Source organism: Aethalodelphis obliquidens, unplaced genomic scaffold (assembly GCF_003676395.1).
Source record: "Aethalodelphis obliquidens isolate GAN/ISIS:26980383/991018 unplaced genomic scaffold, ASM367639v1 scaffold102, whole genome shotgun sequence".
In the NCBI taxonomy this organism is placed as follows: Eukaryota; Metazoa; Chordata; class Mammalia; order Artiodactyla; family Delphinidae; genus Aethalodelphis; species Aethalodelphis obliquidens.
Window position 1 is genome coordinate 2,785,504 of NW_020838046.1, and position 72,089 is coordinate 2,857,592.

At 40.9% G+C, this 72,089-nt stretch overlaps 2 protein-coding genes across 7 annotated transcripts; one reads left to right on the forward strand and one right to left on the reverse strand.

Annotated features, from left to right (window-relative positions):
• The first annotated feature begins 5,408 nt into the window (after positions 1 to 5,408).
• Positions 5,409 to 6,307, forward strand: LOC113614713 (olfactory receptor 56-like). The gene is given in 3 exon segments (XM_027096438.1): positions 5,409 to 5,974; positions 5,976 to 6,251; positions 6,253 to 6,307. Coding segments are annotated over 3 exon segments (897 nt in total).
• Positions 6,308 to 26,700: 20,393 nt separating this feature from the next.
• PGBD2 (piggyBac transposable element derived 2) lies at positions 26,701 to 56,559 on the reverse strand. 6 transcript variants are annotated; one of them, XM_027096390.1, is made up of 3 exons: positions 56,180 to 56,559; positions 30,949 to 31,012; positions 26,701 to 28,717 (listed from the first exon to the last, which is right to left on the reverse strand). In XM_027096390.1, exons 2-3 carry the CDS (start codon positions 30,963 to 30,965, stop codon positions 26,959 to 26,961), a joined length of 1,776 nt encoding a protein of 591 aa, XP_026952191.1. In that variant the 5' UTR covers positions 30,966 to 31,012; positions 56,180 to 56,559; the 3' UTR covers positions 26,701 to 26,958. The 6 variants fall into 6 exon arrangements, with proteins under 6 accessions (XP_026952191.1, XP_026952188.1, XP_026952190.1 ...); XM_027096387.1 differs by having other exon boundaries at positions 26,701 to 28,720; XM_027096389.1 differs by having other exon boundaries at positions 56,055 to 56,559.
• Between the last annotated feature and the right edge of the window lie 15,530 nt (positions 56,560 to 72,089).

Sequence of the window (72,089 nt, forward strand, 5' to 3'; positions counted from 1 at the left end):
TAGAGAGCTGAACATGCCTCACAACATGGTATGACTTAAAGTGAATTAGAGCATTGGGATCCAGACAAGTTGTGTATGATTATTGGTTTATTTTTGACTTTTAAAGTTTGACAATTAACTATAACTGTAAGAAACAATTCCCACTGGGCTCAAGTCCTTCTGAACTAATTATAGGCAGGAAACACCTAGGGAGATAAAGCCCCATGGGTCACACAAGGCAAATGGTCACAAGAGGGTATGAATTGATATTGGCAGACCTGAACTTGAGAAGCTGGCTTGCATCTCTCCTCTCCACTAAAGAGTCTTTCACTCCTGGAATTTTCATATGGGATGATTTCTTCACCACCAAGCAAAAGCATTCTCCAGTTGGTAACAGGAAAGCCTGAACACTTGTCTGCTTGAATATCAGGTTTAATGAGACTTCCTCTTTGCTTTCTAGGTGGTGACAGCAATGAATATAGGCTCTCTCACTTCCCTCTTAATGCTGAGAAGCTAGAATACTTGGGATGATGGGACAAAGGGCTGAAAGCACCTATAATTCAGGCCACTGTCTGTGTTTAAAAAAAAATAAAACTAATAGTAAACATAGTTAAGTATGTAGCGATAGCGATGTAGGGAGAAAACAGATATGAGTATAGAATTAAGAATTACAGAAATTTGAAATGGCTTCCCCCAAGAGACCAGAAAGGATAGTTTGAAGAAAGATTATGGTTATTTACTCCAAATTTAAAAGAAAAGAGAGTGTAGTTTCTCTAAGAAATTTAAGAATCTATAAATGATCCACTAATTGTATTTATTACAATTCAGTAGCAGCATGTCTTTTACCTTGTTGTAGCCTGGAATGAGTCACCATTGTTGTATCTACTTTTCCTCATATTTAAAATTGGAATGGCATTCCTCACAGGGCTGCCATGAGAATGGCATGAACTTATAGAAAAAACCCTTGGTAAATGGAAAGGTACACAGGTAAACTTTTAAATGTAATTTCAAAGGAGATCAGCCTTTGGTTCTCATTTAGAGGTCAACTAAATCACTCATAAAATATAACATTTGTTCTAGAGACTGGAGATTAAACAGGACGGAAAAAATTATGTCCTTGAGTTTCAAAAGTTAATCTACAGTATGAGCATTTTGGTGTTTATTTAAAGTACTTCTACTAGGACCCCACTCCCAGAAATTCTCACTCAGTAGGTGCAGGGTAAGACCCAGAAATATGTATGTCAAATAAGAACCCTGCCTTCCAGTACTTCGGTTAATGCATTTAAGAAACCTTGAATTGGAGCAAATATTTTATCACTGAGTGGCTACTTAATGATTCTTGTCCCTCAATTCCTTAAGGGTAAACAGAATTAAATGATATATTTTGCTCCCTGAGACAAGTAAACACCATACTTTGAAGAAGAAACAGGTGCCTGAGAAAAACACCACCAATCCTACAGTTTCTTTATTTTGTAGAGCAACAGTCATCATGAAGTTTTTATTCCTGTTTACCTGAATGTTCAATATTTGGAAAATGAACATGATCCAGAAGAGATAACAGACAGTTGAAAGGACCCGACTAAAGGACAGAGGTGAGTGAGAAGTGAGGAAATATTTTCTTCAAAGCAGTCTTCAATATAAAGATAATTACAATGCACCAGGAGAATTTTTTTGTCAATCGGTCATAAACCTAGTTTTGTAAAGGAGAACAGAAAGGATCAGAAGGAGACCACAGTGGATTGCTTTGATGACTATCATGAAACCACGAGGGGTAATAAATTCCTTATTCCTCATGATCATAGCAATTAATTGGGTAGAGATTGACCTGTTTTTACATTTTTTCCCAGAGCAGTGATGTTTTGTTGATCACTCAACAAAATCAAAGAGGCAGAATTCTCCAAGAAAGAAAGGGAAATTATAGATTCCTCTGTTAAGATTTCACATCTATAAGGAGAGGCAGTTGCATCTAAGTAAAAGAAATTGAACTAATTCTTTTTTTTTTTCGTTTTTTCTTTCTTTCTTTCCTTTTTTTTTTTTTTTTTGCGGTACGCGGGCCTCTCACTGTTGTGGCCTCTCCCGTTGCAGAGCACAGGCTCCGGACGCGCAGGCTCAGTGGCCATGGCTCACGTGCCCAGCTGCTCCGCAGCACGTGGGATCCTCCCAGACCGGGGCACAAACCTGTGTCCCCTGCATCGGCAGGCGGACTCTCAACCACTGCGCCACCAGGGAAGCCCTGAACTAATTCTTTGACTTTTCCTACATTCTACTCTCCTACTTTGAGCCACCAGGAGATAAATGAAAATGAGATTTTTCTTTTTTCATTCTGAGGCAGGGCAACCCAGGAAGAAAGAGTATGAGGAACAGTAATGAGAGCAAATATCAAAGATAAAGCACTCTTCTGTAATCTTACAGACAGGGAATGTGGTTGGTGATAATCTGAGAAGGCAGCATTACAGTACGTGAGTGTGGAGTAGTGAAGAAGAGAAAGGTAAATACCAGTGTGTGTGGGAGACTTTACTGGTGGGGAAAGTAGTAAGTAGGTGAGCAAGTAGGTGATGGACCAAAGATTAAAGGAGCAACTAGGCATTAAAGAATGAAAGGTGGGGAGGGCTAAGACGGTGATTGCACTGTGATTGGAGAAATGTCATGTTCTGCCCCAAATGCCTTGCCCAAGAGTCAGCTTTGACCACAGCAGAAGTAGCACCACATTTATGTCTTTGAGTATTTCAGATCAAAAAGCAGATCCATCTCAGCAGAGGCTGGGGAGAGGTGTTTAGAAAGCCCCACCACAAACAAAGTGTCATAGGGAGAATGGTGCCAGAATGTCAGAGGGCACCAGGCACCAAGTTAAGAGACACTGTTTTGGGGGAAGTGTGGCATGATAAACTTGACCTATTTTACAATGTTGTGAAGGTCAAGCATATATGTATCAGCCAGTGAGGCAATCATTAGAGTATATACTCCCTGCTGCCTTAAAATCAAACAACATATTCAAGGCTTTGACTGTTCTTCATGTCAATGTTTTCTGAGGTAGAAAGTAAGGGTCTGTACTCACATTACAGCAACATAAGTGTCCTACGTCAAAGAAAGGCATTGGTGACAGTGGGAATCAGTATCATTATGACTAGCTATAGCTTCGACCAAAGAGCACTCTCTCTCCAGATGGTGTGCTCACAGGCATTGACCCTGCAGAAGCTCTTCACCCATCCCACTGCTCTGTAGACTAACGTTTAATGAAAGGTAAAAAATGAATGATTATAAAAATGCTTAACACACCAATTCTAGGCATATCCTGAAATAATAAAATGATATGTAAAATTACAGGATCTTTTTTCTCATTCAACCCTGTATAGCTGAATTTGCCCTTTTAAAAAACACACAAGAATAATTTCAGAAATTTGCCATGCATAAAACTTTGTAAATAAATTACTTGAAAGTATATCAGTTCAGACATTGCAAATACCATGAATCTGTAATACAAAGAGTATAGTTACACAATCTGTATTCTGGGTGATCCACGTTTTTGTCATATGCAGTCTTGTGTACCCTTCCATTTATAGTCTCTCTACATGAGACTGCCACTGTATGTCCGTTTAGAGCATTTATCATCATGGATGCAGATGTGAATAACTAAAATGACTATGTTGAAAGAGGTCTAGAAAACGATTAAAAGCTGTGTGCTGGACACTGTGCCTTCTAGACCACCATTTTGGGTAACTTGAAACAAGTCTCTGAGCCTCTATGAGCCTCACTCTCTTCATGCATAAAAGAATAAAGGCAGACTGGGTGATCCCAAGAGCACTTCAATCACTGAAAAGTCCATACTTCCGTAACATAAATAAATAAATAAAATGAGATTCTAAGAACAAATACTATTTTTGGCACAGAGTCAGGCCAGGGTGTCAGTGGCTTGATATAGTGTGACAATGACATAAATGACACATTATGGTCATATTTTTCAATGTACACCAGCAGGACACATGAATGTGCTGGATAGAGAGAGGGAAATGAGGAAAAAAGAGTCAAAGATAACCCCTAGGAACTGGTCCTGTGCAATGGATGAATGGTCCTGAATTTGACTAAAATGAAAAGACTAGGGCTTCCCTGGCGGCGCAGTGGTTGAGAGTCCACCTGCCGGTGCAGGGGACGTGGGTTCGTGTCCCGGTCCGGGAAGATCCCACATGCCGCGAAGGGGCTGGGCCCATGAGCCATGGCCGCTAAGCCTGCGTGTCCGGAGCCTGTGCTCCGCAACGGGAGAGGCCACAGCGGTGAGAGGCCCGCATACCGCAAAAAATAAATAAATAAATAAAATAAAATGAAAAGACTAGAAAAAGGAAAGGTTGGGATGAAGAAATCTAGAGTTATTTTTAAGATATGTTCATTTGAAATACCTCTTACTCAGCCCAAGGAGAAGTTTATGCACAGTTTTGCATAGTCTGTAGTTAGTGGAATTCGTAAGCTAAATCATGGATGTACATATATACACTACTATATATAAAACAGATAACTAATGAGAACCTACTGTACAGCACAGGGAGCTCTACTCAGTGCTCTGTGGTGACCTAGATGGGAAGTGAATCTAAAAAAGAGTGGATACTGTATACATATAATTGATTCACTTTGCTGTACAGCAGAAACTAGCACAACACTGTAAAGCAACTATATTCCAATATCAATTAATAAAAAAATTAAATAACATGAAAACAACATGGATGATGTTTAAACCCAAAGAACTTGAATTTAAAGAAATAATACTTATTTCTCTATTATGAAATATTTTAAAGCCTTGTTGAATAGAATGTTACAATTTAAATTAGTAGAAAACAGCAAGACATAAAATATAATAAGCTATTAACACAAAAATAATCAGTGAGGAAGGCAAGGTACAAGTTGAACAAGTTCTTTCTCTGACGTGAAATAACAATATAATGCGAGACAACTGATTTTCTCTCTTAGTCTCTTGATGGAGATAATTAAACTTCTTTCCAAAACACAGTCCTTGTGATTGGGAACATCATAATCATCTGAGGTGTTAGGTTAAAATAAGTTCTATTTGAACCTGGAAATCAAAATTTGAGGGAGAAAAGGTTGCAGGAGAACTTATCTTTGAAGGGCTTCCCCTGATGTACCATCATCTTTGTGACCCCTCCCCCTTCTCCAGGACTTGGGCCACTTGGCTATAGCAGTGTGCAGTAATTTCTGTGACCAGTGACTCTTTCCTGAGAATAAGAGTGTAGGGAGACAGAAATCAGGTTAAAGCCTATGAAAATTGCAAATGCCTCTTTAACATGTTTGAACTATCTAATGGATCCTGGTTAAAGATGAGAGAGGAAAGGGGTTTGAAGGATTAAATCCATTGTTTGTAGCACTTCATAATATCTTGTTATGTTTTCCTTCTGTTATTTAATTGTTTACAACAAAGCATAGGCATGGATAAAAGAAATGAAATCTCAGGAGCTGATTTCATCCTCCTAGGCCTTTTCCTGGATATGAAACATATCAGATTTTTTATTGGTGCTATGCTTGTGATTTACACTGTGGCTCTGACTTTGAACTTTGTCCTAATTCTCCTGATCTGCGTGGATTCTCACCTCCACACGCCCATGTACTTCCTGCTCAGCCAACTGGCTCTCATGGACATGATGTTAATCTCTAGCACAGTACCCAAGATGGCAACCAATTTCTTCTCTGGGAGGAGAAACATATCACGAGTGGCCTGTGGGACTCAGATCTTCTTCTTCCTGACTCTAGGAATTGCTGAGTGCATCCTCATCACCCTCATGTCCTATGACCGGTATGTGGCCATCTGTAACCCTCTGAGATACGCCCTCATCATGAGCCAGAAGGTCTGTCTGCAGATGGCTGCCATCTCCTGGGCTGGGGGCGCCCTTACATCACTCGCACACACGGCCTATACCATGCATTTCCCCATCTGTGGTTCCAGAGAGATTTCCCATTTCCTCTGTGAGGTCATGGCCATTCTAAAATTGGCCTGCCTATGAGAAGGCTGTGATAGTGACAAGCATTGTGGTGCTCCTCATCCCCTTGTCCCTTATCATGTTCTCTTATGCTCTCATCTTCCTTGCCATCCTCCGCATGAAATCCCCAGAGGGAAGGGACAAAGCCTTAGCCACTTGCTCTTCCCACTTGACTGTAGTGTGCCTCTATTATGGCCCTGCCATGGTGGTCTACATGAGGCCTAGTTCCTATCATAATCCCAAGCTGGACCAGGTCCTCCTTGTACTTGGCCCTATTCTCACACCTTTGCTAAATTTATGGTCTTAGGAACAAAGAAGTGGTGGGGGCCCTAAGGAAGGTGCTGAGTTGATGACACTGATGTCAAATTAAAAGAAGAAGATATACCCACCTCTAATCACTAACTTTAATTCAGCCTAAATAAGTTAGACTCCTATGTCAAGAGTTCTTACTTTTCGAGTTATTCATTCACTAAACAAATATGTAATGAGGGTCTCCTACGTGTCACATACCATTTTATGTACTTTTGATATCCTCTTTAGAATTGCTTTAGAATCCTGGTGGAATTTCTCAGGGTTGTTTTTTTTCTATTTTTAATTGGCATCACTTGTACTTGCCTTCTTTGAAACATCCTTACAATATTAAGTTTCTACCCTGAATCTGTGAACTTCCACAAGTGTGGTGGTGTGGTAGGAAACTGATGATAAAATTCCACTGAAAATTGCTGGAAAATTGGATCAAAGATAGAACTTTATATCCCTGAGAATCATATAGGTCTCATTCAACCCCTGAAAGAAGCACATCTTGACATAAACCCAGAAATGTTATATGCTTGACTTCTTCATCTTCCAAAACATGCACGCATCCATCCACACACAAAAATGGCCATATATAAACTACTCCTGATGCAGACCACTTTGCATTTCCAAAAGCTTTAATTAAGTTTATTCAAAAGTTGAGCTGTAACACTGCAACAGAGCAAAGAATAGAATAAAGAATAGCCAAGATTACAGATTTTGATCATAATTACAAGGCAACTGAGCATAAACCAGTGGATGGAATGTTTTCACTATTTAGCTCAATCAAATAGTTAATTTGAATGCAATTAACTCATTTAAATAAGTAAAATGATAACATTCCAATGCATCTCAATACTATAATTATTTAGAGAGCCATGAAGTCAATTAAGAAGAAAAGGAAATGCAATTTAAACAAGAATGTGCAGTGGCCTAATGAATTAAAAGGTGTGTGTATAACTCAAGTTTAATGTAGGAAACGAGAACTAACTGCAAGTCAGAAATATCTTGAGGATACGTGGATGAAACTCCTTGATCTACCGAGTGGATAAGCAGAGTAATCAATATCTGAATGCTTAAGACTTGCGAAAGTTAACAACTGAATAAAAGAGAAGTATGATGTGCCAAATGAGATCAAAGACTCAGAGGATTTTATGGTATAAAAATATGAGTCTCTTTAATGATGATTGTATGGACTATGCAAAGACCTGTTGATAGAGAAAGGATCAAATCATCTTAGTCCCTGAGCTATGGCTTACAAATCAGTTCTTGCTATTTTTCCCTTGCTGCTTTTAATATGTTTTCTTTGTATTTAATTTTTGATAGTTTGATTAATATGTGTCTTGGCATGTTTCTCCTTGGATTTATCCTGTATGGGACTCTCTGTGCTTCCTGGACTTGATTAACTATTTCCTTTCCCATATTAGAGAAGTTTTCAACTATAATCTCTTCAAATATTTTCTCAGTCCCTTTCTTTTTCTCTTCTTCTTCTGGGACGCCTATAATTCGAATGTTGGTGCGTTTAATGTTGTCCCAGAGGTCTCTGAGACTGTCCTCAGTTCTTTTCATTCCTTTTTCTTTATTCTGCTCTGCAGTCGTTATTTCCACTATTTTATCTTCCAGGTCAATTATCCGTTCTTCTGCCTCAGTTATTCTGCTATTGATCCCTTCTAGAGTATTTTTTATTTCATTTATTGTGTTGTTCATCGTTGCTTGTTTCTTCTTTAGTTCTTCTAGGTCCTTGTTAAATGTTTCTCGCATTTTCTCTATTCTATTTCCAAGATTTTGGATCATCTTTACTATCATTATTCTGAATTCTTTGTCAGGTAGACTGCCTATTTCCTCTTCATTTGTCAGGTCTGGTGGGTTTTTATCTTGCTCCTTCATCTGCTGTGTGTTTTTCTGTCTTCTCATTTTGCTTATCTTACTGTGTTTGGGGTCTCCTTTTTGCAGGCTGCAGGTTCATAGTTCCCGTTGTTTTTGGTGTCTGTCCCCAGTGGCTAAGGTTGGTTCAGTGGGTTGTGTAGGTTTCCTGGTGGAGGGGACTAGTGCCTGTGTTCTGGTGGATGAGGCTGGATCTTGTCTTTCTGGTAAGCAGGTCCACGTCTGGTGGTGTGTTTTGGGGTGTCTGTTGCCTTATTATGATTTTAGGCAGCCTCTCTGCTAATGGGTGGGGTTGTGTTCCTGTCTTGCTAGTTGTTTGGCATAGGTTGTCCAGCACTGTAGCTTGCTGGTCGTTGAGTGAAGCTGGGGGCTGGTGTTGAGATGGAGATCTCTGGGAGATTTTCACCGTTTGATATTATGTGGAGCTGGGAGGTCTCTTGTGGACCAGTGTCCTGAAGTTGGCTCTCCCACCTCAGTGGCACAGCCCTGACTCCTTGCTGGAGCACCAAGAGCCTGTCCTCCACACGGCTCAGAATAAAAGGGAGAAAAAATAGAAAGAAAGAAAGAAAGAGGATAAAGTAAAGATAAAATAAAGTCATTAAAATAAAAAATAATTATTAAGAAAAAAATTTGTTTAAAGTAAAAAAAAAGAAAAAAAAAAAAAACCCAGATGGTCAGAACCCTAGGACAAATGGTAAAAGCAAAGCTAAACAGATAAAATCTCACACAGAAGCATACACATACACACTCACAAAAAGAGGAAAAGGGGAAAAAATAATATATCTTGTTCCCAAAGTCCACCTCCTCAATTTGGGATGATTCGTTGTCTATTCAGGTATTCCACAGATGCAGGGTACATCAAGTTGATTGTGGAGATTTAATCCGCTGCTCCTGAGGCTGCTGGGAGAGATTTCCCTTTCTCTTCTTTGTTCATACAGCTCCCAGGGTTCAGCTTTGGATTTGGCCCCACCTCTGCACGTAGGTCGCCTGAGGGCGTCTGTTCTTCGCTCAGACAGGACAGGGTTAAAGGAGCAGCTGATTCGGGGGCTCTGGCTCTCTCAGGCTGGGGGAAGGGAGGGGTAAGGAGTGCGGGGCGAGCCTGCGGCGGCAGAGGCCGGCGTGACGTTGCACCAGCCTGAGGTGTGCCGTGCGTTCTCCCGGGGAAGTTGTCCCTGGATCCCCGGACCCTGGCAGTGGCGGGCTGCACAGGCTCCCGGGAGGGGCGGTGTGGAGAGTGACCTGTGCTCGCACACAGGCTTCTTGGTGGCGGCAGCAGCAGCCTTAGCGTCTCATGCCCGTGTCTGGGGTCCCAGCTTTTAGCCGTGGCTCGCACCCGTCTCGGGAGCTCCTTTAAGCAGCGCTCTTAATCCCCTCTTCTCGCGCACCAGGAAACAAAGAGGCAAGGAAAAGTCTCTTGCCCCTTCGGCAGGTCCAGACTTTTTCCTGGACTCCCTCCCGGCTAGCTGTGGTGCACTAACCCCTTCAGGCTGTGTTCACGCCGCCAACCTCAGTCCTCTCCCGCCATCGACCGAAGCCGGAGCCTCAGCTCCCAGCCCCGCCCGCCCTGGCCGCTGAGCAGACGAGCCTCTCGGGCTGGTGAGTGCTGGTCGGCACCGATCCTCTGTGTGGGAATCTCTCCGCTTTGCCTTCCTCACCCCTGTTGCTGCGCTCTCCTCCGTAGCTCTGAAGCTTCCCCCTCTGCCACCCGCAGTCGCCGCCCGTGTGTGGAAACCTTTCCTCCTTCACAGCTCCCTCCCACTGGTGCAGTTCCTGTCCCTATTCTTTTGTCTTTGTTTATTCTATTTTCTTTTGCCCTACCCAGGTACGTGGGGAGTTTCTTGCCTTTTGGGAGGTCTGAGGTCTTCTGCCGGCGATCAGTGGGTGCTCTATAGGAGCAGTTCCACGTGTAGATGTATTTCTGATGTATCTGTGGGGAGGAAGGTGATCTCCGCGTCTTACTCTTCCGCCATCTTCTCCAGCCTCCTCACAAATCAGTTCTTGTATGCCAGAGGAATTTAACACTCACCACCTCAGTAAAGACATTACACAATATCAAGAAGAACAGAGTCCATGGCATGTGCAGAGGTAGTCTCTCTGCCACAACTTTGAAGATGCCACCAAATCAGTACACATCAAAATGAAACCGTCTAAAAGGTCCATGTCAGCATTTTGGTGGCAAAAACTTTCTCAAGCCATGCCTCAGATTTACTGAATAAAACTCTGTAGTTACCAAGTTCCAATGTGATCCATATTCCTCACAAAGTTTGAAAAGCACTGATCTAATCCCATTCTTCTCCATCCCCAATTCCACTGTCTTAGTTCAGAATTTCATCCCCGCTCCCTTTATTATTTTAATAGCTTCATTACTGGTATTCATGCCTCAGTGTCTTCCCATTCCATACACTATCCACAAAGTTGCCAGAAGTGAGTTTTCAGCCAGGACAGTGTGTTCCTTCCATTTCCATATTAAAAAAAATGATAATGCCTATCTTATATTCAAACTCTTTAGCATGGTAAATTATCTAACTGAAATCCAGACTTAACCCTGACTACTTTCTTCCATTCCTTTCATATATTCATACTTCAACTTCATAGAATCATCTCCTTTTCCTTCTCACAGTACTACTTCCACTTGAGTGGAAGTCAACTTTCTTGCCCAAAATGACCTTCTCACCTGCCCTAACCTTTTATTTATGATGTGAACACAGAGCTCGGAGAAAAATTAATTTGGGTTTAATCTTGGCTTGCCAGAGGTGTAGTGTTGGACAATGTACTTATGCCTCTGTGTCCTCATATACAGAACTGGAATTAGTAATACCTGTCAGGGACCTAAGGAAATTACATGTCAATAAATACCTGGCCAGTAGCAGTCATTAAATATCTCTCATTTTCTTCAATTCCTGATTCAAATATCATCTACTTGGACCCTCAATAAAGTTAATCCCTTCCTCTCTCCCTTTCCTCTACACTTGTTTCCAGAGGTTTAAATCTCTAACTCTGCATTTAAGATTGTGGTATGGCTGTGGCTTCTTTGTCCTGCTAGTGACTGATGGCTTCTCCACTTACGCTGCGCCTACTTGGAATCACCCTTACTTCCAGGTAGAGTGTCATGCACAGCACAGGGATGACTCAGTATTCCCTGCATCATACTGTGATCAGGACCCAAGCATCATGCAAAAGCATAAATTGCATAATTCAGTGTCATTAAGGACATTCATGAGGTTGGTGATCTATTTTTTTAGAAACAACTAACCAATCAAGAAGAGTATTCACAGAAATCAAAGAATTTGCAGGAAAAAGAAAGACAGCATTTTTGAAACGAAGAAAGTAACCCACCTAGGATTCTGAAGTTCTGGGTTTCCTTCCTTTTCTTCCTTTTAATGCATAAAGTAAGTTTGTATGGTTTTTCTTTGCTCCCATGGGTACACAAAAGTTATAGCTATTTACAAAGGAGCTACAGTGTGAATGACCTGAAGACCAACAGAAAAGATTTTCTTTCTTTTATAAAGATATAAAGAAGGAACCACAATGAAATGGGTAGGAGGGGCAGAGACACAGTAGAGTCAGGACCAATACTCATGGATAGGTGACCCAAACACAGGAGGACAATTAAAATTGCAGAGGAATGAGGAGCTTGAGCCCCACATTGGGCTCCCTAGCCTGGAGGTCCTGTACTGGGGAGATGAGCACTCAGAATGTTTGGCTTTGAAAGCCAGTTGGCTTATTTCTGGAGCAAGAAATGGCTGTGGGAAACAGAGACTCCAGTCATAAAGAGTGCACACAATATCTCACATGCTCTGAGACCCAGGACAGAAGCAGTAATTTGAAAGGCGCCTGCATCAGACTCACTTGCTGATCATGGAGAATCTCCCAGAGAGGGAGGAGGCAATTGGGACTCACCCTGGGGACATAGATGCTGCAGTAGATATTTTAGGGAGCTCATCCTACCACAAGGACACTAATGCTGCAAAGCACCATTTTAGATTCTCCCTTTTGCTTATTATTCCTGGGACATGGCCCCAACAACCAGTCTTGGGATGCTTCAGGCCATGCAGCTAGCTAGGCAGGGACACATTAGCAGGCCAGATGCCTTAGGACCAACTGAGCCTCCAGCTGCCCCAGGACCTGGCTCTAACTACTAGGGGGCCCAGGATCCAGCCCCACCTACCAGTGGCCAATACAAGCACCAGGACCTCCAAGGCCCTGCAGCCAACCCTGTCAAGAAATGGCCCAATCACCAGCAGACCAGCAAATCCCCAAGATAGGATTGCCTTTTCTCAGGATTGCTTTGACTATTTAGGGTCTTTTGTTTTTCCATACAAATTTTAAAATTATTCTACCTTTGTGGGAAATGCCATTGGTATTTTGGGAAGGATTGAATTAAATCTGTAGATTGCCTTGGATAGTATGGTCATTTTAACACTATTAAATCTTCCAATAATATGTGGAAGAAAATAAGAACAAGCTAGTTACCATTACTGAAATTGAATCAGTAATTTAAAAACTCCCCACAAACAAAAGTCCAGGACCAGATGGCTTCACAGGTGAATTCTACCAAATACTTAGAGAAGAGTTAACACCTATCCTTCTCAAGTTCCAAATTACAAAGGAAGGATTACTTCCAAACTCACTGTATGAGGCCAGGATCACCCTGATACCAAAACCATACAAAGATATCACATACACACACAAATAAATAAATAAAGAGAAAATTACAGGCCCATATCACTGATGAACATAAATGCAAAAAAATCAACAAAATACCAGCAGGCTGAATCCAATAATACATTGAAAGGATCATACACCAAGATCAAGTGGGATTTACCACAGGGATGCAAGGATTCTTCAATATCTGGAAATCAATCAATGACAAACTGAAGCATAAAAAGTATATAATCATCTCAATAGATGCAGAAAAAGCTTTTGACAAAATTCAACACCCATTTACGATAAAAACTTTCCAGAAAGTGAGCACAGAGGGAACCTATCTCAACATAATAAAGGCCATATATGACAAAAACACAGCTAACATTATACTCTATGGTAAAAAGCTGAAAGCATTTCTTCTAAGATCAGAATCAAGACAAGGATGCCCACAGGATGGGAATAAAGACTCCACTCTTGCCACTTTTATTCAACATAGCTTTGGAAATCCTAGCCATGATGATCAGAGAAGAAAAAGAAATAAAAGGAATCCAAGTTGGAAAAGAAGTTAAACTGTCACTGTTTGCAGATGACATGCTACTATACATAGAAAATCCTAAAGACACCACTAGAACTCATCAATGAGTTCAGTACAGTTGCAGGATACAAAATTAGTATATGGAGATCTGTTGCATTTCTATACATGAACAATAAAATGTCAGAAACAGACATTAAGGAAACAATCCCATTTATCTTCACATCAAAAAAAATATATAAAATACCTAGCAACAAACCTGCCTAGGGAGGCAAAAACCTGTACTCTGAAAACTGTAAGATGCTAATGAAAGAAATTGAAGATGACACAAACAGATGGAAAGATATACCATGTTCTTGGATTGGAAGAATCAATACTGTTAAAATAACCATACTACCCAAGGCAATCTACAGGTTCAATGCAATCCCTATCAAAATACAAATGTCATTTTTTACAAAACTAGAACAAAATATTTTTAAATTTATATGGAAACACAAAAACTCTGAATATCCAAAGCAATCTTGAGAAAGGAGAACGGAGCTGGAGGAACAATGTTCCCTGACTTCAGACTGTACTACAAAGCTACAGTAATCAAAACAGTATGGTCCTGGCACACACACACACACACACACACACACACACACACACACACACACAACACACACATGGATCAGTGGAACAGGATAGAGATCCCCGAAATAAACCCACACACTTATGGTCAATTAATCTATGACAAAGGAAGCAAGAATATACAATGGAGAAAACACAGAATCTTCAATAAATGGTGCTAAGAAAACTGGACAGATACATGCAAAATAATGAAATTAGAACATTCTCTAACACCATATACAAAAATAAACTCAAAATTAATTAAAGACCTAATTGTAAGACCTGATACTATAAAACTCCTAGAGGAAAACAGAGACAGAACACTTTTTGAGATAAATCTCAACAATATTTTTTTGGATGCATCTCCCAAAGAAAAGGAAATAAAAGCAAAAATAAACAAATGGTACTAATTAAACTTGAAAGATTTGCACAGCAAAGGAAACCATTGACAAAATGAAAAGACAACTTTTGAATGGGAGAAAATATCTGTAAATGATATGACTAATAAGGGATTAATACCCAACATATATAAACAGCTCATACAACCCAATATCAAACAAAACAAAACAAAACAAAAACCTGCCTTAAGAACAGGGCAGAAGATGTGAATGGACATTTTTCCAAAGAGGAAATGCAGATGGCCAACAGGCATCTGAAAAGATGCTCAACATTCCTAGTCATCAGGGAAATGCAAATCAAAACCACAATGAGATATCACCTCACACCTGTCAGAATGGCTATCATCAAAAAGAACACAAATAACAAATGTTGATGAGGATGTGGAGAAAAGGGAACCCTCATACACTGTTGGTGGGAATGTAAATTGGAGCAGCCACCATGGAAAATAGTATGACGTTTCCTCAAAAAAACTAAAAATAAAACTACCATATGACCCAGGAATTCCACATCTGGGTATATATTCAAAGAAAACAAAACCACTAATTCTAAAAGATACATGCACCCCAATGTTCATAGTAGCATTATTTACAATTTCTGGGATATGGAAACAACCTAAATGTCCATCAACAGATGAATGGATAAAGCATAAGTGGTATATATATACAATGGAATACTACTCAGCCATAAAATGAATGAGATACATGGGAGGAGCTTCAAGATGGTGGGAGAGTAAGACGTGGAGATCACCTTCCTCTCCACAAATGCATCAGAAGTACATCTACATGTGGAACAGCTCCTACAGAACACCTACTGAATGCTGGCAGAAGACCTCAGACCTCCCAAAGGCAAGAAACTCCCCACGCACCTGGGTAGGGCAAAAGAAAAAAGAAAAAACAGAGACAAAAGAATAGGGATGGGACCTGCACCAGTGGGAGGGAGCTGTGAAGGAGGAAAGGTTTCCACACACTAGGAAGCCCCTTCACGGGTGCAGACTGCAGGTGGCGGAGGTGGGGAGCTCTGGAGCCATGGAGGAGAGCGCAGCAACAGTGGTGCAGAGGGCAAAGCAGAGAGATTCCCACATAGAGGATTGGTGCAGACCTGCACTCACCAGCCCGAGAGGCTTGTCTGCTCACCTGCCTGGACGGGCAGGGGCTGGGAGCTGAGGCTCGGGCTTCAGAGGTCAGACCCCAGGGAGAGGACTGGGGTTGGCTGCGTGAACACAGCCTGAAGGGGGCTAATGGGCCACGGCTAGCCGGGAGGGAGTCCAGGCAAAAGTCTGGAGCTGCTGAAGAGGCAAGAGACTTTTCCTTGCCTCTTTGTTTCCTGGTGCATGAGGACAGGGGATTAACAGTGTCGCTTAAAGGAGCTCCAGAGACGGGCATGAGCCGCGGCTATCGGCGCGGACCACAGAGACGGGCATGAGATGATAAGGCTGCTGCTGCTGACACCAAGAAGCCTGTGTGCAAGTACAGGTCACTACCCAAACCAACCCTCCAGGGAGCCTGTGCTGCCTGCCACTGCCAGGGTCCCGGGATCCAGGGACATCTTTCCTGGGAGAACACAGGGCACACCTCAGGCTGGTGCAATGCCACGCCGGCCACTGCCACCGCAGGCTGGCCCCGCATCCGCCTCCCTCCCCGTGGCCTGAGTGAGCCAGAGCCCCAGAATCAGCTGTTCCTTTAACCCCGTCCTGTCTGAGCAAAGAACAGATACCCTCAGGCGACCTACACGCAGAGGCAGGTCCATATCCAAAGCTGAAACCCGGCAGCTGTGTGAACAAAGAAGAGAAAGGGAAATTTCACCCAGCAGCCTCAGGAGCAGCGGATTAAATCTCCACAATCAACTTGATGTACCCTGCATCTGTGGAATACCTGAATAGACAACGAATCATCCCAAATTGAGGAGGTGGACTTTGGGAGCAAAGATATATATATTTTTTTCCCCTTTTTCTCTTTTTGTGGGTGTGTAGGTGTATGATTCTGTGTGTGATTTTGTCTGTATAGCTTTGCTTTTACCATTTGTCCTAGGGTTCTCTCTGTCTGTTTTTTTTCTTTTTTTCCTTAGTACAGTTTTTAGTGCTCATTATCATTGGTGGATTTATGCTTTGGTTTGGTTGCTCTCTTCTTTCCTTCTTTCTTTATTTTCTTTTTTTATTACTTTTATTTTTTTTACTTCTAATAATTATTTTTTATTTTGATAACTTTATTTTATTTTTCTTTCTTTTTTCTCCCTTTTGTTCTGAGTCGTGTGGCTGACAGGGTCTTGGTGCTCTGGCCAGCTGTCAGGCCTGTGCCTCTGAGGTGGGAGAGCCAAGCTCAGGACATTGGTACACCAGAGACCTCCCAACTCCACATAATATCAAATGGTGAAACCTCTCCCAGAGATCTCCATCTCAATGCTAAGACCCAGCTTCACTCAACGACCAGCAAGCTACAGTGCTGGACACCCTATACCAAACAACCAGCAAGACAGGAACACCAACCCACCCATTGGCATAGAGTCTGCCTAAAATCATAATAAAGTCACAGACACCCCAAAACACACCACTGGATGCGGTCCTGCCCACCAGAAAGACAAGATCCAGGCTCATCCTCCAAAACACAGGCACCAGTCGCCTCTACCAGGAAGCCTAAACAACCCACTGAAACAACCTTAACCACTGGGGGTAGACACCAAAAACAATGGGAACTACGAACCTGCAGCCTGCGAAAAGGACACCCCAAACCAAGTAAGTTAAGCAAAATGAGAAGACAGAGAAATGCACAGCAGATGAAGGAGCAAGGTAAAAACCCACCAGACCAAACAAGTGAAGAGGAAATAGGCACTCTATCTGAAAAAGAATTCAGAATAATGATAGTAAAGATGATCCAAAATCTTGGAAATAGAATGGAGAAAACACAAGAAACGTTTAACAGTGACCTAGAAGACCTAAAGAGCAAACAAACAATGATGAAACACCACAAATGAAAATTTTAAATCTCTAGAAGGAATCAATTGCAGAAAAACTGAGGCAGAAGAACGGATAAGTGACCTGGAAGATAAAATAGTGGAAATAACTACTGCAGAGCAGGATAAACAAAAAAGAATGAAAAGAATTGAGGACAGTCTCAGAGACTTCTGGGACAACATTAAATGTGCCAACATTTGAATTATAGGGTTCCCAGAAGAAGAAAAAAAGAAAGGGACTGAGAAAATATTTGCAGAGATTATAGTTGAAAACTTCCATAATATGGGAAAGGTAATAGTTAATCAAGTCCAGGAAGTGCAGAGAGCCCCATACAGGATAAATCCAAAGAGAAACACGCCAAGACACATATTAATTAAACAATTAAAAATTAAATACAATGAAAAAATATTAAAAGCAGCAAGGGAAAAGCAACAAATAACATATAAGAGAATCCCCATAAGGTTAACAGCTGCTCTTTCAGCAGAAACTCTGCAAGCCAGAAGGGAGTGGCAGGACATGTTTAAAGTGATGAAAGGGAAAAACCTACAACCAAGATTACTCTACCAGCAAGGAACTCATTCAGTCGTCAGAGAAATTAAAACATTTACAGACAAGAAAAAGCTAAGAGATTTTAACACCACCAAACCAGCTTTACAACAAATGCTAAAGGAACTACTCTAGGCAGGAAACACAAGAGAAGGAAAAGACCTACAATAACAAACCCAAGATTAAGAAAATGTGAATAGAAACATACATATCAATAATTACCTTAAATGTAAATGAATTAAATGTTCCAACAAAAAGACATATACTGGCTGACTGGATACAAAAATGAGACCCGTATATATGCTGTCTACAAGAGATTCACTTCAGACCTAGGGACACATACAGACTGAAAGTGAGGGGATAGAAAAAGATATTGCATGCAAATGGAAACCAAAAGAAAGCTGGAGTAGCTATTCTCATATCAGACAAAATAGACTTTAAAATAAAGACTATTACAAGAGACAAAGAAGGACACTACATAATGATCAAGGGATCAATCCAAGAAGAAGATATAACTTTGTAAATATTTATGCGCCCAACATAGGAGGACCTCAGTACTTAAGGCACATGCTAACAGCCATAAAAGGGGAAATCGAGAGTAATACAATCATACTACAGGACTTTAACATCCCACTTTCACCAATGGACAGATCATCCAAAATGAAAATAAATAAGGAAAAACAAGCTTTAAATGATACATTAAACAAGATGGACTTAATTGATATTTATAGGACATTACATCCCAAAACAATTTCTTCTCAAGTGCTCATGGAACATTCTCCAGGATAGACCATATCTTGGGTCACAAATCAAGCCTTGGTAAATTTAAGAAAATTGAAATTGTATCAAATATCTTTTCCAACCACAGTGCTGTGAGACTACATATCAATTACAGGAAAATATCTGTAAAAATACAAACACATGGAGGCTAAACAATACACTGCTTAATAACCAAGAGATCACTGAAGAAATCAAAGAGTAAATTTAATACTACCTAGAAAGATATGACAATGAAATTGCAATGTCCCAAATCATATGGGATGCAGCAAAAGCAGTTCTAAGAGGGAAGTGTATAGCAATACAATCCCACCTCAAGAAACAAGAAACATCTCAAATAAACACCCTAACCTTACACATAAAGCAATTAAAGAAAGAAGAGCAAAAGAAACCCCAAAGTTAGCAGAAGGAAAGAAATCATAATAAAGATCAGATCAGAAAAAAATGAAATAGAAATGAAGGAAACAATACCAAAGATCAATAAAACTAAAAGCTGTTGTTTTGAGAAGATAAACAAAATTGATAAACCATTAGCCAGACTCATCAAGAAAAAAGGGAGAAGACTCAAACCAATAGAATTAGAAATGAAAAGTAGCAACAGACACTGCAGAAATACAAAGGATCATGAGAGATTACTACAAGCAACTCTATGCCAATAAAATGGACAACCTGGAAGAAATGGACAAATTCTTAGAAAAGCACAACCTTCCAAATCTGAACCAGGAAGAAATAGAAAATATAAACAGAGCAATCACAAGCACTGAAATTAAGACTGTGATTAAAAATCTTCCAAAAAACAAAAGCCCAGGACCTGATGGCTTCACAGGCGAATTCTATCAAACATTTAGAGAAAAGCTAACATCTATCTTTCTCAAACTCTTCCAAAATATAGCAGAGGGAGGAACATTCCCAAACTCAATCTACAAGGCCACGATCACCCTGATACCAAAGCCAGACAAAGATGTCACAAAGAAAGAAAACTACAGGCCAATATCACTGATGAACATAGATGTAAAAATCCTCCACAAAATACTAGCAGAGTCCAACAGCACATTTAAAAGGATCATACATCATGATCAAGTGGGGTTTATCTCACGAATGCAAGTATTCTTCAATATATGCAAATCAATCAATGTGGTACACCATATTAACAAACTGAAGGAGAAAAACCATATGATCATCTCAATAGATGCAGCAAAAGCTTTTGACAAAATTCAACACACATTTATGATAAAACCCCTCCGGAAAGTAGGCACAGAGGGAACTAACCTCAACATAATAAAGGTCATATTGATAAACCCAGAGCCAACATCATTCTTAATGGTGAAAATCTGAAAGCATTTCCACTAAGATCAGGAAAAAGACAAGGTTGCCCACTCTCTCCACTATTATTCAACATACTTTTGTAAGTTTTAGCCACAGCAATCAGAGAAGAAAAAGAAATAAAAGGAATCGAAATCGGAAAAGAAGTAAAGCTGTCACTGTTTGCAGATGACATGATACTATAGATAGAAAATCCTAAAGACCAGAAAACTACTAGAGCTAATCAATGAATTTGGTAATGTAGCAGGATACAAACTTAAGGCACAGAAATCTCTGGCATTCCTATACACTAATGATGAAAAATCCGAAAGAGAAATTAATGAAACACCTCCATTTACCATTGCAACAAATAGAATAAAATACCTAGGAATAAACCTACCTATGGAGACAAAAGACCTGTACGCAGAAAACTACAAGACATTGATGAAAGGAATTAAAGATGATACAAACAGATGGAGAGATATACCATGTTGTTGGATTGGAAGAATCAACATTGTGAGAACGACTATACTACCCAAAGCAATCTACAGATTCAATGCAATCCCTTTCAAACTACCAATGGCATGTTTCACAAAACAGAACAAAAAATTTCACAATTTTTATGAAATCACAAGAGACCCTGAATATCCAAAGCAATCTTGAGAAAGAAAAACTGAGGAGGAATCAAGCGCCCTGACTTCAGATTATACTACAAAGCTACAGTAATCAAAACAGTATGGTACTGGCACAAAAACAGGAATATAGATCAATGGAACAGGATAGAAAGCCCAGAGATAAACCCACACACATATGGTCACCTTATCTTTGATAAAGGAGGCAAGAATATACAATGGATAAAAGACAGCCACTTCAATAAGTGGTACTGGGAAAACTGGACAGCTACATGTAAAAGAATGAAATTAGAGCACTCCCTCGCACCATATACAAAAATAAACCCCAAATGGATTAAAGACCTAAATATAAGGCCAAACATTATAAAACTCTTAGAGGAAAACATAGGCAGAACACTCTATGACAGAAATCACAGCAAGATCCTTTTTGACCCACCTCCTAGAGAAATGGAAATAAAAATAAACAAGTGGGACCTAATGAAACTTAAAAGCTTCTGGACAGCAAAGGAAACCATAAACAAGACAAAAAGACTACCCGCTGAAGAGGAGAAAATATTTGCAAATGAAGCAACTGGCAAAGGATTAATCTCCAAAATTTACAAGCAGCTCAATCTCAAAAAAACAAACAACCCAATCCAAAAATAGGCCAAAAACCTAAATGACATTTCTCCAAAGAAGACATACAGCTTGCCAACAAACATATGAAAGGATACGGAGCATCACTAATCATTACAGAGATGCAAATCAAAACTACAATGAGGTATCACCTCACACCAGTCAGAATGGCCATCATCAAAAAACCTACAAACAAGAAATGATGGAGAGGGTCTGGTGAAAGGGAACCCTCTTGCACTGTTGGTGGGAATGTAAACTGATACAGTCACTATGGAAAGCAGTATGGAGGTTCCATAAAAAACCAAAAATAGAACAACCATACAACCCAGCAATCCCACTACTGGGCATATACCCTGAGAAAACGATAATTCAAAAAGAGTCATGTACCACAATGTTCACTGCAGCTCTATTTACAATAGGCATGTCATGGAACAACCTATGTGTCCATCAACAGATGAATGGATAAAGAAGATGTGGTGCATATATACAATGGAATATTACTCAGCCATAAAAAGAAACTAAATTGTATTATTTGTAGTGAGGTGGATGGACTTATAGTCTGTCATACAGAGTGAACTCAAAAAGAGAGAAACAAAAACCATATGCTAGCACATATATATGGAATCTAAACAACAACAACAACAACAAAAAATGGTTATGAAGAACCTAGGGGCAGGACAGGAGTAAAGACACAGATGTAGAGAATGGACTTGAGTACATGGGAAGGGGGAAGGGTAACCTGGGACGAAGTGAGAAAGTGGCATGGACTTATATATACTATATATACTATCAAATGTAAAATAGATAGCTAGTGGGAAATATCCACATAGCACAGGGAGATCAGCTCAGTGTTTTGTGACCACCTAGAGGGTGGGATAAGTAGGGTGGGAGGGAGACGCAAGAAGGAGGAGATATGGTGATATATGTATATGTATAGCTGATTCACTTTGTTATAAAGCAGAAACTAACACACCACTGTAAAGGAATTATACTCCAATAAAGATGTTTAAAAAAACATCCTTTATCTGGTAAAGTTGTCCTTTAGATATGAAGGAGAAATAACTACTTTCCCAGACAAACAAAAGCTGTGGGAGTTCTCAACCACTGGATCTACCTTGCAAGAAATTCTGAAAGAAGCAGAAATTGAAAGGAGGTGAGAAGGCATAAAGTGGCTGCATGGAAAAAAAAGACCCAACTATATACTGTACACAAGAGGCTTTATACACTTTAGCTCCAAAGGCACACATAGGCTCAAAGTGGTTAGAAGAAGATATCCCATGCAAATGGAATTCAAAAGAAAGTGGGTAGCTATATATACATATACATATATATATATATATATATATATAAAATACAAAATAGACTTCAAGCCAAAAACAGGAATAAGAGACAAAAGGGTCTTTATATAATGATAATGAGCTCAATACATCAAGAATATATAACAATTGTAAATATATATGCACCCAAAATAGGAGCACCTAAATGTATTAAGCAAATACTAACTGATCTGAAATGAGAAATAGACAATAATACAATAATAAAAGGGCAATTCCATACCTCACTCTCAGCAATGGATAGATCATCGACAAAGAAAAACCAAAAGAAAATGTTTAAACCGAACCAGACTTTAGAACAATAAACTTAACAGACATATATAAAACATTCCATCCAACAGCTGCAGAATACACATTTTTCACAAATGCACATGGAACATTCTCCAAGATAAAGCATATAAGACACAAAACAAGTCTTAGTAAATTTTAGAAGATTGAAAGCATTCTCTTTTCTGACCACATTGGTATGAAACTAGAAATCAACAAAAGGAAAGCTAGAGAATTTACAAATATGTGGAAACTAAACAACACACCTTTAAAAAACAAAAGAAATCAAAAGGGAAATTTAAAAATATCTCAAAACAACTGCAAAAGGAAGTACAACATACCAAGTCCTATGGGATGCTGCAAAAGCAGTTCTGAGAGGAAAGTTTAAAGCAATAACTGCATATACTATGAAACTAGAAAAAAAAAATTAAATAACCTAACTTTAAACCACAAGAGCATAAAAAGAAGAAAAATTAAGCACAGGATCAGGAGAATGAAGGAAATAATAAATATCAGAGCAAAATAAATAATACAGCAACCAGAAAAACAATAGAAAAGATGAAAAAACTAAGAGCTGACTTTTAAAGATAAACTAAATTGACAAATCTTCAGCTAAACTAACTTAAATAATGAGAAAGAAGACTCAAATAATAAAATTAGAAGTGAAAGAGGAGACATTACAATTGATATTACATAAATACGTAGAATCATAAGAGACTACTATGAATAGTTATACACCAACAAATTAGATAACCTAGAAGAAATGGGTAAATGTTTAGAAACACACAACCTACTAAGGCTGATTCAGGAAAAAAAAATAGAAAATCTGAACAGAACAATAACAAGTAAAGAGATTGAGTAAGTACTCAAAACCTCCCAACACAGAAAACCCCAGGACTAAACAACTTCACTGGTGAATTCTACCATACATTTTAAAAAGAATAAATGCCAATCCTTCTCAAGCCCTTCCAAGAAATTGAAGATGAGGGAACACTTCCGAACTCATTCTACAAGACCAACATTACCCTGTTACCAAAACCAGATAAAGACTCTACAAAAAAAGAAAACTACAGACCAATATCCCTGAGGAATGTAGATGCAAAAAATTTCAACAAAATATTTGCAAACTGAATTCCAGAACACATTAAGAGGATTATGTACCATGACCAACTGGAATTTACCTCTGGGATGCAAGGATGGTTCAACATATACAAATCAATAAATGTAACATATCACGTTAATAAAATGAAAAAAATAACATGATCATCACAATAGAGTCAGAAAAAGCATCTGACAAAATACAACAGATAATAAATTTTATGTTACGTGTTTTACCACCTTTTTTTAAAAAGACATAATAGCCTGGCAATCAATGAAGTCTTGTAGACAAAGTCATTTTCATGGTTCATTTGAAAAGTTTCAATGTTGTGCATGCTTCCATAGTTTGGTGTACTAAGTTTTGTTTCGTTTTTAATTTTGTCTAGTTTCTCAACAACTAGAAGAATTTTGAAATGTCATCCAGAATAACCAGGACAACTTTCATATCCTTTCTAGTTAAAAGATTCATGAATGGTTCTGCAGTACTAGAGTAGACAAGGTAGACAATCTGTTCAAGTGCTTCCCCAATTGTGGGATTGGTGACAGACCATAGTTTCATTTTGTACCTTAAAGTCTTCCTTTGGGAATATGTCAACTAGGAATGTCATCTGGCCTTGACTGCCAGTTGTGATACTTGATACTGTCTACACAGTCTTCTACTGTGTTAGTTTTGGCATCATTTAGTGGCCTGGGATAGACTGCACATGCTCCTACATCAATTACACATGCTTCTACATCAATCATACATCAATTACAACCTGCGACCAAACATCTAAGTGTAAATATTTCCTTTAGCTCTTAAGAGAGGAATAACAATTGGCCATTCTGTAGCTTCTGGAAGCATCACAAACTGTTTTCACAACCATTCAATTAATTGATTTGGACCATCAGTAAGATAAAAAACACCTGGTTAATATTTCAGGATCATCATGATGCAAGAGACGAAAACTGAAGAGTAGAATTTGATGAACAAACTTCTCCATAAGACAAATGTTTTAAAGTATCCAGGCTAGATTTCTAAAGATGGAAATAATGCACCAAAGGTATAAACATTTTTTAATGTTCACTCTGAAAGTATTTCAAACCTACAAAACAGTTCCAGGGGTACAGATAGTTCCCTTTTACCAGTCTTCCCCAGATGCTGACATCCTGCATAACCACAGTACAGTTGTCAAAGCCAGGAAATTAATATTTATAAAACAGTATAACTATGGATCTTATTCAAGTTTCACCAACTGTCCCACTAATGTTCTTTTTGAAAGCTTTTTTGTGGAACCTGGCGAGTATCACACATCACATTTGTTATACTTCCTTGGTCTCATCTAATTGTGGACAGATCCTCATTGTCTTTTACAGCCTCAACACTTTCAAAAGGTATTCAACTGTTTTGTGGAATGTCCCTCAGTTTGCGTTTGTCTCATGTTTTCTCATGATGTAGAATGCAGGCTGTACATTCTGGGCAGGAATATCACAGTGTACCTACCATACCTGGGGAGAGTGGGGTAGGACACATGATGTCTCTATCTCAATACTGGTGGTATTAACTTTGACTGCTTGGTTGTGGTGGTGTGCCTGATTTCTCCACTAAGCAGTTTCTGTTTATTCCCCCTGGATATCTTGTGAGGAAATGCTTTGTCCTCCTAAGTTTAGCATCTACTGACAGTTCTTGCCTGCAAAATTACTGCTGTGGTGTTTGCCAAATAGCAGTATTTTATTTCCATCCTTCCTACTACATTTATAATTGGGATTCCACTGAAGGGAGGATCTGCCCCTTTTATTTATGTATTCACATCGCAATGGACCAAACATTTCCTTTTCTATGGGTATGAACAATTTTTAAGATTTTGGATGGGCCTGATAAATTGCCTTCAGAAAGAGTGTACAGATTTACACTCCCTCAGGTACTACATGAATCTGTCACCTTTCTACACCCATACCAACAGTAATTATGTACAAATAAATTCATTTGTTTAAAAAAAGGATATCTAGTAATTACTTACCTTTGCAGTTTATTCCCTCTTATGTATCTTCACTGTTCATTTGTTTTTCATCTTCCATCATTTGTTATTTTATATAACATTGCACATTTTACCCTTGTCACCTATGTGTTTACGAGATCTTTTTGCACTGAGGATATTATTACAAATGGAATTATTTGTAACATATTTTCTCAGTTTCTTTGCATTTTACCTTTACTAATGAATGTCAATTTTACAGTTTTATATGGTCAAATATATTGATGTGTTTCTTTTTTATTTGTGCTATTGTAGAAAGTTCTTTACCAAATAAAGATACTCAACATGCTCTCTTAGATTTTTGATTAAGTCCATATTTTTATATGTATTTCTTTTATTCTTCTGGATTATATTCCACTAGGCTTTCTAACATAAACTTTTTTCTTCGTTTCAGTATTTTCCCCCAAAGTTCAGGAATTTTTAAAGGTAGAATTTAAATCACTGGGGACATATATATATAACTCTTAATATTAATATGATGCTAACCATCCATTTGGGGGAAAAGACTCCCTACTTCACACTATTTATAAAAATGGATTCCACATGGATATGTGTATGAGAAAAATATTTTTTATCAAGAAAATACAAACTCTACAAATCTAGTCAGCTGGACAGTTTGCTAGCATTAAATTAAAGTGAAATAAATATGATTAAGATATCCTTCATCATATTGATACAATATTGCCTATATCTTAGATTATAACTGAGAGCATACACTATAAAATCTTTTTACTGTTCACGAAAGTTTCTCTTAAGTTTTTGGTTACGTTCAAGTCTCCTTATCAGGACAGCTATACCCCAAAGCAAGATTTTTATTTGAATAAAAAAGCGTCCATAAGTTGAAATAAATAACAGTATAAAATATATATTTATAAACATTTATGATTACTAACATAAATATTAATTTATATTACATGTAGGCATAACAGAAGATGATAAAAAGATAACTGTAAGGAAGACGAGGAAAAATACAAAACCAAATCAGGGATTCAGGTCTCTTTTTGTCAACACAACACACAAAGGCCCCAAATGCTATATGTAATTAGCTGTAAACATCTCATAACAAACCAAACATCCAGGGGGCTCCCTCTGCCCAGGATGCATTACCGGATGTGGTACGCCCTGAAGCACTTGGCATGGACGCCCTTCTGGCACTTCTCACAGCGGGTGTTGGTCTGTGAGTGGCACAGGGCACACCGGGTCCTCTTGTCCTGGTGGATGATCCAGTGCCCAATCATGTCAAAGCGGCTCTCGGTTTCCAGCCGCCTGCTTCGCCTCCCTTGGGATGATGTATCGGCGTTGCTCTCTAGGTACACGCAGGCCACATATCTCCGGAAGGCCAGAAGGTCCACCTGGGCATCATGGCAGCATATCCTGTGCAGCTGCCATGCATTGTTAAGAGCAGCGTCAATAACATAGCCAATGAAACTCGAGTACCACTTCATACCCCGAATCTTCACCTTGTACTTGGCGATGTTCTGGTCCATGCGGCCGACACCCCCGACCTTCTCCTGGTACAGCCTCAGCAGGGATGGCTGATGAACCTGGGCCTGCGTCTTGGCTGCTCCCGAGTGATGGTTGGTCAGCCCTGCTGGTTCTATGCCCACAGCGTTGGAGCAGATGTTGACCACACTGCTATCATGCCAGCGGCACACGATGATCTCCTCACTCTCATCAACTTTGTAATCAAACGAACCCCTCTTCATTCTCTTCAGTTCTCTGGGATCTTTAAGAGGACATCGTTCAGTTCTGTACTCACGAACAGTTCCTGTGGCCTTCACTCCTTTCTTCCTTAAAATGGACATCAATTTGACACTTGTAAAAACCTTGTCAAAAAATATGTGGTATGGCAGACACCCACGTGTCTGAAGTGCATCCACAAATTTCACCACCATACTGCCTCCTAGGTCCAGGCCCCTGTCTGGCTTAGTGAACAGTGTGCCCTGTGAGGGCTCGAACCACACCAAATAGCCCCTGCTGGTCGTCCCACACCAGATCTTGTAGCCCAGCCGCACAGGTTTCCCCGCAGGCAGACGCTTGGACCCCCGGTGTCCAAAGTACTCACACATAGACTCGCCAAAGCTGTAGAACTCTTCCAAGGGTGCATGCTTCTGGAAATTGTAGTTCATGCGGACAATGAGAGGCCTCACCTTGGCAAACCTATCACTTTCATCAAGCTCATTGTTATCTGCAAAATGCAGGTATGAGAAGATCAGTTCAAATCTGTCCCTTCTAATTGCATCAGCCACAAGATGATGATGTGAATCAGGGGATGTTTCCCAAAACATCCTTCTCCTTGGATAGGAGATATACCCACTTAAAATCAAAATGCCCAAAACACACTTCAATTCCTGAGCTGTGAGACCCAGGTTGACATTCTTCTGCCAAGCATAACGATTGGTTTCATTAACAATAAAATTAATTGTTCCTTCATCAAAAAACAATTCAAAGAGGCCTACAGGACTCAGTTCCTGGCTTTTGAGATCCTCCATATGAGGATCCGATGCTGTCCAACTGGTGAAGTCCGGGCAGATATCTCTTTTGGTCCAAACATGTTGAGGTTCCACTACTGCCTTTTGCTTCTTCATGGCTGGCTGCAGCTGCAGGTCATCATCATCCTCCCCGGTGCCAGAGTCCTCAGGCACAACAAAGGCATGCAGCACATTGCCAGGCAGGAGGGTTCCTCGCCGGCCATCTTCATCACCCGAGTCCTCATCAGTGAAGTCCCCTGAGGCATTGTTGGGCGGTGCAATGAAGATCTCCTCCCTACTCTGGTCAGACTCCTCCTCCTCCAGAGCATTCAGAACCTCAAGCAACTTCATGGACTTCAGCTTTGAGCCGGTTCTTCTCCCGGTAGTGAGGCTGCTGCGATGACAGGAAACAGAATGAAGAGAGGCCATGCAGGAAAGCCAGTGCTTCAGCAGAAAACTCCACTAAAGCATTGCCCAAGAGGAGGGCACTCCCACTGCAACAGCATCTTGGACCTAACACCATAAGTCATAGTGCCAGATAAGTGAATTTTCCAGACAAACACAAATTATTCATCTAAGTGCAGAAGTATTTTAATGAAGGGAGACATTCTAAAGAGGTATTCCATACTTCCTTTCCTTCTTAAATAAAGTGTCTGAATAGAGGATCCCCTCTTGTGATGAAGCCAGGTGCCACTGTTATCACCTGGTTAACAGTAACTGTCAATGGGAAGGCTCGGCTGCTGAAGTGACATCCACCGATGTCTCCTGACTCAGTGGCCCTAGCAGCTCTGCTTTCATGCTTCTGCCTTATCTGTCTCTTCCCTTTTTCTTACTCACTTGGCATATATAAGTTTCCTCACTTCCCCAATTCTCAAACTCTCCATACTTGAACTCTCACTACCCAAATTCAGGACCTAAACAGATTCAGACAGATTTTCACAAAGCTCCCTCAACATCTGATATCCTACTGCATACTAACTGCTAAATAGATTTGGAAACATGGAAACCCCTGCTATTCTAACTCTCCCTGTACATGTAGGAACCAAATGCAAGAGATATTTGTATTTAGTGGGCACCAACCACGAGCAGGTGCTGCCCAGGGGCTGGCAGTGAGCACACTCCACTTCCTGACCTGCATAGCACTTGTTTCCAAATGGAGGAGACAGATGACACATCAACAAACACGCAGCTATGCAGGACGGCATCAGGTAGTGATGAGGGCCATCCTGAATAAGGGACAGAGAGTGCAGCAAAGGAATAGGGCTGGGGGTGCTACTTTAGACATATGATGAGGGAAGGCTCACAGGGCAGATGGCCTGGAGAGGTGGAGTGAGCCTTGCAGACAGCTGGAGACTGGGTGTCCCAGAGGGAGAGAAAGAACTGTAGGTACAGGTGCAAGGCCCTGTGGTTGAAGGGACTTGATATCTATGAACAGCAAGGAGGTTAGTGACACTGCAGATGTAGTGAGGGGAGGAGAGTAGAGCAGAGGTGGCTGGGTCCAGGGCCAAGGCCCCACAGGGTTCCAGAGGTCCTGATCAGGACTTCCAGTTGTATTCAGTTATCACAGGAAGCCCCTGAGGGGATGGAGCAGGACAGTGAGGGGTCAAATACATTACTCTGGCTATGAGAACAGACTGGACTTGGGAACGTGGGCACTGCTGCTGCCCTATGCCTTGGCCTCTGCATGAGAAAAGCCGTGTACCAGAGGGAGGATGCAGGCTTTACCACAAAGGCTATTTCTCTGCCTGCTCTTAGGCTTTGGAGTTTAAGCTGCATTAGAGATTCACTCCAACCTCACTTCCAGGACACTGACTCCACCAGCCACCCCTGCTGGAGGCTAGAGCACAAGAAGTCTGACCTCTGGGGAGATGAGGTATGCCTCAAGCTCTCCATGGCCAGCCAGAAAGGGAGAGGAAACCTGAAGCTCTTCCTTTCCATGGACCTCGAACTAAGACACGTTCTCAAAGGGTAACAGCCATCTTCATGCCTCCCCTGGTCTACAGCAGCAGATCCAGGCCTGCCCAGCCACAATCTCTGCTAGCTTCACCACTCAAACAGGCCCTCAAACACCTCTGTGTATACCTGTTCAAACCCTTGGAGTGAGAAAGCCTGCAGGAACTGAGGCAGCCCCACAGACAACCATCTTGTGTCTTGAAAGATGAGGAAAGTAAATCATGTTTTTAGATCAAGTGCAGAACTAGAGCTACACAGCTGCACCCGTACTGTACCATACACACTCCTTTGTCTGCCTTGTCTTTTCTCCAATCTTCCTCTCTCCTCTCCCTCCTTGGTGCTTCACAGACACCAGGTGCTTAGGGTGGGCAGCAGGACTGAGAACTGAAAATGTTATAGACTTGGTCTTTCAAAAGCAGAGAAGTAAATATAGTTAGCCTTGAATAACATGGGTTTGAACTATGTGAGTCCACTTATACATAGATTTTTTTCGGTAAATACGTCCTGGAGTACTACATGATCCTCAGTGGGTTGGAACCGCCAGTGCAGAGGGCCCGATTATAAAGTTATACACAGATTTTCAAATGCGAAGAGTCAGCACCCCTAATCCCCATGTGTTCAAGAGTCAACTGTACTTGCATAAAGCCTTTCAACAAACATTACTCCTACCTTGATGATGAAGCCATGGTATATTGTGAACATGAGCTTGTCTTTACTTGTAGCGTCTAAGAATCTGTAAGACAACAGAAGTCAGTTTTAAGAAATCATATCTTAATTAGCAAAGGAATAGGACCTTCTCTACCATTTAAGGGAAAAAAATCTCAAGATTCACTATCAACCAGAGGGAAATGGATCAAGTACACACAGGAAATGAGGTGTAGTTGACTGGCTAGTCAGAGGGAAAAAGAACAAGCTCCCCCATCTCACACCTCATAACAAAATACATTCTAGAGCGGGGTTTCCCACAGTCAGAACTATTGGCATTTTGTTTCTCGTGGGGGGTTGTCCTATGTATTATGTGATGTTTAACAGCATCCCAGGCCTCCATCTACTAGATACCAATAGAACAACTACACCACTAGTTGTGAAAAACGAAAAGGTTTCTAGACAAATGTCCTCTGGTGGGGAGAGTAGGAGGTAAAATCTCCCCTGGTTGAAGACGACTGTCCTACATCAGCACTGCCAATAGAACTTGCCACAATGACAGAAATGTTTTATATCAGTGCTGTCCAATATGGTAGCCATGAGCCACATATGGGTATTAACCACTGGATATATGGCTAGTGTGACTGAGAAATTGAATTTTTAATTTTATGTAATTTTAAGTAATTCAAATTTAAATAGTCACATGTGGTGGCTACTATATTAGATAGCGAAGTCCTAGATGTATTAAGTATTAACTGCAGAAAAGCAAAACTTTTAAAGTATATTAATGACCACAGAGGGAAACCTTTCTTATAGAAAACACAGAAACTTAAAGGAAGGTGGATAATTTTAACTACATCAAACTTCCAACAAACCTGTAGTAGGCAGAAGGCCCAAAGGACCCCAAATAGGTTAAACTCAAATAGGGCTACACCAAGACACATTATAATTAAATTGTCAAAAGTCTAAGACAAAGAAAGAATTTGGAAAGCAGCAAGAAAAAGAGAAATTACATACAGGGGAATCCCTATAAGACTAGTAGCAGATTTTTCAACAGAAACTTTTCAGACCAGGAGAGAATGGGATGATATATTGAAAATGTAGAAAGAAAACACTATCAACTAAGAATGTTATTCCCAGCAAGCTGTCCTTCAAAACTGAAGAAGACATAAAGACTTTCACAAGCAAACAAAAGCAGAGGGTGTTCATACCACAAGACCTGCTTTAAAATAAATGCTAAAAGGAATTCTTCAAGTAGAAGTAAAAGGGCACTAATTATATAATAAAATCATATGAAGAGAGTGTAAAACTCATTGGTAATGGTAACTATAAAGTCAGTCAGGTAATAGGGGTGTATAATTCAGTAACAACTCTAGATTTAAAGTTAAAAGTTAATGCATATATGTAGATTGTAGAAAAATGGTACCGATGAACCGGTTTGCAAGGCAGAAATAGAGACACAGATGTAGAGAACAAATGTATGGACACCAAGGGGAGAAAGCAGTGGGAGGGGAGTGGAGGGATGGGATGAACTGGGAGATTGGGATCGACATATATACACTAATATGTATAAAGTAGATAACTAATAAGAACCTGCTGTATAGCACAGGGAACTCTACTTCGTTTTACTGTATAGTAGAAACTAACACAACATTGTAAAACAACTATACCCCAATTTAAAAACAAAGGAAAAAATAACATTCTAAAACAACTATAACTACAATAATCTGTTATTAGATACATACTATAAGAAATATGTAAACTGTAGCATCAATAATCTAAAATGTGAGGGGGAGGAGAAGTAAAAGAGTAAAGTTTAGAAATGTTATAGAAGTTAAGGTGTTACCAGTTTAAAATAGGGTGCTATCATTTCAAGATTTTATGTAAACCTCATGACAAACACAAAAGAAAAACTTATTGTAGTTACATAAAAGAATATGATAAAGAAGTCAAGGCATAATGATACAATAATTCATCAAATCATAAAAGAACACAACAGGAATAGAAGAAACAAAGGATTTATAAAACAGAAAACGATGAACAAAATGAAAACAGTTAGTCCTTACCCATCAATAATTACCTTAAATGTAAATTCATTAAATTAACTAACCAAAAGCCACGGAATGGCTTAACGGATAAAAAAGTAAGATCCAATGATATGCTACTGACAAGATACTCACTTGACCTTTAAATATACATATAGGCTGAGTGTAAAAGGATGGAAAAAGATATTTCAAGCAAATAGTAACCAAAAAAAAAAAAAAAGAAAGCAGGGGTAGCTATACTTATGTCAGTCGAAATTAACTTTACTAAAATGGAAACAAGAAAATAAGATAATTACATAATGAAAAACAACAATCCATCAAAAGATATAACAATTGTAAATATTTAAGCACTAAATATAGAAACCAAATACTAAGAGAACAAAAAGGAGAAATAAATGGCAATAAGATAAGAGTGGGGGACTTTAATATCTCGCTCTCAACAATGGTAGATCATTCAGACGAAGAATCAATAAGGAAACATCAGACTTGAATGCCACTATAGACCAAACGCACATAAAAGACATATACAGAACATTCTATTCAACAATAGAAAAATATACATTCTTCTTAAGCACACATAGAACATTTACTGGGATGTTAAATGTTAGGCCACAAAAAAAGTCTTAGCAAATTCAACAAGACCAAAATCATATTAAGTATCTTTCCTGAACACAGTGGTATAAAGCTAGAAATCAGTAACAGGAGGAAAACTGAAAAACTCAAGAATGCATAAAAATAATTCTCCTGAACAACCAATGTAGCAAATAAGAATTAAAAGGAAACTAAAAAGTATCTTAAAACAAACAAAATTGGAAACACAATATACGAAAACAGGGGATGTTAGAAAAAGCAGTTCTAAGAGGGAACTTTATAGCCATAAACACATACAGAACGAAAAGACAACTATCTCTAATAAATAACCCAACTTTACAACTCAAGGAACTAGAAAAAAGAACAAACTAAGCTTAAAGTTAGCAGAAGGAAGGAAACAATAAAGATTAGAGCAGAAATAACTAAAGGAGAGAAGAAAAAAATGAGAAAAGATTAACAAAACTAAGAGTTTGTTCTTTGAAAAGACAAACAAAATTGACAAACCTTTAGCTAAACTATCCAAGAAAAAAAAAACCCAACAAAATTATAAATCAAAGAGGAGACATTACAACTGATACCACAGAAATACAAAGGATCTGTGCACCTGAAACGATCACATTGTTAATCAGCTATACTCCAGTACAAAATAAAAAGTTAAAAAAAAATACAAAGGATCAGAGGGTAGCAGGAACATTTATCTGCCAACACACTGGACAATGTAGAAGAAATGGATAATTCTTAGAAACAAAAAATATACCAAGACTGAATCAAGAAAAAAGAGAAAAAGTGAACGAACCAGTTACTAGTAAGGAGACTGAATCAGTACCCAAAACTTCCCAACAAAGAAAAGCCCAGGACCAGATGGATTCAAGGTGAATTTTACCAAACATTTAAAGAATTAATGCCAATTCTTCCCAAACTCTTCCAAAATATCAAAGAGAAGGGAATACCCCTAAACTCATTTACAAGGTCAGTATTACCATGATACCACAGCCAGAATAAGGACATTACAAGGAAGGAAAACTACAGACAAATATCCTTGATGAAAACAGATGCAAAAATTCTAAATAATATACTATCACACCAAATTCAACAGTACATTAAATGATCAAATGGGGTTTATCACAGGAATGCAAGGATTCTTCAATATATGCAAATCAATCAATGTGATATGCCATATTAACAAACTGAAGGATAAAAACCATACGATGATCTCAATAGATGCAGAAAAAGCTTTCAACAAAATTCAACAGCCATTTATGATAAAAACTCTCCAGAAAGTAGACTAGAGGGAACCTGCCTCAACATAATACAGGCCATATATGAAAACCCACAGCCAACATCATTCTCAATGGTGAAAAACAGAAACCATTTCCTCTAAGATCAGGAACAACACAAGGTGCCCACTCTCACCATTATTATTCAACATACTTTTGGAAGTTTTAGCCACAGCAATCAGAGAAGAAAAAGAAATAAAAGGAATCCAAATCAGAAAAGAAGAAGCAAAACTGTCACTGTGTGCAGATGACACGATATGATACATAGAAAATCCTAAAGACAATACCAGAAAACTACTAGAGCTAATCAATGAATTTGGTAAAGTAGCAAAGTACAAAATTAAGGCACAGAAATCTCTTGCATTCCTATACACTCATGATGAAAAATCTGAAAGAGCAATTAAGGAAACACTCCCATTTACCATTGCAACAACAACAAAAAATATGTAGGAATAAACAAAAGACCTGTATGCAGAAAACTATAAGACACTGATGAAAGAAATTAGAGACGATACAAACAGATGGGGAGATATACCATGTTCTTGGATTGGAAGAATCAACATTGTGAAAATGACTCTACTACCCAAAGCAATCTACAGATTCAATGCAATCCCTATCAAACTACCAATGGCATTTTTCACCGAACCAGAACAAAGAATTTCACAATTTGTATGGAAACACAAAATACCCCGAATAGCCAAAGCAATCTTGAGAAAGTAAAACGGAGCTAGAGGAATCAGGCTCCCTGACTTCAGACTATACTACAAAGCTACAGTAATCAAGACAGTATGGTACTGGTGCAAAAAGAGAAATATAGATCAATGGAACAGGATAGAAAGCCCAGAGATAAACCCACACACATGTGGTCACCTTATCTTTGATAAAGGAGGCAAGAATATACAATGGAGAAAAGACAGCCTCTTCAATAAGTGGTGCTGGAAAAACTGGACAGTTACATGTAAAAGAATGAAATTAGAACACTCCCTAACACCATATACAAAAATAAATTGAAAATGGATAAAAGACCTAAATGGAAGGCCAGACACTATAAAACTCTTAAAGGAAAACATAGGCAGAACACTCTATGACAGAAATACAGCAAGATCCTTTTTGACCCACCTCCTAGAGAAATGGAAATAAAAATAAAGAAATGGGACTTAATGAAACTTAAAAGCTTTTGCACAGCAAAGGAAACCATAAACAAGAGGAAAAGAAAACCCTCAGAATGGAGGAAAATATCTGTAAATGAAGCAACTGACAAAGGATTAATCTCCAAAATATACAAGCAGCTCATGCAGCTCAATATCAAAAAAACAAACAACCCAATCCAAAAATGGGCAGAAGACCTAAATAGATATTTCTCCAAAGAAGATATACAGATTGCCAACAAACACATGAAAGAATGTTCAACATCACTAATCGTTAGAGAAATGCAAATCAAAACTACAATGAGGTATCACCTCACACCGGTCAGAAAGGCCATCATCAAAAAATCTACAAACAATAATTGCTGGAGATGGTGTGGAGAAAAGGGAACTCTCTTGCACTGTTGGTGAGAATGTGAATTGATACAGCCACTATGGAGAAAAGTATGGAGTCCTTAAAACACTAAAAACAGAACTACCATCTGACCCAGCAATCCCACTACAGGGCATATACCCTGAGAAAACCATAATTCAAAAAGAGACATGTACCACAATGTTCACTGCAGCACTATTTACAATAGGCAGGACATGGAAGCAACCTAAGTGTCCACCAACAGATGAATGGATAAACAAGATGTGGCACATACATACAATTCAATATTACTCAGCCATAAAAAAAGAAACAAAATTGAATTATTTGTAGTGAGGTGGATGGACCTAGAGTCTCTCACAGAGAGTAAAATAAGTCAGAAAGAGAAAAACAAATACCGTATGCTAACACATATATATGGAATCTAAAAAAAAAAATGTTTCTCATTAACTTAGGGGCAGGACAGGAATAAAGATGCAGACATAGAGCATGGACTTGAGGACATGGGGAGGGGAAAGGGTAAGCTGGGACAACGTGAGAGAGTACCATTGACATATATACACTACCAAATGTAAAATAGCTAGTGGGAAGCAGCAGCACAGCACAGGGAGATCAGCTTAGTGCTTTGTGACCACCTAGTGGGATGGGATAGGGAGGGTGGAAGGGAGATGCAAGAGGGAGGGGATATGGGGATAAATATATACATATAGCTGATTCACTTTGTTGTACAGCAGATACTAACACACCAGTGTAAAGCAATTATACTCCAATAAAGATGTTAAAAAAAATCATACACCATGATTAAGTGGGAGTCATCCCTGGGATGCACGGGTGGTATTGATAAAACATATGCAAATCAACGTGATGCACAACATCAATAGAATGAAAGATAAAAATCATAGGAACATCTCAATAGATACAGTAAAGCACTTGACAAAACACCATATCCTTTCAAGATAAAACTCTCAACAACTTAGGTATAGAAGGAACATACCTCAACATAACAGAAGTCACAGATGACAAGCACACAGCTAACATCATATTCAGTGGTGAAAGACTGAAAGCTTGTCCTCTAAGATCAGGAACAAGACAAGGATACCTACTCTCACCACTCCTATTCAACACAGTACTAGAAGTCCTACCAGAGCAATAAATTAAGAAAATGAAATAAAAGGCATCAGAATTGGAAAGGAAGAAGAAAAACTGTCTCTATTTACAGATGACATGATTTTAGATACAGAAAACCCTAACCACTTCACAAAAAAACCGTTAGATCTAATTAATGAATTCAGTAAAGTTGCAGGATATAAAATCAACATACAAAAATCATGGGCTTCCCTGGTGGTGCAGTGGTTGAGAGTCTGCCTGCCAATGCAGGGGACACGGGTTTGTGCCCCAGTCTGGGAAGATCTCACATGCCGCGGAGCGGCTGGGCCCGTGAGCCATGGCCGCTGAGCCTGTGCGTCCAGAGCCTGTGCTCCGCAACGGGAGAGGCCACAACAGTGAGAGGACCAAGTACCGCAAAAAAAAAAAAAAAAAAAAATCAGTAGCATTACTATACTTTAAAACTGAATTCTCTTAAGAATTGGAGAATGGGACTTCCCTGGTGGTCCAGAGGCTAAACTCCATACTCCCAATGCAGGAGGCCCAGGTTGGATCCCTAGTCAGGAGCTAGATTCCATATGCTGCAACTAAGAGTTCTCATGCCGCAACTAAGGATCCTGTACGCCGAAACTAAAGATTCTGCATGCTGCAACTAAAGACCCCGCATGCCACAACTAAGACCTAGTGTAGCCAAAAAATAAATAAATATTTTTTTAAAAAAGGAATTGAAGACTATTACCCCACTACAATAGCATTAAACAATAAAATATATAGGAATAAATTTAACCAAAGAAGTAAAAAAAAAAATCCCTACACTGGAAACTACAAATCATTGATGAAAGAAACTGAAGACAAAAATATCCCACGATTATGGATTGGAAGAATTAATATTACAATGTCTATACTACCCAACGCCATCTACAGATCCAATGCAATCCCTATCAAGATTTAATGGCATTCTTTATAGAAGTAGAAAAAACAATCCTAAAATTTATACGGAACCACAAAAGACCTCATATAGTCAAAGCAATCCTAAAAAGAACAAAGCAGGAGGCATTACACTTCCTCATTTCAAACTATATTATAAGGCTATAGTAATCAAAGGGATCAAGATGGCAATGTGAGAGGACATGAAGCTCACTGCCCGCCACAAACAAATCAAAAATATATCTACACGTAAACAATTTTCACTGAAAACTAAGTGGAAACTGGCAGAAGGCCTGTTGTATAAACAAGGATGTAGGAAAGATATACACGTGATCAGGTATGAAGGGAAGAAAAGATGGGGTCAGGACCTGGTGCTCCTGGAAGGGGACTCAGAGGAAATGGAAGATTATAAGGGCAGACACCTGCCCTGGGAAGTGAGCAATTCAAGCCACAGATTAGGTGCCCCAGTCCTGGGGTGCTACGTGGAGGAAATTAGATATTTTTCAAAAGAAAATACTGAACGGCCAACAGCTACATGAAAAGATGCTCAACATCATTAATCGTCAGACTTCCCTGGTGGCGCAGTGGTTAAGAATCCGGCTGCCAATGCAGGGGACACAGGTTCGAGCCCTGGTCCGGGAAGATCCCACATGCCGTGGAGCAACTAAGCCCTGTACGCCACAACTACTGAGCCTGCACTCTAGAGCCCGCAAGCCACAACTACTGAGCCTGCGTGCCACAACTACTGAAGCCTGTGCACCTAGAGCCCGTGCTCCACAACAAGAGAAGCCACCGCAATGAGAAGCCCATGCACTGCAATGAAGACCCAATGCAGCCAAAAATAAATAAATAAATAAATTTATTTTAAAAAAATCACTAACCGTCAAGGAAATGCAAATCAAAACCACTGTAAGATATCACCTCACTCCTGTTAGAACGGTTGCCATCAAAAAGACACATCAAGCATGTGGAAAAAAGGGAACCCTTGTGCACTACTGGTGGGAATGCAAACTGGAGCAGCCACTACGGAAAACAGTATGGAGGTTCCTCAAAAAAGTAAAAATAAAGCTACCATACAGTCCAGCGAGTCCACTTCTGGGTATACATCCAAAGGAAATGAAGTCACTATTTGAAGAAATACCTGCATCCCCACATTCACTGAAACATTATTTACAATAGCCAAGATGTGTCCACTGAAGAAAATGTGGTACATATATATAATGGAATGTTATTCAGCCATAAAAAAGAAGGAAATCCTATCATTTGTGACAGCATGGATGCACTTGAGGGCATTATGCTAAGTGAAATAGGTTAGACAGAAAAAGACAAATATCGTATGATCCCACTTATATGTAGAATCTAAAAAAAACAAACAAATGAACTCATATAAAAAGAATCAGATTTGTGGTCACCAGAGGTGGTGGGTTGAAGAAGAGGGAATTGGTTGATGGTGGTGAAAAGGTCAAGTGTCCAGGTATAAAATAAATAAGGAAGTCTCAGTTTATAACTGGGGAAATATGTACATGATGACCATAGTTAACACTGCTGTATAGTATCTTTGGAAGTTGCTAAGAGATTAAATCTTAAAAGTTGTCATCACAAGGAAAAAAAATTTCTTCTTCATAACTATATGAGATGGACGTTAACTTACTATAGCAATTTACAATATAAGTATGACAAGTCATTATGTGGTACAGTTTAAACTTATACAGTGTTGTATGTCAATTATATCTCAATACAACTGAAAAAAAAATTGAAGAGCCAACTTCAAAACAATAGAACATTTTGTGGAGTTCTTACTCACCCTTGACCTACCCCCTTTCCAGTGCTGCAGCAATCTTAGTCTTGAGTAGCCAGACACCCAATTCCCAGTTTTCCCCTCAAACTAAAGGGAGAAAGAGCAAACCTGATTGCAAATTATTGTGTATTTCTGCTCTAACGTGTCTTAAGGATACCTAAAACCCTGGTGTGGCAGAAAAAGCTGTGAGGCAGAATACAAATCCACAGACGTCTGGAGCAACAGACTGTGGGTAAAGATACATAACAGACCATTTAAGGCCATTTGGAAATACAGGACATTCAAAAGCTTCCACGAATATGGAGGAATTTAAGAAAGCCACATGCAAGACCAAGACACACGCTCAGAAAACTCCTGAGACCTTAAATTTTTACCTCGGGCTAATCCCAAGATTAAGAGTATCCTAACTAAGTGATGAAGGAGTGTCCCAGCAAAGAGCAAATATGTAAAGACAAGAAGAGGTAGATGGTCCTTTTTTGGGTTTTTTCAGTGTTTTTTTGTTTGTTTCAGCTCCTGAGATTCACGGAATTCTCTGTCAAAAGATTAGCTGAACACAAGCTACAGGAACAAAGTCTTCAGTGATCACACATGACAATATACAGTCTTTGCAGAAATAGTTTGGAAAAGTCCCAAAACAAATGAACTACAATGGCCTTCAAAAAATTTAAAAAAGCAAACCCTGGGGAAGGCAAGGAGTCTAAATTTCCAGAGTTACCACATAATAATAGAAAAACATTCAATTTTTAGCAAAAAAAATCACAAGGCACATACAGAAACAAGAAAATGTGGCTCATTTAAAGCTGACAGAACCAACTCTGAGGAAACCTAGATATCAGACTTACTAGACAAAGACTTTAAAATAATCATCTTAAATATGCTGCAAGTAAATGGAAAACATGGACAAAGAACTAAAGGAAACCAGGCAAACAATATATAAACAAAGCTGAAATGAAAAATTCACTAGAGGAGTTCAACACCAGGGTTGTGAAGGGAGAAAAAAAGGACTGAACACAGGACTATTAAAAATATCAACTCTTACAAACAGAAAAATATATATATATGAAGAAAAGTGAACAGAGCCTAAGAGACTTGTGGGTCACCACCAAGTCAGTCAACATACACATTTTGAGAATCTCAAAAGGAAAAGAGAAAGAAAAGGGCACAGACATTACTTGAAAAAACAATAGCCATAAGTTTCCCAAACTTGAGGGAAGACACAGATCTACAAACCCTGAAGTAGGATAAACTAAAGAGACCTACACCAACACACATCATAATCAAATTGGCCAAAGCCAAAGCAAGAATCTTGAAATCAGGAAGAGAGAAGCAATTCATAGTATAAAGGATCTGCAATAAGATCATCAGTCAATTTCTCATCAGAAACCTTAGAGGCCAAAAGGTAGTAAGATGATATATTTAAAGTGCTAAAAGAAAAAAAATTGCGAACCACGATTTCTATATTCAGCAATACTGTCCTTCAAAAATGAGGGAGAAATTAAGATATTCCCAGACAAACAAAAGTTGAAGGAATTCATTACCACTAGACTCACAATACCAGAAATGCTAAAGAGAGTCCTTAATGTTGAAAGGAAAGGATGCTGGACAGTAACTCAGTCATACTTGAGAAAAGATAAAGCTACCAGTAAGGGTAAATATATAAACCCATATTTTAAAAAAACCAACAACATTGTTGTCATTTTAGTTTGTAACTCCACTTCTTATTTTCTACAGAATTTAAAAGATGAATGCATAAAAAACAATTATAAATTAAAGATGTAATTTTTGACATCAGTAATATAAGGGGGGAAGAACTTTGTAAGAGAGGAGTTTATGTATGCAACTGAAGCAAAGCTGCTATCAAGTGAAATTAGTTACATTAGGATATTCTATATAATCCCATGGTAACTGCAAAAAAAATCTAAAGAATATGCATGAAAGGAGATTAAAAGGAAATCAAAACATGTCACTACAAAATATCAACTAAACACAAAAAAGGTAGGCAGTAATGGAGGAAAATGAGAGACAAAAGAGCTATAAGATAGACAGACACAAAACAAATAGCAATGTGACAAAATACGTCTCCCCTTTTCAGTAATTATTTTTAAAGTAAATAGATTAAACTATCTAATCAAAAGGCAGATAATGGGGGAGGTGATATCAACAGATGAAGGACAGATGAAGGAAGTTCTAGATCCTCATTTCCCACAGAAATGCAAGTTAACATCAATATATGGGCCAGAATACCTTTATGAAAACACTACTAAATTGGAAAAACGCAGTTTTCCTCCTCCTGGGTAGGAAGAAACCCAGTCCTTCCCTCCTTTGTTCTCTCCTGTGGGTCTTCTTTACCATTAGCACAGAACGTTTCACTTCTGACACTTCTAGTGACTAAATTCGGGGTGGGGGGGTCCATACAAGTAACTCTCTGCAACACCAGCTGGGTGTCCAACAATTCTGACACCATCTACCTGGAGACAGTGTCAGATTCCACAGGTTAAGGGCTCAGTACCACAAAACTGCTCCCCACATCAGATGCCAATTACAAGTAGTAGTAGGTCCCCAGGTTACCCACAATTTCTGTCTGACTTGGCTACAAATCAGGGGTTCCCATGATCCCTTCCTTGGGTTCAACGAATTTGCTAGAGCGGCTCACAGAATTCAGGGAAATGCTTTATGTTTACCAGTTTATTAAAGGATATGATAAAGGATATAGATGAACAGCCAGATGAAGAGATGCACAGGCCAAGGTATGGGGAAAGGGTGCAGAGCTTCCATGCCCTCTTCAGGCACCACTCTCGCAGCACCTCCATGTGTTCACCAATCCGGAAGCTCTCTGAATCCTGTACTTTGGGGATTTTTATGGAGGCTTCATCATGTAGGCATGATTTATCATTAATCCCGTTTTCAGCTCCTCCCTTCTCAAGAGAATGGGGAGTGGGTGGGGCTGAAAATTCCAAGCTTCCAATCGTGGCTTGGTCTTTCTGGTAACCAGCCCTCATCCAGGAGCCATCCAGGCACCCAACCAGAGTCACCTCATTAGAACAAAGGACACTCCTATCACGCAGGAAATTACAAGGGTTTCAGGAGCCCTGTGCCAGGAACCCAGGTCAAAAACCAAATATTAGGACAAAAGATGCTCCTAGTGCTCTTATCACATAGGAAATTACAAGGATTTCAGGAGCTCTGTTCCAGGAACTGGGGCAGAGATCTATATATATTTTCTATTATCTCATAGCCCACCCCATGGGCTCTGGCCACAGACTCCTTTCAGCAAAATGATACCCAAGTCAAAAGATACTGGCACATTACTAGAACCCCATGCAATCATTAATAATCATTCCAGTTCATCATTTTGTTGTATGAGGATGTTTCCCAGGATTAGGCCACTCCAGTTTGCAGTCTTTCATTCGATCATATCAGGTTCCAAAAGCAGGAGTGGTTTCAGCAAACATATGGCTTCACTCTTTCAGACATCTGATATAATTGAGCTAGGAGACAATGTCATCTCTTGCTCTGAGCTCTTTTGAGGTACTAATGTAATACTGAATTTACCTTTTTACATAACACATTTATTCACTACTTACCCTTAGCTACTATTCCTCCTTCTCTTCATTTATACCCAAACTCTTCCATTTTTGGAAGGTTCATTAGATTCAACCATTGTGCTGGTCTAGGTTGCAGAAAGCAATATTAGCCTAGCAAGTGCCTTCCCTCAGTCCACTCCCATTTAGAGAGGGTGAGGTTATGTAGGTACAGAACTAGTGGGCTATCTTTACCACCAAGCAATATAGCTGCATTCAGTCTTGTCAGATGGGATGAAGGCACATTCTGCCCCATCAGGCCCTTAGGAATTCTGACTTAAGGTTTAAAAATATAGTTATAGTTTCTTGCTTAGGAATCAATCAACTTGTATTTGCAGCCCTGGTCACATGACCACTGCCATCAGGTAGGAAAAACAAACAAAAAGTTGAGGTGGTGTGAGGAAGAAAAAGAAAAAAAAGAGAGAGAAAAAAAAAAACTATAGCTATTATACCAACGTCCTCCTCCTTTGGCAAGAAGGTAAGTCATATCAGCATCCTTTGTCACCCCTACTTCCCTAGATCCACCAGAAAAATAGAGGAATCTATCCAGTGGGGACACTCTTCTAGTCCCACTCACGTTTCGTATGAGTAGACACTCATGAAGGTGTGTAAAGCCAGCCCTTCATGCCTTTATTTTCCTCCATTTTAGACAACCAATGCTTCAAATGCCCATTCCAATCCTCTGTCAAACTAGTACTCAGAGAAGAATATTTCTCTGCCCATTGTTGGACATTACAGACTGTAAAATGTGTTCCTTGGTCTAAAGAAATGATAGTCAGCAACCCAAATTGGTGTAGTATCTTCTGTTCCAGTTCTTTCACAGTATTCTGAGCATTTTCATCTACCATTAGGCAGGCATAGCCCTGTGCAGAGTCAGTGTCTATTCCCAGCGTCAGGACCCATTTGTAGCCCCCCATGGCTACCAGCATTGTCTCACATGCCAACCACGATCAGAGCCTTCCCACCAGGGAATCTGCCATATAGCCATGTGCAATCTCTGTCTCTCTCGTTGACAGAGAGAACTTCTCTTACTGGCATTTTGTGCATGAGAGTACAAGAAGACTATGAGGAAATTCAACCCATCTTTACTTTGCTGCAGTGACCCCTATGTCCGTACATGTCACGGACCCAGGTGGCCATCTCAAGGGAGCACACAGGAGTATCTGCTTGCTGATTCCAATCACCTACTAAACCTGGAAAAGAGTTCTTCTGATGGGCATTGACATGTTCTACTTTAATGCACCCCTCAAATTTCCACAAGCCTGTGCCCTACAAGGGCATCCCTTTAATGGGCCAGGTTTTCATTGCCCTCCTGCCTGACCATATGGCCAGTCTATTGGCCAGCATCCATGAATCAATAAAAACCCAATCATAGGTGCTTATACCATCGTTCAATTCTTCCATCACTGTTAGGATAACAGCATGCAAGTCAGCCCACCAATCTGATTTGAAGAATTCAGAGTGGTGGCCTTCCAAATAGGATGCTGTCCATTCACCTTCTAAATGCCATCCACAAATGAAGCAACGCTTTTTTGGTCAGTTGAGAGTTCTTTATAGGGCAGTGTCCAAGTGACAAAGGAATCCAGCAACTCCTCACACAGTTACAGAGACAGTCCTAGAGAAAAAGAAGCCCCCTACTCGTGAGTATCTCCTTGCACTCCCCAGGCAGCATCATCCTGTATAAACCATTTCTATTTTATTATGAAATTCTTCCAGGCACTGACATCCCCATTAGAGTGATTCTCTGACATCACCCTACACATTGAGCATTTCAGGTTTTAAGATAATTTTATGTCCTTCAGTCATAGGGGTAGCTTCAATTAATAATGTCAAATGGCAAGATAGTAAATACCCTTCAAATGGAAACTGTCTAGTATAAATTCCCAGTAGTGATCGCTGGGAGGCATTCACAGGCTGTTGTCATAAACCACAGTCTAGGCTCCACGGGCTATCACACAGAGAATTTGTCCCTACCAGCAATCCAACTTCTATTCCACACTCCTTACTGGTTCCTATTTATCATGTCTGATTAATATTGCTCAAAGGGTAGAGTTACATGCCTTCTGTTTACAATATTAGGTAGGGGAAACATCCCCCAGATACAACGTCCATCCCCATAATACAATCAGAAAAAAGAGACACAACCACTTCACATAGAGTCTGTTCAAACAACAATTCTACAAACTTCAATCTTAATTCTATCAACCCTCACTGTGGCCTCCATTAGGATCACATCAACAGGTTTTGTGTTACAATATTAGGTAGGGGAAGTGTTCCCCAGCCAAACACAGTATCGATTCCCATAAAACATTCAGATAAAGAAGACACAATTTCTTTACATAAAGCTTGTTTAAACATTTCAACTTTCACAATCTTATTAACTCTTATACTTTTTTTTTTTGGCTGTGCCACACGGCTTGTGGGGATCGTAGTTCCCTGACCAGGGACTGAACCCAGGCCCTTGGCAGGGAAAGCACAAAGTCCTAACCACTGGACCGCCAGGGACTTCCCAACCCACACTTTTATACTCTCTAAATCTAACTGTAGCCTGTGTCACGGCTTCACCAATAGGTCTTGGTACCACAGTTCGTAGGACTCCTGTATCAACCCCCTGACCATTTTACCCACTCATGTGCAAAAGGCTTTGGGTCCTTAGTAAGGGTTGAGCCAAGGTACCCTGGCCCTTTTGTCAACTGTCAACTTGATTAATCTGCCTAACCACTGCCCCAAGTGACTGCTGGCGAGGTTCCTCAATGTAGTCTCTGCCTTCTGGCTTTTTACTTCTCCAAACTGGGATAAATAGAGCAGACTTGTTTGGGACCCCTACAGGCTGGGGGACCAGCAGGAGATCCCTTTGGCTAACACCCAGTCTTTGGTATGGCTGCATTAAAACCTTTGTTTTAACCCCATCAATGTCCATTTTATTCATCCCACTTCTTTTCATTTTTTTAAATTAACATCTTTATTGGAGTATAAGTGCTTTACAATGGTGTGTTAGTTTCTGCTTTATAACAAAGTGAATCAGCTATACACATACATATTTCCCCGTATCTCTTCCCTCTTGGGTCTCCCCCCCTCCCACCCTCCCTATCCCACTCCTCTAGGTGGTCTTCATCCCACTTCCTAAAAACCATCTAAATAAAGATTTCCACCCTGCTGAGACAAGTCCTGTGACTCTCCCTTTTCTGTTTCACCTTTCTTTCACCCCTATCAATATTTGCTTAATTCACCTTATTCCTTAATAACCACATAAAAACTTCCACCCTGCTAAGACCAGTCTCTTGATTCTTTCCCCTGCTTTTTCTTGTTCTCTTGTCCCAGGAACGGGGGTCAGAGACCAATGGAAAACCAAGCCAATAGAAAACCAAGAAGGAATTCCATTGAAAAGGGTAGGAAAAGTTCATGGCATTTTGCACACACATGCTTCTCCCCCATCTCAGTATAGTTAGGTGCAACTAAGAGAAAACCTAGTTCTGGTTTGCCTGGGGCCTGCCTGAGGGACAGATTTCTGTCTCACCAGACGTGGAGCACTGACAGGCATGTTGGCGTAGTTTGGAAGACACTGAAAATGCAGGCAGGTGCCACAGCACAGTAGCTGCAGAGATTCTGCAGTTCAGCAGGCAGATGTCTGGGAGAGCAAGAAATTACAAGCTCCTGAGAAGAAATAAGGACAAGCAGTGTAGAGGAATTAAGACAGTTAAAAAGTACACACACAAGTCCAGAGAACATACATCACTAGAAAAGGATGGGGAGGTCCCAAACTTCCAGGTGGGCTGATTGGTGAAAGTATTCTGCTAAATGACGCCAGTCCATTAACACCCGGACAGGAAGTTGCTTTGTCAAATGGCCAAATCTCAGCAACAGATCACAAAGTATACAAAGAAACAAGGAAACATGGCCCAATCAAAGGAACAAAATAAAACTCCAGACTGGACCCAAAAGAAAAACAGGTTGCTGAATTTCTTAATGAAAAATTCAAAACTACTTCTTAAAGATATTCAATTAGCTAAAAGAAAACACAGATATACAACTAAACAGAATCAGGAAATGCATGAACAAAATGAGAATATCAACAAAGAGATAGAAACTATAAAAAAGAACCAAACAGAAATTCTAGAGCTGAAAAATATAATAGCTGAGCCAAGCTTACCCTGATACTAGAGCCGGACAAAAACACTAGAAGAAAATTAAAGACCAATAGCCTTGATAAATATGAACAAAAATCCTCAATAAAATACTAGCAAACTGAATTCAAAAGCACATTGAAAGGATTATACACAACAAAGTAGGATTTCTGGAATGCAAGGATAGTTCAACATGTAAAAATCATGTAAAATAAAACATGTTCATATTAATTGATGCAGAAAATGCATTTAACAAGATTTAACACTGTTTCACGATAAAAACACTTAATAAACTAGGAATAGAAGGAAACCATCTCAACATAGCAAAGGCCATATATGAAAAAATATCACAACTAACATCGTATGAAATAGTGAAATACTGAAAACTTTTCCTCTACCAACAGGATCGAGATAAGGATGCCCACTCTGGCCATTCTACTCAACGTAATACCAGAAGTCCTAGCCAGAACCTTTCAGCAAGAAAAATAAATAAATAAAAGGCATCCAAATTGGAAATGAAGAAATAGCATTACCTGTTTGTGGATGACATGATCTTATATGTAGAAATCCCTAAAGATTTTTTAAGAACCTGTTAGAAATAATAAAAAATTCAGCAAAGTTTTAGGAATCAAAAGTAACACACTAAAATCTATTCATTTTAGTTGCATTTCTATACACTAACAATGAACAATATGAAGTGGAAATTAAGTAAACAATTCCATTTACCACAACATTGAAAAGAATAAAATATTTAGGAACAATCCTAACCAAGAAGGTGAAAGAGTTGTAAACTGACAAAAAAACATTAATGAAAACACTTTAAAAAAACACCAAAAAATGTAAAGACATCTCAGGTTCATAGACTGGAAGACTTAATGTTGACAGTATGTCAATACTACCCAAAGTAATACACAGATTCAATGCAATCTCTATCAAAATCCCAATGGCATTTTTGGTACAAATAGAAAAAGCCACCTAAAAATTCACATGTTATATCAAGGAACTCCAATGGCCAAAACAATTCTGAAAAAGAACAAAGTTGGAAGACTTACACTTCCTCATTTCAATACATATTACAAAGCTACAGAAATCAAAACAGTATGGTACTGGCATTAAAGACAGACATATAGATCAATGAATCAGCATAGAGTGCCAGAAATAAACCTTCATGTATACAGCCAGGTAAGGGTGCTAAGACCACTCAGTAGGGAGAGGACAGTCCCTAACAAATGGTGTTGGAAAAACTGGATATCGTGCACAAGGATAAAGTTGAACACTTATCTTGTATCATATACAAAAATTAACTCAAAACATACCAAAGACCTAAATGTAAGAGGTAAAATTATAAAACGCTTAGAAAAAAACATAGGGGAAAAGATTCATGACATTGGATTTGGCAATGATTTCTTGAATATGACACCAAAAGCAGAGACAACAAAAGCTAATACAGACAAATGGGACTACATCAAACTTAAAACTTCATCAAAGGATATAATCAACAAAGTAGAGAGGCAATACATGGAATGGGAGAAAATATTTGCAAATTACCTCTTACAAGGAGTTAATATCTAGAATATATAAAGAACTCCTATATCTTAGTAACAACAAAAAAAGTAACCCAACTAAAAAGTGGACAAAAAACATGAACAGTCATTTCTCTAAAGATATACAAATGGCCAATAAGCACACAAAAAGATGCTCAACATCACTAATCACTAGGGAAATGCAAACCATTAGCATAATAATTTATCACCTCATACCCATTAGGATGACCACTATCAAAAAAAAAAAAAACAGGGGCTTCCCTGGTGGCGCTGTGGTTGAGAGTCCGCCTGCCGATGCAGGGGACGCGGGTTCGTGCCCCGGTCCGGGAAGCTCCCACGTGCCGCGGAGCGGCTGGGCCCGTGAGCCATGGCCGCTGGGCCTGTGCGTCCGGAGCCTGTGCTCCACAACGGGAGAGGCCACAACAGTGAGAGGCCCACGTACAGCAAAAAAAAAAAAAACAAAAAAAAAAAAAACAGAAAATAACAACTGTTGGTAAGGATGTGGAGAAATTGGAACCCTTGTGCACTGTTAATGTGAACATAAAATGGTGCAGCCACTATGTGAAACAGTATGATGGTACCTCAAAAAATTAAAAACAGAACTACCATATGATCCAGCAATACCACTTCTGAGCATTTAACCAAAAGAATTGAAAGCAGGGTCTCAAAGAGACACCCAGGTTCATAGCAGCACTATTCACAATAGCCAAGAGGTGAGAGCAACTCCCATGTCCACCTACAGATGAATGGGTAAAGAAGATGTGGTCTACACATAGAACCTACAATAGGTAGATCTACAATAGAACATTATTCAGCCTTAAAAGGAAATCTTACCACATGTTACAACATGGATGAAACGAGAACATTATGCTAAGTGAAATAAACCACTCACAAAAAGACAAATACTGTATGATTCCACTTACATGAGGTATCTAAAGTATTTAAATTCATAGAAACAGAAAGTAGGATAGTGGTTACCAGGAGTGGGTGGAGGGGAAAATAGGAAGTTGATGTTTAATGGGTATAGTCTCAGTTTTGTTAGATAAAAATGTCCTGGAGATTAGTTGCACAACAATGTGAATATACTTAACACTACTGAAATGTACACTTAAAAGTGGTTAAGATGGTAAATTTTATTTCATGTGTTTTTTACAATTAAAAATAACAAAATGTAAAGCAAGCATTATCAGAGAAAATGAGGGTAACTTCACAGGGAAAAAAGGTGGGACTCATCAGAAAGATATAGTAATTTTAAACTTTATGCATCTAACAATATAACTTCAAAATACAGTAAAAAGTAATAGAATTATAGAAATTGACAAATCTATTGTAACAGTAAGAGATTTCAACACACCTCTTCCAGTAACTGATGGTCAAGCAGACAAAATTACTGAGATTTGAACAACAGAACTGACATGTTTGACCTATCCTACTTAAACGGAGACAGGGAACGACATTAGCAAGGTGGTGGAATAGGAATGCATCTCCCTAAACAAACAATGATTTGGAAGGCAACTACAGACAAAAGTGCCTTTGTGAAAGCCTTGGGATCCAGATAGGAGGTTGCAAAACCCCAGTGAACCCCAAGGCCAAGGATAGCTGCTCTAAAAAGGCAGGCCCACACCCTGGTGGCAAGCTCACGTGGTTCTGCCAGCAAACTGAAAGCAGCCCCAACTCCCTACAGACTCAGCTCCAGACCTGCCTGGTCACGGTCCTGTAACCATCTGACAAGGGACCCAGGAGGAATCATGCATCCGTACCCCTAGTAACAGGCCTACCATCCTTGGACCAGACTACAGATCCTGAAGCAGCCCTGTGACCTGGCTCTAGCCCTGCTCCCAGTCCTGCTCACCCAGGGATCCAGCAACACCCATCTGTGCCCCTGGCAGCAGGCCTGCCAACCTTAGTGCCAGCTGTGGGTCCTGAAGTGGCACTGAGACTTGGTTTCAGCACTGCTCCAGTGTGGTCCTAGAACAAGTCCTGCCCACCTGGGGATCTGGCAGGAAACCAACCAACCAGCAAAAAGCATTTAACCATAAAGAAAATGATTGATAAATTCTACTACATTTAAATTAAGAACTTTTCAGCCCATCAGAATAAACTCAAAAATGGGAGAAGTTATCTGCAACAAATATAAGGGATTAGCATCTAGGAGGTAAGAATAATCTATGATATATAAAGAAATGCCAGACACCATTAAGAAAAACACAAATAACACAACAGGAAAATGGGCAAAATGGTATCAGGAGGCACTTCTCAAAGGAAATACAAAAAGAAGACCGACATGAAAAGATGCTCAATCTCATTACTGTTCAGGAAATGAAATTAAAATCACAATCAGATATCATTTCACAGACACCAAGTTGGCAAAAATTTTAAAGGCAGAGATTATCAAGTGTTGAAAAGGACAATGAGTAATGCAAGAGGCCACATACTGCTGAAAGGAATGTAAACAGTATGCTAGTATCTACTAAAGTTGAACATGCACAAACCCACGCACCCAGCAGTCCACCCCAGGTATTTACCCTAGAGCAGGCGTTCTCAGCCTCGACACTCGCATTAGGAGTCGGACAATTCTTTGGTGCGTGGGAGAGGAGGAGATGGGAAGGCTGTCCTGTGCATTGTAGTATGTTTAGCAGTGTGCCTGGCCTCTACCCACTAGAGACAAGGAGCACACCACCTCCCAGTTATAACAACCAGAAGTGTTTCCCTTTCTTCCCTTACCCCTATCTCACCTCACCTCCCTCACCCCTGTTTGAGAACTACTTCATCTGTGCACCAGGAGACCAGGACAAGAATGTCCACTGCAGCACTGTTTATTTAGAGTAACAAAAACTAGAGACAGCCCAAACGGCCATCAACAGAATGGATGCAGTGCAATACCACAGAAAAAGTGAGTGAAGAACTTCAGCCACACACACGACTGAATGAATCTCAAATAAAAGACAATAAGCAAAAAAAAGAAAAAAAAAGAAAACTTGCTACATGGTTTCATTTTATAAGGATCAAAAAGTTAAACAAAACTAAAATATTATCTGGAGACACATACACATTGTGAAACTATAAAGAAAAGCAAGGAAATGGTTAAGAGGAACTTCAGAATAGTAGTTACCTCTGAAGAGAAAAGATGCAATTGGGGCAGACATACAGGGAATTGCTAAGATTTTGACAAGGTTCTATTTCTTAAACTGAGTGGAGTGTTCAAAGTTCTTTCATGACTCTTTAAACTGTTCCTATGCATCTTATATGTTTTTGAATGCATATTTTGCACAGTTATACATGCACTCACAAAGGCACAGGGACATTCTCACACACCTGAGCAAATATGATCAAATTGACCCATTCAATGTCCTTTGAGAAGACCACTGTCTGCAGTGACAATGGAAGTGGCAGGCAGAAGGCATTCATCTCTGGTGCTCCAGAGCACATATATCTTTTGCAGTTAGAGGAAGAAAATTAGAATACAGTCATCTCCGCACTCAACAGTCTGTGTCTCTCATGAAGAATCTCCTTACAGAATCCTCATAAAATCATTCACCTAAATTTCCTCAAAGCCCAGCTAGTCTGCATCCCAGCTTGTCAACCCAGTGCCTCTGATCACCCATGTCCTCCTCTGGTCCACTTGACAGTGCACTTAACTTCCTCTACAGCTTGTGAGAAGAGCTCACTGTCCAACCAGACCACAAGCTCCAGGCACCAAGGAAGTGAGTCCCCACAGGCATTCAATGAGTCTGTGTATGTAACCACAACCTCTACAGGGCTCCTGCCTCCCTTCTCTTCTGACCCTCCTTGGCACTCACACAGGCTGGTTGCAGATGCCAGTTATCTGAGGTATGGGAGAAAGACTTTGGTCCTGCAACTCCCCAACCTCCCATTCACACGTATGCAGTCTGGTAAGAATGTGGACTATGGAGCCAACAGGGGTGAGTTGTGTGACTGTGGGCAAATCACTTACCTTCTCTATGCCCTCATCTCCTCACCCACAAAATGGGATCTGCATGGTATCAACCCTTGTAGGGTTGAGCATGAGAGTCAATGCCTGTGAAGCACACACAACAGGCCTGGCTCTACAAGTGGTAGCTATCTTTTCAGATCCACAACCCTTCACCTACAATTCTCAAAAGTCAAAAATGTTGTGAAAACTGAACATTATTTCAAAGTTTGGGCAACAAACTGCCTGGCAGCAAAACCTGAAAATATCTGAGGCTCTTTATAATACCTATTTCTATTACTTACTATAGATATTGATAGATATTGCTACAGAAATCCTATGTTTGATTAAGGAGTGCTTCAGTGTGACTCTGATAAAATTCAAACATTCTGACTTTTCCCCATGTCTGGTTGGGTTTGGGTCAGAGAGTATGACCTGTGTTACCATTTCACAGTCACACCACTCTCAGCAGCTCATCTCATCACCTTTTCCTCTGCTGTACCCTAGGCTGACCCTTATCCACTCACCAACATTCAGTGACAGCCCCCAACCAGTCATTCCCACGCCAGCCCATAATCATAGCCTAGGGAGAACTTCCCGAGGTCACAATCCCAGGAGCCCTGGAAATAGGTCAAGGCCCCTAACAGCTGGGTGCCCAACCTTCTCCCACCTAGGCTCAGGCCAACTCACGTCCTGCAACCTCCTTCTCCAAGTTGAGCCTTCCTCTATCACAGATTTCACCTCAATTACAACACATGACCTCACCACATGCCCTCTGATGGCAGGGCGGGTGCAGAATTTATTCATCTCTGTATCCCCCACAGCTCCTGGCATGCAACAGGCACCCAATAAATACTTGCTGAACTGAACAAATTGTGCTGCTAAGAAAATGGCCATACTGCAGGGCATCCTCCTCATCCTGTAGCAGGCCTTCATCTTCATCTTCACTTTCTGGCTTTAAGACAGCTATTTAAAAAAGTACTAGGAACTCTTAATATTTGATTGCCCCTAACCAAAATGCATTCTCTAAGATTCTCTGAAACTCTGCATAGGAAATGTCTATCAGTGGAGACCCAATTGATACAGTGGACTAGAAGTGGGTGACTTGGAGCTGTGTTTTGCGCATATTGGAATGGAAATGCTTTTTTTTTGTTTGTTTTTGCAGTACGCGGGCCTCTCACTGTTATGGCCTCTCCCGTTGCGGAGCACAAGCTCTGGATGAGAAGGCTCAGTGGCCATGGCTCACGGGCCCAGCCGCTCGGCAGTATGTGGGATCTTCCTGGACCGGGGCACGAACCCATGTCCCCTGCATCGGCAGGCGGACTCTCAACCACTGCGCCACCAGGGAAGCCCCTGGAAATGCTTTTGAGATAACCCAGAAAGGTATCGATAGGCCACAATCCCTGTGGGTCTGAGACCGAGAAATGGCCTGGGCTGAAGTGATAAACAAGTGAGTTTTCTGAGGATTTATGGAATGCTCAAAGCCACAAGAATCCTTGAAGCCACAAGAGATCATGCAAGGGAGGAAGCCCACACTGAAAGAGAAGCTGGCCAAGGAGGGCATCTGCAGAGATCTGAGGGAGGAGGTTGACTTGAGAGGTAGGAGGAGAACTAGGAGAGGCTGAGCAGCCAAGGGCCAGATGGGTCAAGGGACAGAGGTGACCACCTATGGCAAAGCTGCCAGAAGGCTCAACTGGACGTTCTCAACTGGCCCTGGCATCCAAGAAGAAAAGCCTCTTTGATTTGAGATCTGGTGGTCCCAAGGGCCACTCTGAAGGATCTTGGAGGTAAGGGGGCTTCTATTGTTTAAAATATAAATTTTTCCAATGAGACACGACAACTAAATGCATCTAAATCCTGACTTGGATCCTATACCACAAAAAGGAAATGGACAAGAAGAGCAAAAAAAATCTGAATAAGGCCTGTAGATGTTAGGTGTCCTGGTTTTGCTAATTGTTCTGTTAAATAAGATGTTAACATTTGGGGAACCTAGGTGATTAGAATGTGGGAATTTTTGTACTAGTTTTAAAACTTTTTTCAAATTCTTAAGTTACTTCAAAGAAAATTTTTTTTAATAAGACATTTTATAAACGTAAATGCCTCAAAGCTAAGCCAGGTGTACCACAGCTCAGGAATGGCCTTTGTGAAACGGAGTCCTCCTTCTTCTCCTACCCATCTCAATACCAAACAAAAAGGGGGGAAAAGGGGAAAACAAAGACCCTATGCAACGTCGGCGATCCCAGAAGCAGGCAAAAACTATGAACGCCAGAAATGCCCTGCACCCAGCGCGCCCCGCGCGGAGTGGCCCCTCCCCCTAAGGGGCGTGGCGTGGGAGCCGCACCCCCCCCCCCCCGCCCACAGATGTCCGCCCACGCCGCCCCCAATCTGCCCCGCGTCAGCCTGACCCAGCCCCAGCACCGCCCACAGTCCGTCCGGCCTCCAGCCCGGGCCCGCCCCCGATTCCTACCAAGGGTCCCAGCCACTCCTCCCTTAGTACATCCTGCGTTTAGCAGGCCGTGGTCCGGTCCACAGCCCGGCCTCGCCCAAAGTCTCCCGCCCCCAAGCCCGCTCCGCCCCAGCTGAGTCCTCCCCGGTCCCAGCCCAGCCTCCCCGTCCCGCGGCGAGAGCGCCCCCGTGCGGCCCTCTGAGTTCCGCGCCCGGAGGTCCATTGTCCCTGTCCTGGTCCCACCTACCCGTAGTCCGCCCGCGGCAGCGAAGGCCAACGCCTCGGGCACCGTTGAGAAAACGCAACGCCAGGGCGCGCCGCTCCCACAACCAAGAGGGGCCCAGTAGGCGGTGCAAGCGGGACGACGCCTACCTGCGCCGAACGGACCAGAACCTCGTGGGTTCGCACCAGATACCACCGGCAGCGCAGAGCCCAGAGCGCCGCTGCCCCGCCGGCGTCGGGCGTCGCGGCCGCGCAACGTCCGGCACGAGAGCGCTCGGTTCCCCTCGGCCCGCCTTCTGCTCTCCGCCCAGGACACGCCCCTGCCCAGGACACGCCCCCGATTCGAGCGACCATCGAGACATTGGGGCCTCCGCGGCGCCTAGAGGGGACGCAGAAGTGCCTCTGAGGCAGGGCCCAAGACGGCAGAAATATTTTCTGCCCCTATGGCAGCCCCTTCTCGTCCTGTCTCTTTACATGCTAGCCTAGGCACTCTCCTCGCTATTACTCAGGAGGGCACGAAGTCTTTTTTTCTTTCTAGGTCGGTGGTTCTCCAATGTAGTTCCAGACCAATGGCAGCTTCACTTGGGAACTTGATAGAAATGCAAATCCTGGGGCCCCACCCCAGACCTACCGAATCAGAAACTCCGAGGCCAGGCCCAACAATCTGCGTTACTGGACCAACCTCACACCCTGGACTTTTGGTCTGGATAATTCTTTGTTGTGGGGCCCTGTCCCATGTATTGCAGGTAGGATCACCTGATAAAATATAGGGCGGCAAGTTAAATTTTAATTTCAGATAAAAATATACTCTAAAATTAATCTTGGAGTTATGTATTTCATCTGGCGACCCTACCGACAGGTATTTTTATTTGCTAAATCTGGCAGCCGTGATTTTAGGATTTTGAGCATCCCTCGCCTCTACCCACCAGGTGCCAGTAGCACACCACACCCCTGCTCCACGAGTTACAACAACTAAAATTGTCTGCAGACAAGGTACCTTGCGCGCCGCGCGGTGGGGGGCGGGGGGGGGCGGAGAAACCGGGGCGGGGGAATCCCCCTTCCAGCCTGGACCACTCCCGTCGCCTCTCCATACACACACTTTGAGGCTCTGCTCCATAAAGTATATAGGAAGTGACTTTACAGAAAAGGGTGCCTTGGCCTCCAAGGGTTTTTCTAAACACAAAAATCCTTGGGACCAAACTGTGCTAAACATTCAAGAAGAGGGGCGAGTAGTGAAGATTTTGTATTTTCTTCTCCACCCTGGCACTTCTCATAAGGGTTTTGGTCACTGTAAAGTGTAAACCACCTGGGTCAGAAAAATAAGTTACCATGCCCATTTGTGAGATTCTGGAGCCGAGGGCACACTCAAGTTTGTCATTGTTTTTTCCACAAATACGTATTGTTGCCAGGCAGACCAGGTACAGCGGAGAACAAAAAGTTCTTGTTCTCATGGGACTCACTTTGTAATAGAGGAGGCACTCAAGAAACAAATAGTATCAAAAGTGATAGGTGCTGTAAAGAAAAATGAAGCAAGTTAAGGGGGTAGAAGATGAGCTCTGGGAGGGTGGTGTGCTATTTTAGGTAACATAAATGCAGTGTTTCCTACCTTCCTTTGTTCCCCAGAACCTACATCCCATTCATTCATTCATTCATTCAACAGCCATCTACTGAATGCCCACTCTGTGACAGTCACTGCTTACATTCCAGTGAGAGAAACAGACAATAAACAAACAAGTGAAATATATGGTATGCAAAGTGGAAAGTTCTATGGAGAAAAAAAAATCAGGGAAGGGGAATGTTTAAATAGTGTGGTCACGGAAGTTCTCCCTGAAAAAATTATATTTGAGGGAAAAGCCAAAAGATATGAAGAATAAGCCATGCAGAATTCAAGGAGGAAAATACTTGAAACAGGGAGAACGGCATGTTCAAAGGCCCTGAGGTGGGAGCAAGCCCAGCAGTTTGGAGGAACAGCATGGCTGGAGATGAGTGAACAAGGGGAGTCAAAACAATGAAGTTGGAGAAGTCATAAATCATGTGCCAGGTATGTGGCCAGCCTCTGTGTGTGCTTGGGGCTCTAGTAGAGGAGGAATGCAGTCTGATGAAGCCTTTATAAGTGCCCTCTGAGGTGCATCAAAGAGCCAGACAGGAGGCTATTATAGTGGTTCAGACCAGGTATGATGGTGACTTGGACCAAGGTGCAAATAATGGAGGCAGAGAGAAGTAGTAGGATCCTGGATATACTTTGAAGGTAGAGACACAATAGGGCTTGCTCATAGATTGGATGTAGAACATGAGAGAAAGGAGGCAGGGAAGACTCAAGGGTTTTGGCCTTCACAAGTAGAAGAATAGCGTTGCCGTTGACTGACAAGTGAAAGATGGAAGAAGGAGAAGGTTTGGTGGGAGGTAAGGGGTTTGGTGTTACATGCATACTGGAATCCTCATTCTTTTGGGACCTTGTTTAGCAAATTAGTGGAGGTTACTGACTAGCTTGTCTTTTCTAGATGAAGAAATACCTATCCAGCTCGTACCCACTTTTGTCTTAATTAATGGTTAGGATCCTGACCTAAGCCATTTTCTCCTTGGTGACTTGGACCAAGGAGAAAATGCACAGTAAAAATCTGAGATTTTGCTTGGATGACTGGATTGTTCCACTCAGAATTTAGGTTCCTCACTCCCATATGAATAATGGAAATATTCACAACCCCTAGCTGATTCATAGAGTTTAACCTGGGGAGGGATTACACTGAGCCTTCCCCCTCCATTCTAGCTCCCCAATTCCTTCCTCCTCAGATAATAGAAAGGGTGTATGAAAGGACTTCACTATTCATACAGCAATACGTGTGCTGAAGACTGTGGCTCTTCATTCATGAATGACCTCAAATAGAGGATGGAGGAATCTGAGAATAAGAAGCAAACACTCTTCCAGAATAAACAGCATACAAACCACCAGAAATATCAGGTCCCTACTTTGGGCTATTAGGATCATAGAGATTTGGGGAAGAGGGAATCTAAGATACGGGGAGAAGTAAGTATAGAACAAAAACGGTGAAAAAGATAGTCATGAAAAGATGGACTGAAGGTGGAGAAGAGAGGGAAGAGGAGAATGATGGAGTAGTGGGTGACAGTGTCCTCCAGGTGAGCCCATCTAGTGGCTCAGGTGCTCTCTCCTTGACTGGTGTTACCTTAAAACAATAAAACAGCCAAATATTTTACCTGAAAAATGGGTTATTTGGGAGCAGCAAAGAGCTGCAATTTGGGACATGCAATCATGGCGAACCACCTGCAAGTCCCATAAAGCAAAGGAGAAGAAACTGTTTTAGAGAGGAGAAGGGAAAGTTGGGAGGGGCTGTTACAAACAAAAAGTCCACTGAAGTATGGTGGCTTTTCATTGTCTGAGTTGTGACAACTTCACATTGGATGTGCTGTTGCCAAGCAAGGAGAAAAATCTTTCTTCCTCATGCGGCAGTGGTAAAGTAGGGTCATTTCCAGCCAGAGATGCAAAGTATGTGTCTCTTCCTACTAAGATTCGTATTGACTCAGTGGTACATGTGTGGCGCTCCCCCTTGTGGCCTCTCAACTCTAATACGGTAAAGTTCCCTTTTGTTAATTTTCACACTGGACTGTCTTCTTGGAGTATATTGAAGGAATTTTTTTTTTTTAAATAAAGAAACCGTTTCTTTACTTGTGGTATTGGAGGTTTTAATCCGCCTTGTAGTGAGTTGAATGGTGCCCCCTCAAAAGATATGTCCGCCCAGGGCTTCCCTGGTGTCTCAGTGGTTGAGAGTCCGCCTACTGATGCAGGGTACATGGGTTCGTGCCCCGGTCCGGGAGGATCCCACATGCCGCGGAGCAGCTGGGCCCGCACCCAGAACCTCAGAATATGACCTTATTTGGAATAAGAGTCTTTGCAGATGTAATAAAGGTAAAGTGAAATCATCATGAAGTAAGGTGGACCTTAAATCCAATGATGAATGTCCTTGGTGTTTTCTGGCTTGTGGCTGCATCAGTCCAATCTCTGTCTCTTCTTCACATGTGTCTTTTATTTTTATTTTTATTTTTTGCCACACACACAGCATGCAAGATGTTAGTTCCCCAACCAGGGATTGAACCTGCATGCCCCCTGCAGTGCAAGCACGGAGTCTTAATCACTGGACCCCCCAGGGAAATCCCTTCCCATGTGTCTTTGTGTGTCTCCTGCTTTCCTGTCTCCGTTAAGGACATCCATCATCCCACCTCTGTGTTTTAAGCTGTTGCTCATAGTATTACGGCAAAAAGAAAACAAAACATGTGTTCTATGAGTCGTTTAGGTTTAGGGCTCAGCATAATGGGGTCTTAGTTTTCATGTATTTAAAAATGTTAAAGTCACTTTTGTAGCTTATTTTTATTTCAGCTGGAGCTTTTTTATGGCTTTGGTTAAAATTTAACTTTATTTCTTTTTTCTCTTAAACACACTTTATGCCAAATTTTGTTGAGTTCATATGCCCACAGTGACTAGCATGAAATTTGCCAACTCTTATATATGCTGCTGAGTATAACTCAAACTTTCATTTATTGCTGAATTCTTATTACGGCTGTGACCCATGAAGGTGAACTGAGCAAGGAGTAATGAGATACATAAACAGTGTGCCCCATGCCTGCTCCTTTCAGCTCTTTATAATCTAGAGAGCATTCTCCCTGCAATGTGGATGCTAGCACATGTAATTTTACCAAAAATTAATTTAAAAATCAAGACCAAGTCTACATGTTTACGGAGGTTTGAAGACCGCATGTAGACATTTTCAGTGCCTTGCTTGGAAATAAGCTACATTAATAATTGTTATAAGTTGGATTTTTTTTAAAAAAAATTCAAATTTGGAGTGAGAAGGAGGAAGAAAAACCTACATAATAGGAATTGGAAAATATCAGCCCATTAAAGCAGAATTCTTTCTAAAAATGCAAATTTTGAAATTGTCTTTAATTGAGAAATAGGCTAAGTTTTAAAGAAAAATTTTTGGAAAAAAAGTATTAAAGTTAACTTCAGATTTTTGGCTCTGAAGAAAGAACCAGATGCCAAATATTGTGTCAAGCTACAATCTCCTGCTATTAACGGGCCCAGGGCAATAAAAGTGGCATTAACCGCGAGGTTGCTGGTTTCTCAGAACCTGCTTGTTAAGAGATGATACTGAACATGATATACATGCTGACGACAATTGAATTGATTGGATGTACTCTGTACGATTAAGGATTTAATGTCCTATGTAAAGTTAAGAATTACTTTTGGTAAAGAATATCCACAGGGATGATAAATATATGCACAATTAAACATAACATGTATTATACAATATCAGGAATGCAATGCACATGCTTATATTAATGCTACATTAATATTGTAGTGTGTTAATTCCATGATACTTATGTGTGACAATATATAGTATATACTATGCAAAATTAAACATATATAGCATTAATAGAAATATAAATGAGGAAAGACACTGAAACATGGCATACAGAGGAGTGTATTATTCTTTTTCATGTCTTCTATAAGCACATGAAAAGAGTTGCAATGAATATAAATAACTCATTTCTTGGATGTTTAAATATATATCTTTTTATTTTAAAAGTATTTTTTATCCAAAATTCTAATTTAATTGGGTGTCCTACAACCCATAGTGTGTGATGCCCTTGTCTTCGGGTAAAGACTTGAGAGATGAGGTCTCTAGCTGCCGTGTTGACAATAGATAAAAGGGGGCCCAGCAAATGCAAGGAGAGAAGCTGGGAGGCTACAGAGATATCCAGACGGAAAATGGTGGTTGGAACCAGGATGAGTGGAGGTGCTGTGAAGTTGAAAGTAGAGCTGATGGAATTTACTCTTGTGAGTGTGAGAGGAGTCCAGAATGACCCTCTGGAGAAGTGTGGGGTTACTGCTGGTTAAGACTGGGAAGGTAGGCAGGTCAGGGCCAAGATGGACAGAGATCAGGAGATCGGTTTGACCTATTCTGTGTGAGGTGCCTATTAGACACCCCAATAGACCCATGTGGAGTTCCCAGCTAGAGAGATACACTGGGGTAATCAATATAAATGGTATTGAAAGCTGCAAGCCTGAATGAGATTGCAGGGTGGGAGTGGAGCCCCTTCCAGGCCACCTGTCCTCCCCACAAGGGAGGCTGAGCTGAGTAAACTTCAATCCCTTAGTTGGCCACGATGCCTACCAGTGCATGCAGGCCAGATCTCAGCTGCCAAGCTAGAGAGGACAGGGCACTGGCCTCCCTGATGTGACCTGGGAGACCAGGCAATTCAGACAAATCTCAAGGAAGGTGCTTAGGGTCCTGTATCCTACTCAAGTTTCTGTTATGTGGAGATAAAACAGAAACTTCGGGTTGAATTCTTCCTGAAACACATTGATCTCCTCACAGTATGACAACCGTCACTGAGTCACTCTCCAATCATTCATTTTTAATAGAACAGGGCCCCTGAACTTGGACCTCCCCATTAGCAGCCAGGCACCCCAGGCTGCAGTTCCCTCATCTCGGAGTTTGCTTGTTTCCCTATAATTTAACTCCTTCTCCCCCAGAGGGATATCAGAAAAACACTTTTCCAATTAAATTAGGGAACTGATTAACAGGGTTCTGAAAAAAGCAAGTCTTGACTTTGTTTTCCCTAGTCCGCCAAAGACAGACAGGAGCCTTTCCCCATCCTCAGCCCTATGCTCCTGCCTCTCCCTCAGCTGCTTTCTCAGGGCCAGAGTCCTTCAGTCACAACATGCTCAAAGGCAGTCTTGCCACAGCTTTGCTCCCTTGAGCAGCAGACCCCTCGCTGCTCACACTCACCCCCTTGTCACCCCAGTGTGTGTTCAGCTGGGCTGGCAGTATGGCCTCCACATGTATGGGGGCCACTCACCACCAAAAAGAACTAACACTGCAGGAGAGGCACTGGTCTCCTTGAAGTCAGAGCAAAACTAGATAGCAGCCACAGCCACGCCCCTCTGGCTTCTTTCTGTTTAAGTTCCCTAACAATAGCCTGTTGCTGGGGGTCCCCAAGACCACTCTCAGCTTCCATAGAACGACTCACAGAACTGAGAAAAACTGTTACATTCATGGTTATGGTTTATTACAGGGAAATCATACAGATTAAAATCAGCAAGGGTAAAACATACAGGGTCCAGAAAAGACCAGGAGCAGGCTTCCAGTTGTTTTCTCCTGGTGGAGTCATATAGACGGTGCTTAGTTCTCCAGTGAGGATAACACAGAGTATTATCAACCAGGGAAGCTCACCCGAGCCTTGGTGTTCAGGGTTGTTACTAGGAGTCAGTTTTGCTGGCTGACCTTAGTCTCCAGACCTTTCAGAGGTCAAGCTGATACTGCATGGCCCAAGGCCCCCAACATAAGTCAGGTTGTTGGTATAGACTATCTGAGGTGGCCCAAGCTCCAGGTAAACAAAGACACTCTTATCGGACAAGTTATTCCAAGGCCTTATAAGTTACCTCCCATGAGCCAGGCAAAGCCTTCTTTGGAATGTGCAGGGTTTGGCAGCTCCAGACCTGCTGAGTCAACTCTTTACTTCATAGACCTCACAAAGGGCTTAGAAGTTTTCATTTTGTTGGTCATTGCCTAGAAAAGTAGAAATTGGCTATAAAGACTTTGGCTACAAGGGGTTGGACTTTTCTTCAAAACGTTTTTTAAAAGTATCTTTGACGGTCCTCTGTACTTTCCATCAAAGCACATAATTCTTATTAAGCAGAAGGGATGATAGGTTACTGAATCAAACATCTTTGAAATTTACATGAGGAAACTCAAAAAGTTTAACCCATATTCCACACTCATAATTACAGATTTTCCCAGAAATATCTGTGTCACAGCCAGTCCACACTGTCCTCACCCTCTGGGTCCCTCTGCTATCTGGCCCCAGGCTTGACAGATAGAGGAAAGGATAGTGTGAGCATCTCTCAGGCTAGTGGGATGTAGGCAGGGTTTCCCCATCCTTCAGAGAACCATTACTGTCATCAGCAAAGTCCAGCATTTTTAAAAATAAAATGGAAGACAAGACAAAAATTCAGGCATCAAGCCTGGTAGAGGTAGATTCGGCACAACCTCTATTTTGGTTATGTAACTGTGTGAGTATGAGTAACTGTGTGTGTAACTGCGTAAGTGTGTGTGAGGATGTGTGTGTGGTGTGGTGAGTGGGTGTGTACATGAGTGGGCTGTGTCCTTTCATGACATGTATTACTCCTACCGCCCTTTCGCTGGTTGAAGGCAGCATGGTATGTGGTGAAGGGTCAGACTCGAGGGCCTGGAGGGCTGGACTTGAGTCCTGGCCCCTGCATCTTAGGAGTTTTGTGACCTTGGGCAAATTTCTTGATCTCATTGGGTCTCAATTTCTTAAAGAATAAATAATAGTAACTACCTCAAGGTTATCATAAGAAATGAATTAAAACAATTAAATGTAAAGCATTTAGTACCATGTCTGACTCAGTAAGTATCCTTTGTTATTTTCATCATTCTTATTACTACTGCTATTATTGTAGATCATGGTCAAACATGTTTGAGAAACACTAACTTAGAGGATAGGATTGACAAAGCCAAAGCCAGTGCCTTCCATCAAGCCAGCCACATTTTTTAAACCCCTGAAGAATGGATAGTGGTTTTGCACAGCCCAGACCTGAGGGATAGAAGTCCTCTTCAGGTTTAAGTTCCCCTGAGGGCAGTGAGTGGATATACTTACTTCCCAAAGCAATGGCTGGCCACTTGCCCAGGCTGGAACATTCTGCTTGTTGTGGTGTGCGTTCCCCCACCATCTCTTAACTCAAAACCTGTCTTTGCTAATCAAGGTTAACATCATCACTAACAAGACAGACTGACATCAGGTATCCCTTGATACAATGCTCTGAGAAGGACACAACATCCCTTCTGTGGCATTCTTGACCAAAATGCATGACCCAAACTGAGAGCCATTCAACATAAACTAGTGGTACTCTTAACATGTGTCAAAGTTAGAGAAGACTGAGGAGCCGCCAGAGATGGAAAGAGACTAAGAGGACAAAGGCAATCAAATGCCATACGAGGTGCTGCTTGGACATTAGTGAAGAAGCTCGTGAAATGTGAGTAGGGCCTATAGTTTAGTTAACTTCTTGGTTTTGATAACTGTACTACGGTTAGCATTGGAGAGTCTGGGTGAAAGGGATACTCTTTTTACTATTTTTGTAACTTTTCTGTAAGTCTCAAAAATTTTCTAAATAAATAGTAAACATGTGTCTATGTGTGGATACACACATACACATATATGTATGTATGTATATAAACGTATAAATATGACCATGTTGAGTGAATTGGCTGCCAGCAAGCCACAGGGTTTTGTCCTCTTGAGATTTTCTGGTTGGCCTGCTCTTTGAGAAAGTAGGATTCTTCCACTGTAAGTTCCCTGTTGACTGCTTTCATTATCACAGAAAAGTAAGCATCCATTTTTTTTAAAGTTTCCTATTAAACACTCCAGGGAGGACCCACGTGGCACTGGTTAAGGAGGACTTATTATGGTAATCCCTAGACACCCGCCAGCATTCCCTGTCCCCAGAAGGCCAGGCTCAGGCCACATGTGCTGTGCGACCCAAGCCACACATGGAAACCAGATCCCCCAACCCCCATTTCCCATCCCAACACCTGGGAAGACATTTTTCAGTTGTACTGTTTGTTCAAAACCTGAGTCTGTGTAATTTTAATTCAAAGAGATCAAACTTTCTGATGGAGCAGAAACAATCCCTGGAGGAGCCCTGAAAATAATGAATCCCTTGGTACCAAATCAACAATCACCCTCATTTCTCAGCACAAGAGAGTAATTAGTCCCAGAGGTTAGAGCTCATTTAGGTGATCACATTAGGATTGATATAGACAACACTATTTATATTTATATATAATATTAATATTAATGGAAGTACACTCAAGTATCAGGCTGATGATATTGATAATAATAATATCGTTGATAATAAGAATTCATACATGCATGTTATTGACAACTCTAATTTCTATCTTTATGCCAATAAACTGTAAGCATTCCTGTAGAAACCTGGCATATGACAGGAGCTGAGAGCTCTGTCTTCATCACTTTGCCAGTTTGGACGTGGGGCAAGTTGATGCAAACCAGAGATAATCTCAGCAAAGCCTTTGACAACCACTGTTTGCACAAAATACCTTAAAACAGATTATTAAAGGGGACACATTGTACTTTGATGTAGCCATGCAGGTTAGGAAAGCTTGCTGGGAAGAGATCTATTTCCAAGGTAGCTAAGAACAGAAGCTTAATGGGGATTTGACAAGATGAACTTATGAAAAACACTCACCCATCAAGGACTTTGTATAAGAAATTTTGTTGTAACATCAGATTTAACATATAGGCCAGTCTCAAGGGCTGCATGTGTTTATTTAGCAACTGCTACATATTTGATTGTGTAGCAGGATATTAAAATGGGACTCTTGGGCTTCCCTGGTGACACAGTGGTTAAGAATCCACCTGCCAATGGAGGGGACACGGGTTTGAGCCCTGGTCCGGGAAGATCCCACTGCTGCAGAGCAATTAAGCCCGTGCACCACAACTACTGAGCCTGCGCTCTAGAGCCCGCAAGCCACAACTACTGAAGCCCACGCGCCTAGAGCCCGTGCTCCACAACAAGAGAAGCCACCGCAATGAGAAGCCTGCACACCACAGTGAAGAGTAGCCCCTGCTCTCCACAACTAGAGAAAAGCCCAGGCACAGCAATGAAGACCCAACACAGCCAAAAGTAGAATAAATAATAAAATAAATTTTTTAAAAATGGGACTCTTTCTGCTTCACTTTAAACTGAGTCACCAGGAGTTCCCTGGTGGTCCAGTGGTTAGGATTCAGTGATTTCACTGTCATGGGCCCAGGTCCAGGTTCAATCCCTGGTAGGGGAACTAAGATCCCGCAAGCCACACCACGTGGCCGAAATAAATAAATACATAAACTGAGTCACCAATCTGAGAGATATCAGTTACCACACTGAGTGTAAGAGAGATCTATGGATGCAGAATTTAGGAAAGGAGCAGTTGGGGAACCAGTCCCTGACTCTTCTCTCTTTTTATCAGCTTCCAGTGTAGAAAGATGGGGGTGAGGTAGGGATCAGGACTCTTGAGATTATCTTTGTCAAGCACTGTCGTTCTCTGGGAGTCCCACACACATACCCCCAAATGGAGGAATGGGGTGGGATCCCTTTATTAGTCTTGAGTCTAATAATGTGAAGGGGGTTTGTTTCTGAACTGAGACTAGGTTTGAGAATTCAAATGATGGTAAATCTGTTGGGTGCTGTATTCATTTTCTATTGCTGCTGTAGCAAATTAACACAAATCTAGTGGCTTAGAACAATACAATTTTTTGGTCTTACTGTTCTGAAAATCAGAAGTCTGACACAGGTCTTGCTAGGCTAAAGTCAAGGTGTTGGCAGGACTGTGTTCCTTTGGAGACTCGGGGGGCAACATGTTTCCCTGCTTTTCCAGCTTCTAGAAGCTGTCTGCATTCCTTGGCTCACGGCCCCTTCCTCTGTCTTCAAAGGATCAATGTTGAGCTGAGTCCTTTTCATGTCACTTCACTCTGAGCTGCTATTCTGCTTCTGTCTTCACATTTAAGGACCCCTGTGATTACACTGGGCCCACCCAGATAATCTAGGATGATCTCTCTATTGTAAAGTCCGTTGATTAGCAACCCTGTTCAATGTACTCCATGTGCAACCTTAATTCTCCTTTACTATGTTACATAACATTCACAGGTTCTGGGAATTAGAATATGGACTTTTCGGGGGACCATTGTTATGCCCATCACAGGTACCTAAGAGTGAGCATAAGTGGCCTGGACCTCTCCAAATTTTCACCTGTAAATAGGAGCTGACTACCGCTCCGACCACATTTTTAAGGGACTGTAGTAGACATGTAAGGTTGTGTTTAACCTTTCCACAAATGGTGTTCGATTATGATGGAAGAAATTTTCACATATTGAGGCTTGAGGAAGTCATTCTGGCTTATACATGATTTAACTTTAACTTTATGCTAATTAAAACAGCCTGTATTATGGCCCGTCAAACATGCATTGTACATCTTCTTAAACCGTTAAAGAAAATAATGTATTTAAAAATCAAAATGGAGTAACTGTGGTTCAGGCATCCAAAATGGAACAGGGCAGCCATTGTGGATATGGTTTCAGATATGTTCCTGTATCACTGAGAACTTGAATTTTCTGAACTGTATCAGACTCAAAGGTACCATCAGCCATTCTCAAAATAATATCTTCTAGCCACTGCCAGCTGCAAACTCTCGGTATCAAGGTCTCCCCTTGCAACGCTTTTGGACCCCAACCAATCCTTGCTTAACAAGTACCCTTACTTCTTGCCAGCTCCAATCCTAACTCTTTTTTTTTTTTTTTTTTCGGTACGCGGACCTCTCACTGCTGTGGCCTCTCCCGTTGCGGAGCACAGGTTCCGGACGCGCAGGCTCAGCGGCCATGGCTCACGGGCCCAGCCGCTCCGCGGCATGTGGGATCTTCCCAGACCGGGGCATGAACCCGTGTCCCCTGCAACGGCAGGCGGACTCCCAACCACTGCGCCACCAGGGAAGCCCCAATCCTAACTCTTGACAAACAACTTATGAAATTTTGTGGATTTTACCTTCATAAGCCTCCCCTATTTTGTAGCCAGGTAGCACACAATTCAAATGCTTCTGTTTTTTTTTTTTTTTTTTTTGCGGTTCACGGGCCTCTCACTCTTGTGGCCTCTCCCATTGCGGAGCACAGGCTCCGGACGTGCAGGCTCAGTGGCCATGGCTCACAGGCCCAGCTGCTCCGCGGCATGTGGGTTCTTCCCAGACCGGGGCACGAACCCGTGTCCCCTGCATTGGCAGGCAGACTCTCAACCACTGTGCCACCAGGGAAGCCCCAACTGTTTCTTGAATGTGTGTCTCCCAGGCTATTGTCCTCAGCTTGGCTCAAATAAAACTCTTTTCTAGTCCTTTTATGGACTATTTATTTCCATCAACAGTTATTATACTGTCTCCAAAGCAAAAAAAGCAGAAAAACAATCTTCAGTCTTGAGGAGCTTGCACTGAAGGTAGGCAAGGCTTGAGAGACATTCATGAAGTCATTATTGAATAACACATGACTAAGGCATATAATTAAGTCTTAAATTGTGTGGTAGAGACTGTAGGCTACAAATATGAGTTCGGGAAGGGGGTGGATAAATCGGGCCCCATAATCAGAGAAGGTGGCCTTGTAAATTTTCAGCGGAATATTTTTTCAGATAGTAAGTACAATACACATTCATTCAGGCAAGGCACCCCTCCAGTAGGCAGCGCACCTTGCCCCAGGAAACCAGTAGACATTTCTGATAGTAACTGACCAGAATTTTCCTACACATTAACACATGCTTATATTTTAAACAAATAATGTCTTTGTATTACCACATTATGATGACTGTTTTAAAGTTTTTTGGCTTTTCACTCAATGTATCATTGATTCCTCTCAAGGTCAATAAATCTACCCCTACATCATCTTTGGAATGACTGAGAAGTATCCCATTATTTCAATTAACAGTGATTTGTTTAACAAATCCCTCAATGAATGAACCACATTTAGATTTTTCAACATTTCTTATATAAATACAATGCTTCCATTAACCTCCTTTACACATCTTTGCAACACTTGAGTGATTATTTCCCCAGGATAAATTCTTAAAAGTATTATTACTGAGTAGGAGGGAATGCGTGTGTGTGTTTTTAAGGGTTTTACATATACATTACCAAATTGCCCTCCAGGAAAGTTATGCCAATTCTTTTTTAAAAAACTTTGCAAATCCCATACTCTTAAAATGATTGTCATCTTAATTTATGTTTTTTGTAATTTCTTGTTCATCTTCTTTCTTATGAATTGGGAGTTAATTTTTAAAATTAATTTGTAAGTACACACATGTTAAGAATAGTATTTGTTTCTCATGAACTGCACATTTGCTCCTGTTTTTGCCCCCAAAAGTTTGTCTTTTGTTTATGCTGGATTCTGTACACAGATACCTAATTTTTATGTAGTCAAATACATATGTTTTCTTTTGGGTTTCTTTAATGTTTGGTTAATACTATGCTTAGAAAGACCTTCTGTGCCTCAAGATTATGAAATAATTTCACCTGTATTTTTAACTAATACTTTTACAACTGCCTCCCCCCATTTTTTTTTTTTTAATAGATACATGCTTTTTTTTTTTTTTTTTTAATTTCATTTATTTATTTATTTTTGGCTGTGCTGGGTCTTCTTTTCTGTGCGTGGGCTTTCTCTAGTTGCGGCGAGCGGGGGCCACTCTTCATCGCGGCGTGCGGGCCTCTCACTGCCGCGGCCTCTCTTGTTGCGGAGCACAAGCTCCAGACGCGCAGGCTCAGTAGTTGTGGCTCACGGGCCCAGCTGCTCCACAGCATGTGGATCTTCCCGGACCGGGGCACGAACCCGTGTCCCCTGCATTGGCAGGCAGACGCTCAACCACTGCGCCACCAGGGAAACCCCTCCCCCCATTTTTGCATTTAAAAGTTTAGTCAAGGATTATGGGAAGTTGGTATTGATGGTAGACTTTTTAGTCTACTCAAGTCTCCTCATAGAAACAACCAGAGCAACTAGATAGCAAGATCTCATTAACAGTATTTATAACAAAATTAAATGACAAGGTATCCCTATGAACCCAAAGTACCAGTGGGGTGAGGACAAAATCCTGGGTCACAACACTGGCATGCTATTGGGGTCTGTGTGGGGGAAGCAAAGGAAAACAAGAGGATATCTGGCAACCTGAAAACAGGAAAACAACAAAATTGCCAATAGGTATTACTGGAAAGTTCAGCAGGCCAATCTGAGAACAGCAGATGAAACTGGAAGGGGTTTTGCCCAATCCAATAGTGACTGTGCTCTGAAAGAGCAGGAGTAGAGCAGGAAATGTGAGAGAGCAAGCCACCACTTTTTAGAACGCTTCAAAGAAGCAATAGAAGAGGGAGCTCCATGAAATTTGAAAACTATACTGAACCATGTCTCCTAATTTCACAGGGAAATGAACAAAAGAAAAAAATCAACGTCAAATTGTTACCAAACCAAATCTGGGTCCACTCACCCATTCACAGTAAGGCCAATCTACTGACACTGTTTTGTGGTGATGGGAAGTGCAGCATTTATTGCAAGGCCATGCAAGGAGTATGGACAGCTAATGCTCAAAAGACCTGAACTCCCTGATGGTTTTCAGGGAAAGGTTTTTAAAGACAGGATGAGGAAGAGGGTTGAGGGGTGTGTTTTTAAAGACAGGGTGAGGGAGAGGGTTGTGGGGGGTGTGATCAGCTCATAGACATTTTTCTGATTGGTTGCTGGTGAGGTAATCAGGAGTCAACATCATCAACCTTCCGGTTCAAAGCAGTCTGGGGTCTATGTGCTTGTGGTTGGCATGTAGTTAGCTTCTTCCACCTGGTGGGGGTTTCAGTAACTGCAAAATAGCTCAAGGATATGGCTCAGAATATTATCTTTGGCCCCTGAGAAGGAAATAAAGATCCTTAGTTTAATGGCTAAACTATTATTATTTTGCCTTGCTTGACTGTTTTCCTTTGTTTCTGCATTTTCTCACTTCTCTGATTAAATTTGTTCTTTGGAACTCAGGGAAGGCCTAGGAGGCTAAAGTTTTTCTACAAACAAGATGCAAGGGACAGGGTGGGGGTGGGGGCCAGGGCTGTCTGTCCCAGAAAGGCCCCATAGAGTCCTGCTTGGTTACAACTTTCCATACAATGCTATTATAAGAAAAAAAGAGAATAAGAGTGGAATAAAATTTCTACAACAATGGAAACATTCCAGAAAGACATGTCAAGACTTTGACATGTCAAGACTTGATCACCTATGAGTTCAAAAAGAACTAAAAGACATTAAGAAAATATTCAAGATAAAGTAAAAAAATTAACATAGTAAGGAAAATCCACAATATGGATAATAGGAGTACATGATAAAGAAAACTAAAGCAAAGTAACAACAAATTCTGAATGCTATAATTCAAGAAACTTTCAAGAAAGAAGCAAAAAAGATTTGAACC

Bases quoted from the DNA above. Each gene is read 5' to 3' on its own strand.
- PGBD2 (XM_027096385.1), bottom strand. From the start codon at position 28,755: ATGGCCTCTCTTCATTCTGTTTCCTGTCATCGCAGCAGCCTCACTACC.